General features: G+C 38.1%; 2 protein-coding genes and 1 pseudogene across 5 annotated transcripts; 2 read left to right on the top strand and 1 right to left on the bottom strand.

The window, feature by feature from the left end:
* Positions 1 to 46,167: 46,167 nt before the first annotated feature.
* On the bottom strand, positions 46,168 to 69,524 carry LOC124846842 (protein LIKE COV 2-like). Of its 4 annotated transcripts, none has more exons than XM_088106510.1 (8): positions 69,265 to 69,524; positions 68,939 to 69,075; positions 67,905 to 67,957; positions 67,702 to 67,811; positions 67,039 to 67,206; positions 56,479 to 56,576; positions 46,812 to 46,938; positions 46,168 to 46,532 (listed from the first exon to the last, which is right to left on the bottom strand). In XM_088106510.1, the coding sequence occupies exons 2-8, from the start codon at positions 69,056 to 69,058 to the stop codon at positions 46,432 to 46,434; spliced, it is 777 nt and encodes a 258-aa protein (XP_087962636.1). In that variant the 5' UTR covers positions 69,059 to 69,075; positions 69,265 to 69,524; the 3' UTR covers positions 46,168 to 46,431. The 4 variants fall into 4 exon arrangements, 3 of the variants coding, with proteins under 3 accessions (XP_087962636.1, XP_087962635.1, XP_087962634.1); XM_088106509.1 differs by having other exon boundaries at positions 69,211 to 69,523; XM_088106508.1 differs by lacking the exon at positions 69,265 to 69,524 and having other exon boundaries at positions 68,939 to 69,258.
* On the top strand, positions 57,189 to 59,143 carry LOC148203703 (uncharacterized; annotated as a pseudogene).
* Positions 59,536 to 63,311, top strand: LOC148203702 (uncharacterized). Its single transcript, XM_088106507.1, has 3 exons — positions 59,536 to 61,600; positions 61,681 to 62,083; positions 62,162 to 63,311. The coding sequence occupies exons 1-3, from the start codon at positions 60,204 to 60,206 to the stop codon at positions 62,534 to 62,536; spliced, it is 2,175 nt and encodes a 724-aa protein (XP_087962633.1). The 5' UTR covers positions 59,536 to 60,203; the 3' UTR covers positions 62,537 to 63,311.
* Positions 69,525 to 72,089: the final 2,565 nt, after the last annotated feature.

Here is a 72,089-nt window from a genome sequence, read left to right as displayed (position 1 = left end):
CACCAGCATTTTCCACGTGAATTGGCTGATTTGGAAGGAAGCATGCACCTTGCTGGATGAGCTGGAATGAGGCATGGACCTTGCTTGATCAAAATAAATGTGCCTTCTATGCTGAATAATTTGAATTTAGGAAGGAATTAAAATCAGAAATTAGGCTCCTCTTCACCTATAAATAAGAGGGCCTTTTCTTTGTATTTGCTTACTTTTGAGCTTAATGATATGCTGCAGAATTGGTTTTCCAGCTTTTGTGCTCTTAAGTCACCTTTGAATTACTACTTCTTCTCCTTTCCTCAAGCTTCCTTCCTCTGTAGGAAGGCCCTCTAAGCTGTGAGGCTTCACCCATACACCTTTCCTCCATTAAAACACCTCAAACACTGCATCATTTCATCCATCCGCTGCACCATTATTCATTACTGGTTTCCTCTGGTCTGGAGCCTCTTCCTACACGTTTCCAGCTGGGAATTGGTTTCCATCACTTAGAAACTAGCTTGAAACCAAGCTTTTGCTTATGTTTTTGGAAATAAGAGAGTTGGACAGGTTTTAGGCTTGATTTCCTTGTTTTTGCAGCTTTTTAGATGAATTTGATGAAAGAAGTGAAATGGGACAGAGATGGAATCAAAAAAGGACACAAAAAGTGCAAAAGAAGAGAAGCCGCAAGTACCGCTCAGCGCTAATTACCGTTGAGCTGAACTCTCAAGAACCCGTTTGCACCGCTCAGTGGAAATATGCCGCTGAGGGGAAGAATTGATCCCGCCCTATTGCCGCTGAGTGGTATTTATCGCTGAGCGCCACTTTTATGGGCTTGGGCCTACTTTTCTGTAATTTTTAGAATACTATATAAGGTTTTACTTAACCTAGGATAGTCATCTTTGGCTGGGACGAAGCAGAAGCACACTCTTTCACCCCTTGGAGGAGGATTTTGGATGCTGAGGCTCCTTTCTCACCTTCTAAGGTTTTATCCTTCACTCTTTCATTATAATTCATATAGTTTCACCATGAATATGGTGAACTAAACTTATTTTGTTGTTGGGGAATCAATGTAAATCCTTTGAAACTCTCATGTAATGGAATTTTTTCTTCAAGATCTTTTATAAGATACATGCTTTCTTTCATTAATAGTTAGGGTTTTTCCTCTTTGCTCAAAGCATGCATTGTTTAACTCATTCGATGTCATGATCATTGGTTTTGTTGATATGGACACATACGGGGAAATCTAGATGTGGGGAATCTCTCCCAACAGTAGTATAAACCTAGGGAGACAAGACATAATGCATGATTAATTTCTAGGGAGACAAGACATTGTAAACTAGTGATTATGATTAGGCTTTCTTCGTTGAGACATCGGGTTTAAGGTAATTTAGAGAGTGACATTAACATTAATGAAAAGAATGATGAATTCCTTAATACATGAGAGTGGGTAGGATGAAATTGATAAACCCCAACAACATATTCATCCATATAATTCAAATCACGTGTTTTGTTTCTTCTTGCCCATTGATCAATACATGCATACATCTTTACTATTAAGTATTTTGCATTGAAATCTCAAGTAATTTTTTGTACAAGTCTTAGCTAATCAATAAATCACATAACTCTCTAGGCCGTGAGTCCTTTGGGAGAACGATACTTGGTCTTACCAGGTTTATTACTTGATACGATTCGGTTACACTTGCCGAGGGTTTAACAAGTTTTTGGCGTCGTTGTCAGGGACTCGTGGTTTAACTAGTCTATTTGTGTGATTATTGATTACCTTTTACTTGAATTTTGAATTTCTATCTTTTTATTTTTCTGTTTTTATTTGTTATCTTTTTGTTTCTCTTTTTATTTTATTTTTACTTTTACCTTTGTATCTTTTATTCTTTATATCTTCTCTATCTTTTTTTGCTAACAAATTTTTCTAGGGTTTTGTTTTCTTGTGTATGCAGGAAGCAGTTCGCACTACAAGTAAGAAGACCTCGGAACCTCTTCTTGATGGCTTAGACGAGAGTAGATGGAGGAGACGAATCCGTACATCTAGAGAACTTTTCCCTCCTCCTGAAACACTTTTAATACCTTCACCACAAGGTTCTTACCACAGCCCTAAAGAGATGGCAGAGGAGACTAATGGTAGACGGACTCTTGCAGATTACACCACTGTGGTTGGTGTTTACCCCTCGGCAAGTGTAACCGAATTGTATCAAGTAATAATCCTGGTAAGACCAAGTTTCGTTTCCCAAGAAACTCACGGCATAGACAGTATGTGATTTATTGATTAATTAAGACTTGTGAACAAATTGTTGTAAGTTTCAAATGCAAAAGACTGAAAAGTAAATATGTATGCATGTGATGATCAATGGGCAAGAAGAAACAAAACATGTGAATTGAGATATATGGATAAATATGTTGTTGGGGTTTATCAATTTCATCCTATCCACTCTCTTGTATTTAGGAATTCATCATTCTTTTCATTAATTTTAATGTCACTTTCTAAATTACTTTAAACTCAATGTTTCGGCGAAGAAAGCCTAATCATAATCGCTAGTTTACAATGTCTTGTCTCCCTAGCAATTAATCATGCATTATAGTGAACAGAAGCTTAAAGGCAACCAACTATCATTACAACTACTCTGATCCAAATCCAACTAACTTAAGCTAACATTACAACTAAATTATCACAACCGAATAACATGCACAATATTAAGTTGAATGAAAACATTAAACCGAACAACGCAAGAGATAAATATCCGAACACAATTATGGCTACTAAAATGCTTGAGCTAAAAGTGAAAACTTTAAACCGAACAACCCAAGAGATAAATATCCAAACGCCATTAAGACTACTAAAATGCAACGCTTGAGCTAAAAGTGCACTGCTCATTGTATTTCAACATGTACACTAAAATTGTAAAACAAGTGTCGGTTCAAGCATAAAGGCTAAATAAAAGTAAGGCAACCTCTTGAAGCATTCCTACTGGACATGGCAGCCATGCCTTTTTCTCAATTTAAATCACCGTTTTCTACTCCGCTCCATGATGGACAAATTTGTAAGCACCAAAATATGATGTCACAAACTTGTTTCACAATCGGCAAGTATGACCGAATCGTTCAAGTAATAAAACTTGGTAAGACCAAGTATCGTTCTTCCCAAAGGACTCACGGCCTAGTTTAGTTATGTGATTTCTTGATTAGCTAAGACTTAAGAAAACAATGATTGAAATTTTAATATGCAAGACGAAAATAAACATGTATGCATGAATTGATCAATGGCAAAGACATAAGATAAACACTTTCAATGGATTAAATGAATGAATATGTTGTTGGGGGTCAATTTCATCTCATCCACTCTCATATATTTTAGGAATTCCTCTTTCAAATCATCATTGTTAATGCCACTCTCTAATGTACCATTCTAGATGGCTTCTCCCTAATCAAATAGTTCATACAATTCCTAGCATTCCTAATGATTAGTTCATGAGTGCAGGAGCTTAAGGCAACCAATATAATGTTGTCAGTAAAATATTGGGAGAAATTCCCCGGATCTAGATTTCCCCGTACGTGTCCGTATCAACAAAACCAATAATCATGCATTAGAATGAGTTAAACAATGCAAGCATTGAGCAAAGAGGAAAAACCCTAACTAATGATGAAAAGAAAGCATATGTCTTAATTCAAAGATGTATTCAACAAATCCATATATGAGAGCTTCAAGAGATTACATTGATTCCCCAACAAACATACAAGGTTTAGTTCACCATATTCATGGTGAACCTAGATGAATAACAATGAAAGTATGAAAGAATAAACCCAATAAAGGTGAAGAGGTAGCCTGAGCATCCAAGATCCTCCTTCAAAGGGGTGAAAGAGAGAGTGTTTGCCTCGTTTCTGCCAAAGATGCCTAACTATAGGACGTGCAAGCCCTTATATACTAATCTAGAGTTACAAAAGATTACAAAAGTCCAAGCCCAAAAAGTGCCGCTCAGCGGTATTTACCGCTCAGCGGTGATTGCGCGTCTTCTTTCTTCCCCTCAGCGGCCATTTTGCCCCTCAGCGGTTCCAACGTCACCTCTTGAGTGCCGCTCAGCGGTAGTTTGCCGCTGAGCGGTGCCTTCGACTTCTCTTTTTGCACTCTTTCTTGTCTTTTCTAATGTCCTCTCTCTCATTCTTCACTTCTTTCACCAAATTCACCTCAAAACCTGCACAAAAACACTCAAATCAAGCATAAACCTGTCCAGCTCTCATATTTCTGAAATATAAATAAAATGCATGATTTCAAGCTAGTTTCTAAGTCTAAAGGTTGCTTTTAGTATCAATTTTAAGCATGAAAATAACAGTTTTTAAACTGTTATCACAACCCCAAACTTAGAACTTTGCTTGTCCTCAAGCAAATAAAATGTAACTCCATCTCCAACCAATTCATATGATGGTTCACTCATTCAAAATCCTCTTTTCAAGATAAGTAATACCTTCACTCAAACTTAAGACCAAGAGTTCAATCAAGATGTGCACATGCTTTAGTGTTCACAAAGTCATTTAAATTCCAACAAATGCTATTTTTCATGAATGATCAATCAATTAAGCATGGATGTTCATGTGCTTATGGAATCTTTCCTCACTAGGTAAAGTGTTTCACTCAACACACAAGTGTATAAGAGGTAAAGTGTTTCACTCATTCACTCCACTATCACAATGTCACATGAATCAACTTTGCCTTTTATTTAACCACAATCAAATACATTCACAAGCATGCATCATCACAAGGACTTTTCAATGGCTTATAATGTGGCTGGGCTAACAAGAAAATTGGTTTTTCTGGATCACAAAATCCTTGAGTTAAGAGAGTCATAACAACACAATTATTCTTATTCTTCCCAACTTGCCTTTGCATTTACTTTTGCATTTGCATTGAGCTTTGCTTCTTTTTCTTTTCTTTGCTTTTTCTTTGCATATTTTTACTTTTAGCTCTTAGCTCAATGCTTTTCCTTTTTCATGTTTCCCCAATAACCCCAAACTTGAACATTTAACAATACCACACAAGATCTTCTACTTAACTCAAGGTAAAGATTTTCAATCAAGGGTGTTCAGTGTATGTTTAAGGCTAAGGGTTCAAAGGATAGAACATAACGTGTTCTCTTTTAGAAGGCTAACTTTATGAATTTGGCCAATAAAAAGGGTTTCAAAAACACGGCCTTTGATCATATGATGCAAAACAAGCAATTGATTCAATCATAGAAAACCTGGGCAAAGTCATTCATGCTTTCAAAGTAACAACATTCAACAATAACAACTCTGGAGCTCAAAACCTCACATATAAGCTCATTCACATTTGACATGCACATCCTGCTTAATTTCACAATCACAATCATGATATTATGCATTTGTTCACAAAGCTTGTGAATCACCTGTATAAGCATTTTAATGTGCACATCATCTCAACATCAATCAATCAATAAGCATCATCAAGCATTACTTATCACACAATCACAGTTAATAGCAAACCATCATAACAAACCAGGTTTTCAATAGAGTACATCAAACCCTAATCTAAAAACAAAAACAAATAAGTTCAGAAAACTTAAACCACAAAAGCATAATCATATGATAGCATTCATCAGTAAATGCTATCTCAGCTCCTCATCAGTCTGAGCTGTCCTCTGTATCTTCCTCTTCTTCCTCATCATCATCATCATCAAACGCATCCTCCTCCTCAGCTTCATCTTCATCCATGTCTCGGGCTGAAGCTTCAGCTGCTTCAGCTCTTCCATGCCATGGTTCTTCTGGCCAAGCTACCACATTATGGAATTCATCCATAGTCCACCTGTGTGCTGGAGGGGTATCATACATCCCCACTATCATCTCAGCCGTGGCCACCTGCCCTCTGTGGATGGACTGCAACTGAGCACCTATAAGAGACATGTACATGTCCCTCATCTGGAATGGTTCTGCCTCATGAGTATCAGCAGAAGTCCTGCTCTGTGCTGGCCTTCTCTCTCTACGAGCCTGGCGTGGTGGCACTGGCTGGGCTGCCTCCTCACCTCCACAGTACTGTCTGTAATAGGCCTCATCTATAGCTTTTCTTGGCCTCTCAAATGGTGGAACAGAAGTGTCCACCCCAGCTAGCTTGCAAAGGTGAGTGATCAAAGAAGGATGTCCCAGTGGTGCTTTGTTGTTTGAGGTGTTAGCACACACACTAATCTCATCAGCTATCACCTGCCCAATATTAACATTCAAGTTTCTGATAGCACAGTAGATGAAGAGTGCCCTGCTGAGAGTAATATCTGACACATGTGAACATGGCTGAATGTTGGCATGAGAAAATGCCATCCAATACTTTGCAAGAGGAGTCAAATCTGTCCTCCTAATATTAACCACTGAGCCAGATCTATTCCTTTGGAAGTGTCCTCCAGGTATGCACAATACTCTCTCAACATCCTCAAAGTCAGCACCTTCCTCCATGCTAAGAGCAAACTGGCATTGCTCACCAGCCCAAACAGTATCCAGAAAGTTATTGATGGAGTCAGGATCATACCTGATAGCATGGCCTCTAACATAGCCCAAATAATTCTCAGCTGGATAATCACCAATCTTCTTTGCATTGGTGTAGAATTCTTTCACCACAGCTATGTTGGCAGGTGATGGATAAGTGGCTAGCTTCCCCCAATCATTCCCTAACACTTGCTCTCCAAATTGAGGAGCAAAGTTAGGTATCATTCCAACCTTTCTCTCCATTAGAAGTCTCCTGTCCTGAACCACCCTAAAGTGCTTCTCATGTTTCCTAGAGAGGAACCTGCCATTATGGGGCTGCTCTGGTTCCTTTTCCTTTCTCTTGGTTGCCATGGTTTTCAATCTCTTTCCTGAAGAGGATGCCATTCCTGCATTCAAACACAAATCCAAAACCACAGAACATGATGTTCATCATTAGTAAACTCAGAACACAACTCCTTTCGAAGCTAAACCACCGCTGAGGGCCAGAATTTCCCCTCAGCGCCACCAGTGCCACATTCAAACACGCAATAAACCAGAAAAAAACAAATCTGGCAGAGTGCCGCTCAGCGGTAAATGCCGCTCAGCGGTGATCTGCAGATTTTTGCAAATCTCTTTTTAAAACAGTCCTAACTCCACCCAAATGCAATTTTCAGTTTTTCCAGTTCATAATCAAGCAGTTTAATTGGTTCAAACATCAAATATATCATCAAATCATGCATAGAAACTAAAACCCCTAAATATTCATGCTTTGACAATCACATTCAAATTCAAGAACCCTAGAATGAACAAAATGCATTTTACTTACTTGGGTGGAGATGCTAGATGATATGAGAATGCTTCCAAACTAGAATGCTCTCTTCCAACCCCAAACTTTGATGACACACTAGTGAAAAAGCGAGTGAAAGAGAGATTTTCTAAAGAGGGAAGAGTAGAAAGATGTGGAAAACCTAGGAGAAGAGGTGTGGAAGTGTTTATGCAGAGAAGAACTTGAAAGAGTGTAAAAACGCGCAGCTTAGGGTTTAAAAATACCCCAATGGGCTCGGGTTCCGCTAAGGGGAACTTAAGCCCATCTGCGTTAGTACCGCTCAGCGGTAAATGCCGCTCAGCGGCACTTTCGTGATGTGCCCTTCTCCTTCTTTTCTTGACCTACGTGCCTTCCTAGCATACCCCTCATAGGTTCCCTGCAATTCAATGTTAAAAATGCTTATGCAAACCCTAACTAAAACAAACAAACAGAAGTATTCAATCAACTGGGTTGCCTCCCAGGTAGCGCTTGTTTAACGTCACGAGCCTGACCCAAAATCCACCAACACCCATCAGTAGGTGTTTCAAACTTACCAGCACCCATCAGTAGGTGCAAAATCTTCTCACCAACACCCATCAGTAGGTGTTACAAACTTAGTATCCTTCAGTAGATACTTAATCACCTAGCATCCTTCAGTAGATGCTAGATCAAACAAAATAATATCCAGAATACTATTCACAAATTATAAATTACAAAACCAAATCAAAAGTTTGTAAATCCACTGGGTTGCCTCCCAGCAAGCGCTTCTTTAACGTCACTAGCTTGACCCTGTTAAAGCTCACGTTCCATCTTCTTTATAGTTGACGTAGTCCTTCCACCAACCTTTCAACTGCTTCCTTTGGACTGTCTTAGATTCTCTAGAATATGGAGACTCTATCTCTATCATCTCCTTCTCTTTAAAGCCTTTAATAACCCACAACTTGTTCTTGAGTCTTACAGGTGTGCCAAGTTGGAGTCTTAATTTTTTCCAGTCTCTAGGAACTTCTTCTCCTTTTCCAATCTCTTCTACCTTGGGTGCCTGAAAATACAAACAATGGTTATCAGAAACCTTAAGATTTTTATTTTTACCTCTCGTTATGGGTGCATCTCGAAATGCAGCTTTATAACTGGCTTCTTCCTCCTTTGCTTGTATCTCATCTTTGAACACATCCACCACCACTCTCTCCTCTCTGTCTTGGAGAACCACTATACCTTCATTCACATCAATGATAGCCCTGGCCGTTTTCATAAACGGTCTTCCAAGTATGATAGGTATCTTCTCGGTCTCCATCTTCATCACCACAAAGTCTGCCAAGAACTGAAGTTTGCCAACACAAACTATAATGTCCTCTACAATTCCACTTGACTCCTTTGAAGATCCATCGGCCATTACTATTCTAACCTTTGCAGGTTTCATTTTAACCTTGCCAATTTGCTCCAGTAAAGAATAAGGCATCAAGTTAACACTTGAACCTAAATCAAGGAGAGCTTTCTTTACCTTTTTCTTCCCTATAGAACAAGGGATAGAAAAACTGCCTGGATCAGATGCTTTAGGAGGGAATGGCTCTTTTTTAACAGCTATACACTTCTTTGCTTCCTCATCTCTACGTCTTTTCTTTGTAGAGATGTTCTCATCAGATTTTGTGTAAACTGTGATTTTCTGTAGAATCTGCTCCCAAGGTGCTTCATTATCCAACATATTAAATAATTCTGTGAAATCCATTTGTTTCTCCTGATTTATTGGAAAAGGAAAATTATTTTCACTCTCTATTTCTCTTCTTTCTTCTGTTTCTTCTTCTTCTTCCAACTCAATGATCTCTTCATTTACACTCTTGACCACTTTGCACTCTTCTCTGGGGTTAACCTCAGTATTAGCCCCAAAGTTTCTGTTGGGTCTTTCTTCCAATTGCTTAGTAATCTGACCCATCTGAATCTCCAGATTCTTTATAGCAGCTTCAGTGCTCTTTTGAGAAGATTCAGTTTTTTGAATGAATTGCTGAAGAGTTTCTTCCAACTTTGTTGATCTGTCATTAAGCATAGATAATTGTTGCCACAAAGTTGGTTGCTGCTGCTGCTTATTAAACTGATTAGCCTGCCCAGTTTGTCCTTGGCCAATGCTTGGATGTGGTTTCCAACCCTGATTATAATTCCCTTGACGGTATGGAAACTGATTAGCCATGAAGTTAACATCCTCCAAGGCCTCTACTGGAAAAGCACACTGGCCATTGATGTGATCACCTCCACATAGTTCGCACAACTGGGTTTGTACCTGTGCAGCAGATTTTAACTCTTTAGGTAGTGAAGCAAGAGTTTTGGTCAGAGTTTCCAGCTGTTGAGTTAGAATCTTATTCTGTGCTAGCAGAGCATCATGGGTTTGTAATTGAAGAACCCCTTTCTGTTGCATAGGGGCGCCTCTTTCATTGTGAAGCTCATTATCACTTGTAGCCATATTTTCAATAATTTCAGTTGCTTCCTCTGGAGTTTTCCATTTGATATTGCCTCCAGCTGAGGCATCCAGCATCATCTTGGTTTGTGAACCAAGCCCTCCAAGGAAAGTTAGGACTACTTCTTGATCTTCAAAGCCATGCGTAGGAGTTTTACGTAACAAGCTTTTATACCTGTCCCATGCATGTCCCAGTGATTCCTCCATGCCCTGCTTGAATGAAGATATCTCTTGCTTTCCTTTAGTCACTTTAGATTGTGGGAAGTATTTGTTTAAAAACTTTGTAACCACTGCTTCCCACTCTGTGAAACTTTCTTCTGGAAAAGAGTTCAACCAAAGCTTAGCATTGCCCCCCAATGAAAAAGGAAACAAGCTAAGTTTGATAGCTTCGTCTGGCACCCCATTGATCTTGACCGTGTTGCAGATCTCATTAAATGTTGTAAGGTGCTCATATGGGCTTTCATGTGATAACCCAGTAAATTGATTACTCTTTACCAGTTGAATTAATGCTGGTTTGACCTCCATGTTGGCTGCATTGACTCTAGGTCGAGCTATGCTATTGAAGTGCTGAGGTCCAGCAAGATTAGTATAATCTGCAAGAGTTCTTCTAGCATTATTATTGTTCTCCATACTCCCTGTGCTGTGAACAGAACCTTGTGGTGATGATTGTAGGAGAGTTTCAGGAGAAGGGAAAAGTTCTCTGGACGTTCTGATTCTTCTCCTCCTTCTACTCTCGTCTAGTCCTTCAAGTAGTGGTTCTGTTGTTTTCTTACTTCTAGTTCGAATTGCCTTCTGCATGCACAAGAAAACAAAACCCTAGAAAAGATTTGTTAGCACAAAAAGATATAGAAGAAAATAAAGATTGAAAAGATATAAGAAGATAAAAGATTTAGAAGATAGAATCAAATAAAATATAATAAAACCTAATCTAAAAAAATAAAATCTAATCTAAAAGATAAAATAAAATAAAATCTAACCTAACCTAAAAGATAGAATAAGAATAAAATAAAATCTAATCTAAAAAGATAAAAATAAAATCTAACCTAAAAGATAAAAATAAAATCTAATAAAATCTAACCTAAAAATAAAAAAACAGAAAACATAAAAACAGAAAACAGAAAAATAAAATAAAAATTCGAAAATAAAATAAAATCTAACCTAAAAGATAAAATCAAATCTAAAAAAAAATAAAATCTAATAAAAACAGAAAAAATAAAAACAGAAATTCAAAATTAAAGTCAAAGGTAATCAATAATCACACAAATTAACCAGTTAAACCATGAATCCCCGGCAACGGCGCCAAAAACTTGATGGACAAATTTGTAAGCACCAAAATATGATGTCACAAACTTGTTTCACAATCGGCAAGTATGACCGAATCGTTCAAGTAATAAAACTTGGTAAGACCAAGTATCGTTCTTCCCAAAGGACTCACGGCCTAGTTTAGTTATGTGATTTCTTGATTAGCTAAGACTTAAGAAAACAATGATTGAAATTTTAATATGCAAGACGAAAATAAACATGTATGCATGAATTGATCAATGGCAAAGACATAAGATAAACACTTTCAATGGATTAAATGAATGAATATGTTGTTGGGGGTCAATTTCATCTCATCCACTCTCATATATTTTAGGAATTCCTCTTTCAAATCATCATTGTTAATGCCACTCTCTAATGTACCATTCTAGATGGCTTCTCCCTAATCAAATAGTTCATACAATTCCTAGCATTCCTAATGATTAGTTCATGAGTGCAGGAGCTTAAGGCAACCAATATAATGTTGTCAGTAAAATATTGGGAGAAATTCCCCGGATCTAGATTTCCCCGTACGTGTCCGTATCAACAAAACCAATAATCATGCATTAGAATGAGTTAAACAATGCAAGCATTGAGCAAAGAGGAAAAACCCTAACTAATGATGAAAAGAAAGCATATGTCTTAATTCAAAGATGTATTCAACAAATCCATATATGAGAGCTTCAAGAGATTACATTGATTCCCCAACAAACATACAAGGTTTAGTTCACCATATTCATGGTGAACCTAGATGAATAACAATGAAAGTATGAAAGAATAAACCCAATAAAGGTGAAGAGGTAGCCTGAGCATCCAAGATCCTCCTTCAAAGGGGTGAAAGAGAGAGTGTTTGCCTCGTTTCTGCCAAAGATGCCTAACTATAGGACGTGCAAGCCCTTATATACTAATCTAGAGTTACAAAAGATTACAAAAGTCCAAGCCCAAAAAGTGCCGCTCAGCGGTATTTACCGCTCAGCGGTGATTGCGCGTCTTCTTTCTTCCCCTCAGCGGCCATTTTGCCCCTCAGCGGTTCCAACGTCACCTCTTGAGTGCCGCTCAGCGGTAGTTTGCCGCTGAGCGGTGCCTTCGACTTCTCTTTTTGCACTCTTTCTTGTCTTTTCTAATGTCCTCTCTCTCATTCTTCACTTCTTTCACCAAATTCACCTCAAAACCTGCACAAAAACACTCAAATCAAGCATAAACCTGTCCAGCTCTCATATTTCTGAAAATATAAATAAAATGCATGATTTCAAGCTAGTTTCTAAGTCTAAAGGTTGCTTTTAGTATCAATTTTAAGCATGAAAATAACAGTTTTTAAACTGTTATCACTCCACGTAACATTACCAGAATTCATTTCTTTAAAATTAAAAAGGTATTATTGGACGCAACATGTGCCTTCTGCTGGACGCCGTGCACACCGTTGTAGCTGCTCCAATGTCCGTGTGCATTCCAGCAAAGTGAATCACGCCTCCATCGAATCACCACTTCTTATTCTGCTTGCACGTGAACTCCTCTCCAGCCGTGATAGCACCTCTAGCTTTCTCCTTCTCATTCATCCAAAATCCAACACCGTGGGTGCCACTTCTTCTGCTTTCGCGCTTCTTTCTTCTCCCGTGAATCACCATGCTTCACTTTTCTTCCAGCTCCTACATCAGCGCATCTTCCTATCTATAAGCAAATAAATGGTTTTAAGCAAAGCTAGCTGCTATCCGTCCGTGTGCTCTTCTCTCAATCAGCAAAGATCAATTTAAAAAAAGTGTTTCTAAGTGAGCTAGCCATGAGTTGTGTGACCGAGAATGAAAAGGGGCGGAAAGAAATGCAACCAAAATGAAAATGGCAGTGTGTAAAATCATCCTCAGCGATCACATTTTTTTCCAAATAAAAACCTTCCCAGCCAAAGATCAAAAACACATGAGGATGGCGGCTGGCTTTCACACGTCCAGCCCCCCCCCTTCCTTTCAACTCCACGGGTTTTTAAACCCTCATGTGCCCTGTTAGTATTTTGAAGGTTGTGAAAGGAGTAGTTGATGTGGTAGAGAAAATGTAGAGATAGTAGAATGTAGAAGTAGTAGTTGAAAGAAGTGATGTAGTTGTCTTTAGTTGTAGTAGATGTTAGCTCATACAAATGGTAGATGTTGCTTCATACATCAAATGGTAGAGTTCATGGGTATTTATAGACCCATAGATTATTCTAGAACATACTAGCCACAACTTATGTGGAATGTTCTAGATTTTTACCTATGTAGAATATTCTTGATTTTTCTTCCTATCTTAGGTTTTTCTAGAATATTCTAGAACTTGTATTACATTTCAATTCTTCTATTTAAGGAGCTTCTACATTCTTCTAGAATTTGCATTACACTTTAATACTCCTCCTTAATGCAAATTCGGTAACTCCAAGCATTGTGCGCAGTAGTTCAAATCTTGGTCTTGGTAATGCCTTCGTAAATATATATGCAATTTGGTCTTCTGTTGGACAGTACTCGAGTCGAATTTGTTTAGTTGTCTCTTCATCTCGAATGAAGTGATATTTAATGGCTATATGTTTTGTTCTTTGATGATGGACTGGATTTTTTGCTATTGCTATTGCCGATTTGTTATCGCAATAGATAATAGTCGGTCCATCTTGTGGTTCACCCATTTCTTCAAGTATTCTTCTTAGCCATATTGCTTGACTTGTGGTTTCAGCAGCTGCTACATACTCTGCTTCTGCTGTTGATTGTGCCACGGTTGCTTGCTTCTTTGATGCCCAAGATAAAATACCCGATCCTAGTGAGAAAGCATATCCTGACGTACTTTTCATGTCATCCATTGATCCTGCCCAATCACTATCTGTGTAGCCAATCATCCTTGAGTTACTCATGGTTTTGTACCATATACCAAACTCCTTTGTGCCTTGTAGATATCTTAAAATTCTTTTTCCTACTCCATAATGAATTTGACTTGGCTTTTGCATGAATCTTGATAGAAGACTTGTAGCATACATAATGTCTGGTCGTGTGGCTGTGAGATAGAGAAGACTTCCAATTAAGCTTCTGTAGCATGATGCATCTACCTCTTGTGCTCCATCATCTTTTTGTAGCTTCTCGTTTACCACCAGTGGAGTAGTGACAGGTTTACAACCATTCATCTTGAACTTCTTTAATAGAGCTTCAATATATTTCTTTTGAGAGATAAATATACCTTCCTTTTCTTGTTTCACCTCTATACCGAGGAAATAGTTCATCAAGCCAAGGTCAGTCATTTCAAATGTCTTCATCATGTCTTCTTTAAATTCTATCATCATCTCTATATTGTTTCCTGTATAGATAAGATCATCGACATATATAGAGACAATGAGATGGTACTGACCTTGTGCCTTAATATAGTGTTGGCTCACTCTTGCTCCTCCTGAATCCTTGATCGATGAAGTATTTATCAATCTTGCTATACCATGCTCGAGGAGCTTGCTTCAGGCCATATAATGCTTTTTTAAGTCTTAGTACTTTGCCTTCATTGCCTTCGTTGATGAAGCCCTGTGGTTGTTCAACATAAATCTCTTCTTCGAGCACCCCATTTAGAAAGGATGACTTGACATCCAATTGATAGATGTTCCATCCTTTTTGTGCTGCAAGAGCTATTAAAACTCTAATTGTATCTAAGCGAGCAACTGGAGCAAATGTCTCATTGTAGTCTATTCCTGGTTGGTGTGAGTAGCCTTTGGCAACCAATCTTGCTTTATGCTTTTGTATAGTTCCATCAGGATTGAGCTTTGTTTTATATATCCATTTGACTCCAATGATGTCTTTTCCATGAGGGCAATTTATGAGTTCCCAAGTGTTATTCTTCTTAATCATTTTAATCTCTTCTTCCATAGCCTTGACCCATACTTCTTGCTTTGATGCTTCTTCATAACAGTTAGGCTCAATCACGGCCATATTGCAAGTTTCATATATGTCTACCAAAGATCTTACTCTTCTTGGACTAGATTCAGGTGAAGAATCTTGTTGTGGAGGTGGAGAAAGCGTACCTAAATTTTCTTCCTCTTCTTGAGTTTCTTCTTGAGATTGTTGCACTGGAAGTAGAATGTTGCTTTTAACAACTTTTTCTTCTTCCCAATTCCAAGAAGCATTTTCATCAACTTCAACATCTCGACTGATGATGAGCTTTTTAGTTTGTAGGTTGTAAACTCGATAGCCTTTTGACTGTGTGCTATATCCCAAAAATATTCCTCGTATAGTTTTGTCTTCAAGCTTGTGCCTCCTTTGATCAGGAACATGTATGTAGCAGATAGATCCAAATACTCGTAGGTGTTTAGCCGATGGCTTTCTCCCACTCCAAGCTTCAATAGGAGTCTTATCTTGGACTGCTTTAGTTGGACATCTGTTTAGAATATAAACTGTAGTGTAAACTGCTTCAGCCCAAAAAGTATTAGGCATACTTTTCTCTTTCAGCATTGATCTTGCCATCTCCATAACTGTGCGATTCTTTCTCTCTGACACGCCATTTTGTTGTGGAGTATATGCGACTGTAAGTTGTCGCTCTATGCCTTCATCTTCACAGAATTTGTCAAACTCGTGAGATGTGTACTCCTTGCCACGATCACTTCTAAGTACTTTTAGCTGTTTTCCACTTTGCTTCTCAACAAGGGCCTTGAATTTCTTGAATACTCCAAAAACTTCTGACTTTGCCTTTAAGAAATAGACCCATGTCATTCTAGAGAAGTCATCAATGAAGAGGATGAAATACCTGTTGTTATGATGTGAAGGTGTTCTCATCGGTCCGCAAACATCGGTATGAATCAACTCCAATAAGTCTTTTGCTCTCCATGCTTTGTCTGTCGAGAATGGTAATCGATGTTGTTTTCCGAGGAGACATCCTTCACATGATTCATTATTCTCCTTCAAGCATGGAAGATCTCTCATCATGTTTTTCGTATATAGAAGTTTTAAGGCATGTGTGTTGAAGTGGCCAAATCTCCTATGCCAAAGCCATGAGTCATCAACTTCTACCTTCATGGCAATATTAGTTCCAGGTTTGAAGCTTATAGGAAAGCTTCTATTTCTCTTCTCCATTTTTACTTGGCCAATTTCTATCATTTTATTGTCATAAATTTTGCATGTATCTTTCTCAAAATGAAGAGAATATCCATTCTCCATCATTTGGCCAATACTTAAAAGATTTTCTTTAAGATTTGGAACTAGTAAAACGTCTTTGATGAATTTAGTACCTTTCTTTGTCTCCACCATGACAGTTCCTTTGCCTCGAGACTCCACTGTGGTGCCATTTCCTAGCCGAACTTTGACATTGACAGATTTATCAATGTCTTTGAAGATGCTTTGATCTTTCGCCATGTGATTGTTGCATCCACTATCCAAGTACCAACTTCCTTCTCTACCAGAAGATTCTTGATTGGCGTAGAATAAGAGTTTCTCTTGATTATCTTCTTCCGCAAAGTTTGCTTGATACTTATTTTTATTACGACAATACTTTTCTACGTGACCAAATTTCTTGCAATAGTGGCATTGAGGTTTTCCATGATGCCAACAATCTTTTTCCAAGTGACTTGTCTTTTTACATATGCCACATGGAGGATATTTTTCTTGACGAGTCTTCGAGAAGCTTCTAGGATTTTCTTTATTTCTAGAAATTTCTTCTCTACTTTTATTTCCTTCATATTCTTTATTCTGAGACCGTAATTTTAGTTTTGATTGAAAGGCATTTTCAACCGAGTCTTCTTCATGCCTTTTCAATCTTTGTTCATAAGCTTCAAGAGAGCCCATTAGTTGTGTGACTGACAATGTAGCCAAATCTTTTGTTTTTTCAATCGCGGTTGCGATTGCATCATACTTTTGGGGAATAGAAATTAAAATTTTCTCAACGATCTTTTTGTCAAGAATATTTTCCCCATAGGCTCTCATCTGACTAACTATTTCTTTTATTCTAGAATAGTAGTCTTTAATGGTCTCAGATTCTTTCATTCTTAATAATTCAAACTCTCGTCTTAGAGAATGAAGTTTAATATTGCGTACCTCGTCACTTCCTTGAAACTCCTCTTGTATTGTGTTCCAAGCTTGTTTTGCACTTGTGGCACCAATTATCCTTGGAAATATTGTGTCATCAACTGCTTGTTGAAGAACAAATAAAGCCCTTGAATCCTTCTGCTTGTTTTCTTTCAACTCCTTCTTTTGAGCTGCAGTAAGAGTAGAGGTGTCTTTTGGAATAGTGAATCCCTCTTCTATGATATCCCATAAATCTTGAGAGCGGAAGAATGTCTTCATTTTGACACTCCAAAAATCATAATTTTCTCCTTTGAAAATAGGTACTGGAATTGATGATGTTTGATTAGTAGTAGCCATGTGTTGAGAATATATTTGGAAGTAGTAGAATGAGTTATAGTTTTGTTTGAGGTAGTTGAAAATTTTATCTACACCCAGTAGATGACCGAACGTAGCTCTGGTACCACTGTTAGTATTTTGAAGGTTGTGAAAGGAGTAGTTGATGTGGTAGAGAAAATGTAGAGATAGTAGAATGTAGAAGTAGTAGTTGAAAGAAGTGATGTAGTTGTCTTTAGTTGTAGTAGATGTTAGCTCATACAAATGGTAGATGTTGCTTCATACATCAAATGGTAGAGTTCATGGGTATTTATAGACCCATAGATTATTCTAGAACATACTAGCCACAACTTATGTGGAATGTTCTAGATTTTTACCTATGTAGAATATTCTTGATTTTTCTTCCTATCTTAGGTTTTTCTAGAATATTCTAGAACTTGTATTACATTTCAATTCTTCTATTTAAGGAGCTTCTACATTCTTCTAGAATTTGCATTACACTTTAATATGCCCAATAGATGCAGCAATTTGGATCTGGCTGTGTGTCCGCGTGAAGGCCGGATGTGAATCAGATCCCAGCCCGCCTATGCTGCTGGAGCGCTTCTCGTGCACATGGGCTGCACCTCCCCAACTGCTGTCCGCGTGTGAAGGATGGATGCTGGACCAGGCCCTGCTGGGTCATGCTGAAGCTGGGCTGTCCGTGAGCTCCTTAAGCAGCTGGATGAAGAATGGATGAGCTGCTTCCTTCTTAATTTGTTGGACCGTGTTTTCTCTCCAAGCTGCTGGACATGAGCTCTCCTCTTTGCTGGATGTGTTGCTTATTGCTTGCAGCCCGTGTGAAGGCTGGACTCTCCTCTTTCCAATTGATCCACCCTTTTCTAATAAGCCCAAAATGAATCCAGCCATGATACCATGTGGTTGCTGCTCTAAAGGAAAATCAAGTGCATTCTCCAAAATAAAATCTTGTGTTGCACATCAAAAAGAAACCTCCACCTCTGGACCCAATTGTCATTTCTCATTTAACCTCCAAATGTCCCAAATTGTATTTTCAAAATTTCCCCTGCAATTAATAATGCAAATAATTAGCTCAGATAATTCAAATTAATTAAAATACGAATTTCTGATCAAATTAAGCACAATTAGGAAAAATGGGAAAATACTGTACATTCAAACACAATTCCCTGATTAAACCCAGCACAATAAGCTAAGTGAAATCAAGAAAATATTGACTCATCAAAATAGACCACACTTAGTCTTTTGCACTCTTGGGCAAAATCAAGACGCAATTCAAGAAATAGTTCAGAGGACATCAGGGCTACTTCACAAACTCAACACACAGAAAACAAAGGCTCACAAGGAAACAAACAAAATTACACGGTCCTCAAGGAATCTGGACAAAGAAAAGATGTAGAGAATATCCAACCAGAATCGAAGAAAGTAGATGCTCATGGAATTATCCAAGCAATTCTAGACATGGAAAAATGATCAAGCAGCTCAAGAGGTGAATCAAAAGCAACATAACCTCACAGATGCACTATGAGTGTTTCTCTCAAGTGTCTAGGGTAAACAGTTTCAACTCAATGTACTCAAGAAAGCAGGCAACAACAGACTTGGCAAGTCTCTAACCTCAACACTCAAAATATATACATGTTCACATCAAAAGGTCTTTTCATGGTTATAATAGGGCCAAGGACAAGGGAGGATAACATATGGATGAGAAGCTACAAACCAAAAGAAATAGAGGAGCAATGGGGAACAAGTGTAAACACAGTCAAATCACACCAAAAACCTCTAATTCAATCCTCTTCTTGACTCCATTATTCACAAACTTCTTTTTTTTTCATTTTTCTGTATGTTTTTCTTTCTCATCTTGTCTCTTTGTCTTTTCTTTCTCTAACTGTAAGAGACAAGATACAAACCATATTTACAAAAACCAAACAAGAAGAGGAACCAACTAGCCAGTTCATATGAATCCCCAGGAAGACCACACTTGTTCCCAAAACATTTTCAAAGCTCCAAAATTCCTTAAGGTTAAGGTAAACATGGTTTGTTTCACTTAAGGCTAGTATATGAGCTTCAAAACAAAGAAATGGGGAAAGTATAGGCTCAATAGGGGTTATCAAAGGATTAAAACAAGGTAAGCTTATTTGGCTAGAGAGGCTCAACAACAAAATTGCCTTTATCACTTCCAAACATGCATATCAATCAAGAATCATCAAAAAGAGTCAAGCCAAGGCATATGTGCAAGCAATCAAGAGACATATCACACACAAGAAAGACATTAAGTGGCTCAAATTCTCACACAGGGCATTTGTGTCACAATCAATTCAACCTCTCAAACATCATAATCATCTTCCCAAGCAAAGAAAATCAAAGATTTCAAGCAAAGTATCAATGAAGTGAAGGTCAAGTCTACAAACTAAACAAAGTCCAGAAAGCAAGAGAAACATGCAAAACTGTACATAAGACACAACAAAAATAACCTAGAAAAGAAAAAATTTAACCAAGAAAACAAAAACTAACGAAGCAAAATCAGAATCTCCCCCAATAGACCACACTTAAACTACACAGTGTCCTCAATATGTCATAAGTATAAGATCAGAAATCAGAACAATGAACAGATCATGGACAAGTGCAATAAAAGTAGGGAAAAGAGAAGAGAAAAACAAACCTCCCCTAGTCATGGTAGCAGTTGCCAATTTCGGACTATCAGGGAGATGTCCTCCACCACAAGATCTAGTAAGGAAGTTGTGAGGAAGAATTGCTTCATCCTCTAGATTTGATCTAGCAGAGAGATATCTTCCACAGTTGGATCTAAGAAGGAAGGATTGTTGATGAGCAGGTTCAGCCGGTGCCTATTGATCTTCAAGTTGTTTTGTAGGATCGCACCTTTGTCTTCCATTGTGGGTGTTTGTCTATCAAATTCATGTGTACCTCTTGCAACATGGTTAGTGCAATGTGGCTCCAAAGAAATGACATGCAGAGGTATAACACCCAATCCCAAATTATCAGATTGAACCTCAATTATACTCTCAGAACATGAATCACTTTCAAATTTAGAAACAATATCAACCACAAACTCATATTCATGTTCAGTGCATGGAGAATAAACATTCGGATGTGATAGAAAAAAGTGGTTCTCATCATGTAGAGAGGGAGAATTAAAAACAGACTCATCAACAATATAATCATCAACATACCTATCAACAGCATAATCATGAATAGCACAATCATCAATAGAATAATCAATTTGAGGTATGTTTACCTCCACTTCCCTAAAGATTGGAAAAGTGGTGAAAGATGAAAATGGTCTACCTGGCTCAAAATTACTACTTATACCTGCCTGGTCCTCAAAATCTTCATTAGGATATATCTCCTCAAGTGCAAGAGTAAGGACATCTGAATGTGGGAAAGTAGGTGGTGCAGTAGTAAGCTCATGACTCTGCTCCCCATCTCCTATGTGGATGACACTAACATCATCAGGAATCTGAACAGTCTGAAATGGTGATTCCTCTAAATCTTGAGACTGTTCCTGATTAAGCTGAGTGGTCATTTGCCCTATCTGATCATTCAAACTCTGAATGGACGCTCTGGTCTCTTGCATGAACTCAATATTTTGCATGGCCATCTGCCTCAGTAACTCCTTTAGTGTAGGCTCGTAAGTAGAAGGCTGAGGAGCTATTTGGGCAGGAGCATCATATTGGTGACTCTAGTATTGCTGGACTGGTGGTTCTTGATAATGATGTTGTTGTGGGGTATCCTGCCATCCCAAGTTAGTGTCATTCCTTCCAGGACTATTGCTGTAACCATACTGAGCATGGAAGAATTCATCCAAGAACAATCGCTTAAGATCTTCCCAAGAAGTGATGGATCCTAGAGGACTACAATACAACCAATCCCTTGTTGCTTCTTGTAATGAATGTGGGAATGCCCTTAAGAACATGTGATCAACCGGTACATGTGGAGGCTTCATTGAAGAGCAAATAATGTGGAATTCCTCCAAATGTCTATGTGGGCATTCACCTACAAAACCATGAAACTTGGGCAACAAATGTATCAGTCCAGAGGTGAGAACGCAATGAACATCATCCTAATTAAGTGAAATTGCCTCCCAACGAGCACTCTCAAGAATGGGAGGATGAGTCATATTGTTCTCAACATAGAAATCAGTATGAGAACCATAATCAGAGTAACATGCAGAAGGAGAATCATAGTTATAGGCACAGGTAGAAGAAGCAGTATTTACAAAATCAGAATAGGTAGACATGGAAAAAGAAGAGGAAAGGTAGAAAGGAAATGCTAAAAATTACGAAACAAACAAGATACATCACAATTAAACATGCAACACGCACACACAAAACAGAACATCACATCACAACACAAGACAAAACACAACACAACACAAGACAAAGTGAATCACGCTTCCATTGATTCACCACTTCTTATTCTGCTTGCATGTGAACTCCTCTCCAGCCGTGACAGCACCTCTAGCTTTCTCCTTCCCATTCATCCAAAATCCAACACCGTGGGTGCCACTTCTTCTTCTTTCGCGCTTCTTTCTTCTCCCGTGAATCACCATGCTTCACTTTTCTTCCAGCAAAGTGAAATGCCCACCTCCTTCCAGCTCCTACATCAATGCATCATCCTATCTATAAGCGAATAAATGGTTTTAAGCAAAGCTAGATGCTATCCGTCCGTGTGCTCTTCACTCAATCAACAAAGATCAATTAAAAAAAAGTGTTTCTAAGTGAGCTAGCCATGAGTTGTGTGCTGCTGTGACCGAGAATGAAAAGGGCCGGAAAGAAATGTAACCAAAATGAAAATGGCAGTGTGTAAAATCAGCAATAATCCTCAACGATCACATTTTTTTCCAAATAAAAACCTTCCCAGCCAAAGATCAAAAACACATGAGGATGGCGGCTGGCTTTCACACGTCCAGCCCCCCCCCCCCCCACCCCTTCCTTTCAACTCCACGGGTTTTTAAACCCTCATGTGCCCACTAGATGCAGCAATCTGGATTTGGCTGTGTGTCCGCGTAAAGGCCGGATGTGAATCAGATCCCAACCCGCCTATGCTACTGGAGCGCTTCTCGTGCACATGCGCTGCACCTCCCCAACTGTTGTCCGCGTGTGACGGTTGGATGCTGGACCAAGCCCTAGTGGGTCATGCTGAAGCTGGGCTGTCCGTGAGCTCCTTAAGCAGCTGGATGAAGAATGGATGAGTTGCTTCCTTCTTAATTTATTGGACCGTGTTTTCTCTCCAAGCTGCTGGACATGAGCTCTCCTCTTTGCTGGATGTGCTGCTTATTGGTTGCAGCCCATGTGAAGGCTGGACTCTCCTCTTTCCAATTGATCCACCCTTTTCTAATAAGCCCAAAATGAATCCAGCCATGATACCATGTGGTTGCTGCTCTAAGGGAAAATCAAGTGCATTCTCCAAAATAAAATCTTGTGTTGCACATCAAAAATAAAGCTCCACATTTGGGCCCAATTGCCATTTCTCATTTAACCTCCAAATGTCTAAAATATTTTTCCAAAATTTCCCCTGCAATTAATAATGCAAATAATTAGCTCAAATAATTCAAATTAATTAAAATACAAATTTCTGATCAAATTAAGCACAATTAGGAAAAATGGGAAAATACTAGACATTCAAGCACAATTCCCTGATTAAATCCAGCACAATAAGCTAAGTGAAATCAAGAAAATATTGACTCATCAACTTGCATTTTCTCTTCTTTTGTACTTTTTGTGTCCTTTTTTTTATTCCATCTCTATCCCTTTTCACTTCTTTCATCAATGTCATCTAAAAACCTGCAAAAACAAGGAAATCAAGCATAAAACCTGTCCAACTCTGTTATTTCCAACAATTCAACAAAATCATGAGTTCAAGGTAATTTCTAAGTCATAAAGGTTTTAATTGAAGTCAATTTTAAGTATAAAAATAACAGTTTTTCAATTATTATCAGGCACACTTCTAACAAATGTAGAATTAAACATTTTGATGTTGCCTCTAACCTCAAAGGACCCAAATGAGATTATGGGGACCAAAAATCTATTGTTTTGTTTTATAGGTTGAATTTTCAAAAAGAAAAGAAGGCTTTTGATAACGATTTAAAATACCGTTATCTATGATGTAATATTGACACTAAATGCAACCTTTTCTACTTAGAAACTTGCTTGCAATCATGCTTTTCTGTTAAGTTGTGTGAATAAGAGAGTTGAGGTTGAATTTGATGGTTTTATGACTAATTTCCCTTGTTTTGGCAGGAAATGAGATAATATGGAAAGCAGAGATGAAGTGCCAAGGAGATGGAGCTTAGAAGCACAAGAAGGGAGGAATGCTCGAAGCATGGGCGCCCTTTTTGGAGGCTTAAGCGCATAAGAGTGTCGCTCACAGCCTGGGCGTCCCTTTTGGGCGCTTGAGCGACAGAAGCACGAAGTTTGGGCGTCCCTTTTTTAGACTTAAGCGCCATGACCACCGTTCACCGCCTAGGCGCCCTAAGTGGGGCCCTTGAGCGGCATCGACAGGGGCCTGGTGATGGACAAATTTATGAACACCAAAATATGATGTCACAAACTTGTTTTTCAATCGGCAAGTGTGACCGAATCGTTCAAGTAATAAACTTGGTAAGACCAAGTATCGTTCTTCCCAAAGGACTCACGACCTAGTTTAGTTGTGTGGTTTCTTGATTAGCTAAGACTTAAAGACGAAATATTTGGATTTTATATGCAAAAGACGAAAATTAAATATGTATGCATGAAGTTTTGATCAATGGCAAAAACAAAAGATAAACACTTTCAATGAAATAAATGTATGAATATGTTGTTGGGGGCCAATTTCATATTATCCACTCTCATATATTTTAGGAATTCAACATTCAAATCATCATTGTTAATGCCACTCTCTAAAGTACCTTTCAAGAAGGCTTCTCCCTAATCACGAGTTCATACAATTCCTAGCATTCCTAATGATTAGTTCATAAGTGCAGGAGCTTAACGACAACCAATATAATATTGGGAGAAATTCCCCGGATCTAGACTTCCCCGTACGCGCCCGTATCGACAAAACCAATAATCATGCATCGAATGAGTTAAACAATGCAAGCATTAAGCAAAGAGGAAAAACCCTACCTAATGATGAAAGAAAGCATAAGTCTTAATTAAAAGATGTAAAAACAGATTCCATATATGAGAGCTTCAAAAGATTACATTGATTCCCCAACAAACATATAGAGTTTAGTTCACCATATTCATGGTGAACCTAGATGAATTACAATGAAAGAATGAAAGATAAAACCCTAAAAAGGTGAAGAGGAAGCCTCGGCATCCAAGATCCTCCTTCAAAGGGGTGGAAGAGAGAGTGTTTGCTTCGTTCCAGCCAAAGATACAAACCCTAGGAAACCCTAAAGCTTATATATTATTCGTAAATTACAGAAAATTAGGTCCAAGCCCATTAAAGTGCCGCTCAGCGGTAACATACCGCTCAGCGGTAAAATACCGCTCAGCGGTAAGTGCGTGTCACGTTTCTTCCCCTCAGCGGCCATTTTGCCCCTCAACGGTCCTCCCGTGAGCTCCTGAGTGCCGCTCAGTGATAACAGTTGAAAAACTGTTATTTTCATGCTTAAAATTCATACTAAAAGCAACCTTTACACTTAAAAACTAGCTTGAAATCATGCCTTTTATTGATATTTTCAGAAATAAGAGAGCTGGACAGGTTTATGCTTGATTTCAGTGTTTTTGTGCAGGTTTTAAGGTGAATTTGGTGAAAGAAGTGAAGAAGGAGAGAGTTGAAATCAGAAAAGACAACAAAAAGTGCAAAAAGGAGAAGCCGAAGTCACCGCTCAGCGGCAGTTTACCGCTGAGCGGCACTCAGGCACTCACGGGAGATCTGCTGAGGGGCAAAATGGCCGCTGAGGGGAGAAAGCAAGACACGCACTTACCGCTGAGCGGTATTTTACCGCTGAGCGGCACTTTAATGGGCTTGGACCTAAGTTTTTGTAATTTACGAATGGTATTTAAGCTTTAGGGTTTCCTAGGGTTAGGTATCTTTGGCTGGAACGAAGCAAACACTCTCTCTTCCACCCCTTTGAAGGAGGATCTTGGATGCTGAGGCTTCCTCTTCACCTTTTTAGGGTTTATTCTTTCATTCTTTCATTGTAATTCATCTAGGTTCACCATGAATATGGTGAACTAAACTCTGTATGTTTGTTGGGGAATCAATGTAATCTTGTGAAACTCTCATATATGGAATCTGTTTTTACATCTTTTAATTAAGACTTATGCTTTCTTTTCATCATTAGTTAGGGTTTTTCCTCTTTGCTTAATGCTTGCATTGTTTAACTCATTCGATGCATGATTATTGGTTTTGTCGATACGGGCACGTACGGGGAAGTCTAGATCCGGGGAATTTCTCCCAATTTTATATTGGTTGTCATTAAGCTCCTGCACTTATGAACTGATCATTAGGAATGCTAGGAATTGTATGAACTCGTGATTAGGGAGAAGCCTTCTGGAAAGGTACATTAGAGAGTGGCATTAACAATGATGATTTGACTGTTGAATTCCTAAAAATATATGAGAGTGGATAAGATGAAATTGACCCCCAACAACATATTCATATCTATATTTCATTGAAAGTGTTTATCTTTTGCTTTTTGCCATTGATCAAAATTCATGCATACATGTTTATTTTCTGTCTTGCATATTAAACCCCAAATATTTCGTTTGTAAGTCTTAGTTAATCAAGAAACCACATAACTAAACTAGGTCGTGAGTCCTTTGGGAAGAACGATACTTGGTCTAACCAAGTTTATTACTTGAACGACTCGGTCATACTTGCCGATTGAAAACAAGTTTGTGACATCATAATTTGGTGTTCATAAATTTGTCCATCACTCAGCGGTAAACTGCCGCTGAGCGGTGACTTCGGCTTCTCCTTTTGCACTTTTTGATGTCTTTTCTCATTCCATATCTCTCCTTCTTCACTTCTTTCACCAAATTCACCTTAAAACCTGCACAAAAACACTGAAATCAAGCATAAACCTGTCCAGCTCTCTTATTTCTGAAAATATGAAGAAAAGCATGATTTCAAGCTAGTTTCTAAGTATAAAGGTTGCTTTTAGTATCAATTTTAAGCATGAAAATAACAGTTTTTCAACTGTTATCACAACCCCAAACTTAGAACTTTGCTTGTCCTCAAGCAAACAAGATGTAACTCCATCTTCAACCAATTCATATGATGGTTCACTTCATTCAAAAATCTTCTTTTCAAGATAAGTAAAAACATCAATCAAACTTATGATCAAGATTTCAATCAGGATGTGCACATGCTTTAGTGTTTCACAAAATCAGTTAATACCCAACAAATGCTCTTTTTCATGAATGACCAATCAATTAAGCATGGATGTTCATGTGCTAATGGAATATTTCCTCACCAGGTAAAGTATTTCACTCAACACACAAGTGTATAAAAGGTAATCACTCATTCACTCTACTATCACAATGTCACCTGAATCAACTTTGCCTTTCATTTTACCACAATCAAAAACATTCACAAGCAGGCATCATCACAAGGACTTTTCAATGACTTATAATGTGGCTGGGCTAACAAGAAAATTGGTTTTTCTGGATCACAAAATCCTTGAGTTAAGAGAATCATAACAACACAATCATCTTATTCATTCCCAACTTTCTTTTGCCTTTGCATTGAGCTTTGCTTCTTTTTCTTTTCTTTTCTTTTTCTTTGCATATTCTTACTTTTTAGCTCTTAGCTCAATGCTTTTCCATTTTCATGTTTTCCCAACAACCCCAAACTTGAACATTTAACAATATCACACAAGATCTTCTACTTAACTCAAGGTAAAGATTTTCAATCAAGGGTTTCAGTATATGTTCAAGGCTAAGGGTTCAAAAGGATAGAACACAAAGTGTTCTCTTTTAGTGGGCTAATTTTACGAATTTGGCCAATAAAAAGGTTTCCAACAAACGGCCTTGATCATATGATGCAAAACAAGCAATTGATTCAATCATAGAAAACCTGGGCAAAATCATTCATGCTTTCAAAGTAATAGCATTCAACAATAAAACTCTGGAGCTCAAAACCTCACATATAAGCTCATTCACATTTGACATACACACCCTGCTTAATTTCACAATCACAATCATGATATCTGCATTTGTTCACAAAGCTTGTGAATCACCTGTATAAGCATTTTAATGTGCACATCATCTCAACATCAATTAATCATAAACATCATTCAGCATTACTTATCACACAACCACAGCTAATAGCAAACCATCATAACAAAACAGGTGTTCAATAGAGTACATCAAACCCTAATCTAAAAACAAAAACAAATAAGTTCAGAAGACTTAAACCACAAAAGCATAATCATATGATAACATTTATCAGTAAATGCTATCTCAGCTCCTCATCAGTCTGAGTTATCCTCTGTATCTTCTTCTTCTTCCTCATCTTCAGCATCTTCAAATGCATCATCATCATCAGCTTCATCTTCTTCCATATCTCTAGCTGAAGCTTCAGCTGGTCCAGCTCCTCCTCCATCCACTGGTTCCTCTGGCCAAGCTACCACATTATGAAATTCATCCATAGTCCACCTGTGGGCTGGAGGTGTATCATACATCCCCACAATCATCTCAGAAGTGGCCACCTGCCCTCTGTGAATGGACTGCAACTGAGCACCTATAAGAGACATATACATGTCCCTCATTTGGAATGGTTCTGCTTCATGTGTATCAGCAGATGTCTGGCTCTGTGCTGGCCCTCTCTCTCTACGAGCACGGCGTGGTGGAACTGGCTGAGCCGCTTCCTCACCTCCACAGTACTGTCTGTAATAAGCCTCATCAATAGCTTTTCTTGGTCTCTCAAATGGTGGAGCAGAAGTGTCCACCCCAGCTATCTTGCAAAGGTGCGTGATCAAAGAGGGATGTCCTAGTGGTGCTTTGTTGTTTGAGGTATTGGCACACACACTAATCTCATCAGCCATCACCTGCCCAATATTAACATTCAAGTTTCTAATAGCACAGTAGATGAAGAATGCCCTGCTGAGAGTAATATCTGACACATGTGAACATGGCTAAATGTTAGCATGAGAAAACGCCATCCAATACTTTGCAAGAGGAGTCAAATCTCTCCTCCTAATGTTAACCACTGAGCCAGATCTATTCCTTTGGAAGTGTCCTCCAGGTATACACAATACTCTCTCCACATCCTCATAATCAGCACCTTCCTCCATGCAAAGAGCAAACTGGCATTGCTCACCAGCCCACACAGTGTCCAGGAAGTTATTGATAGAATCAGGATCATACCTGATAGCATGGCCTCTGACATAGCCCAAATAGTTCTCAGCTGGATAATCACCAATCTTCTTTGCATTGGTGTAAAATTCCTTTACCACAGCTATGTTGGCAGGTGCAGGATAAGTGGCTAGCTTTCCCCAGTCATTCCCTAACACTTGCTCTCCAAATTGAGGAGCAAAGTTAGGTATCATTCCAACCTTTCTCTCCATCAGAAGTCTTCTGTCCTAAACCACCCTAAAGTGCTTCTCATGTTTCCTAGAGAGGAACCTGCTAGAGTGGGGTTGCTCTGGTTCCTTTTCCTTTCTCTTGGTTGCCATGGTTTTCAATTTTTGTCCTAAAGAGGATGCCATTCCTACATTCAAAACACAAATACAAAACCACAGAACATGATGTTAATCATTAGTAAAACACAGAATACAACTCCTTTCGAAGCTAAACCACCGCTGAGGGCCAGAATTCCCCCTCAGCGCCACCAGTGCCACATTCCAACACGCAAAAATTCAGAAAAACCAAATCTGGCAGAGTGCCGCTCAGCGACAGTTTACCCCTCAGCCGGTAACTCTGCAGATTTTTGAAAATCTTGTTTTAAAGCTGTCCTAACTCCACCCAAATGCAATTTTCAGTTTTCCAGTTCATAACCATGCAGTTTAATCGGTTCAAACATCAAATATATCATCAAATCATGCATAGAAATCAAAACCCCTAAATATTCATGCTTTGACAATCACATTCAAATTCAAGAACCCTAGAATGAACAAAATGCATTTTACTTACTTGGGTGGAGATACTAGATGCAATAAGAATGCTTCCAAGCTAAGATACTCTCTTCCAACCCCAAACTTGAATGGAACACTAGTGAGCAAGTGAGTGGAAGAGAAATTTTCAAGAGGAAAGAATGAAAAGATGTGGAAAACCTTGGAAAAGGTATGTGGAAGTGTTTGTGCAGAGAAGAGCCTGGATAGAAAACCTAAAACGCAGCTTGGGGTATAAAAATACCCTAATGGGCTCGGGTCCCGCTAAGGGGAAACTAAAGCCCATCTGCGAGAGTACCGCTCAGCGGTAATTTGCCGCTCAGCGGCACTTTCGTGATGTGCTCTTCTCCTTCTTTTCTTAACCTACGTGCCTCCCATACATGCCCCTCACTGGTTCCCTTCAAGTCAATGTTTAAAATGCTTATGCAAACCCTAACTAAAATAAACAAACAGAAATATTCAATCAACTGGATTGCCTCCCAGGTAGCGCTTGTTTAACGTCACGAGCCTGACCCAAAATCCACCAACACCCATCAGTAGGTGCAAAATTTTCTTACCAACACCCATCAGTAGGTGTTACAAACATAGTATCCTTCAGTAGATACTTAACCACCTTAGCATCCTTCAGTAGATGCTATTTCCAACAAAATAATTACAAAAATAATGTTCACAAATTAAAAATTACAAAAACCAAATCAAAAGTCTTTAAATCCACTAGGTTGCCTCCCAGCAAGCGCTCTTTTAACGTCATTAGCTTGACCCAATAAAGTTCAAGTTCCATCTTCTTTATAGTTGATGTTGTCATTCCACCAACTCCTCAGTTGTTTCCTTTGAACTGTTTTGGTCCTTCTAGAATATGGAGACTCTATCTCTATCATCTCCTTCTCCTTAAAGCCCTTCACAACCCACAACTTGTTCTTGATTCTTACAGGTGTGCCAAGTTGGAGTCTTCTTTTCTCCTAGTCACTAGGAATTTCTTCTCCTCTTCCAGTCTCTTCTTCCTTGGGTACCTGAAACAACAAACAATGGTTACCTGCAACCTTGAGATTTTCATCTTTATGGCTAGTCATGGGTGCATCTCGAAATGCAGCTTTATAACTAGCCTCTTCGTCCTTTGCTTGCATTTCATCTTTGAAGACGTCTACCACCACTCTCTCCTCTCTGTCCTGGAGCACCACTATACCTTCATTTACATCAATGATAGCCCTGGCCGTTTTCATAAACGGTCTTCCAAGTATGATAGGTATCTTCTCTGTCTCCATCTTCATCACCACAAAGTTTGCCAAGAACTGAAGTTTGCCAACACAAACTATAATGTCCTCTACAATCCCACATGGCTCCTTTGAAGATCCATCGGCCATTACTATTTTAACCTTTGCAGGTTTCACTTTAACATTGCCGATTTGCTCCAGTAAAGAGTAAGGTATCAAGTTAACACTTGAACCTAAATCAAGGAGAGCTTTCTTCACCTTTTTCTTCCCTATGGTACAAGGGATAGAAAAACTACCTGGATCTAATGCTTTAGGAGGGAATGGCTCTTTTTTAACAGTTATAAATTTCTTTGCTTCATCACCTCTACGTCTTTTCTTTGTAGAGATGTTCTCATCAGATTTTGTGTAAACTGGGATTTTCTGTAGAATCTGCTCCCAAGGTGCATCATTATCCAACATCTTGAATAATTCTGTGAAATCCAATTGTTTCTCTTGATTTATTGGAAAAGGAAAAGTATTTTTGCTCTCTATTTCTCTTCTTTCTTTTGTTTCTCCTTCTTCTAACTCAATTATCTCTTCATTCACACTCTTTACCACCTTGCACTCTTCTCTGGGGTTAACCTCAGTATTAGCCCCAAAATTTCTATTTGGTCTTTCTTCCAATTGCTTGGTAATCTGACCCATTTGAATCTCCAAATTCTTTATAGCAGCTTCAGTGCTCTTTTGAGAAGATTCAGTTTTCTGTATGAATTGCTGAAGAGTTTCTTCCAACCTTGTGGATCTTTCATTAAGCATAGATAACTGTTGCCAAAAGTTGGGTTGCTGTTGCTGCTTATTATATTGACTAGCTTGCCCAGTTTGTCCTTGACCAATGCTTGGATGTGGTTTCCACCCTTGATTGTAATTCCCTTGACGGTATGGAAATTGATTAGCCATGAAATTAACATCCTCCACGGCTTCCACTGGAAAAGCATATTGACCATTGATATGGTCACCTCCACATAATTCGCACAACTGGGTTTGTACTTGTGCAGCAGTTTTTAACTCTTTAGGTAATTGTGCAAGAGTTTTAGTCAGAGTCTCCAACTGTTGAGTTAGAATTTTATTTTGAGCTAGCAAGGCATCATGTGTTTGTAATTGAAGAACCCCTTTTTTTTGCATAGGAGCTCCTCTCTCACTGTGCAGCTCATTATCACTAGTAGCCATATTGTCAATGATTTCTATAGCTTCCTCTGGAGTTTTCCATTTGATATTTCCTCCTGTTGAGGCGTCAAGCATCATCTTGGTTTGTGAACCAAGACCTCCAAGGAAAGTTAAGACTACTTCCTGTTCTTCAAAGCCATGCGTGGGTGTTTTTCTTAGTAGACTTTTGTATCTATCCCATGCATGCCCTAGTGATTCTTTCATGCCCTACTTAAATGAAGATATCTCTTGCTTGCCTTTTGTCACCTTTGATTGTGGAAAGTACTTGTTCAAAAACTTTGTTACCACTGCTTCCCACTCTGTGAAACTTCCTTCTGGGAAAGAATTCAACCAAAGCTTAGCATTGCCTCCCAATGAGAAAGGAAACAAACTAGGTTTGATCGCTTCATCTGGCACCCCATTAATTTTGACTGTGTTGCAAATTTCATTGAATGTAGTAAGGTGCTCATATGGGCTTTCATGAGATAACCCATTAAATTGGTTACTTTTCACCAGTTGGATCAATGCTGGTTTGACCTCCATGTTAGCTGCATTGACTCTTGGTCTAGCTATGCTGTTAAAGTGCTGAGGTCCAGCTATATTGGTGTAATCAGCAAGAGTTCTTCTAACATTGTTATTCTCCATATTTTCTGTGCTATTGTCAGAACCTTGTGGTGATGGTTGTAACAGAGTTTCCAGAGGAGGGAAAAGTTCTCTAGATGTTCGGATTCTTCTCCTCCGTCTACTGTCTTCTAATCCTTCAAGCAAAGGTTCTGTTGTTTTCTTGCTCCTAGTTCGAATTGCCTCCTGCATACACAAGAACACAAAACCCTAGAAAAGATTTGGTTAGCACAAAAAGATATAAGAGAAGATATAAGATTCAGAAAATAAAAACAGAAAACAGAAAAACAGAAAACAGAAAAATAAAATAAAATAAAATCAAATAAAATACAAACTGAAAAATATAAACAAAAAATAAAGAAAAATTCAAAATTTAAATTAAAAATAAAAAAAAAATAAGTCAAAGATAATCAATAATCACACAAATTAACCAGTTAAACCAGAGTCCCCGGCATCGGCGCCAAAAACTTGATGGACAAATTTATGAACACCAAAATATGATGTCACAAACTTGTTTTTCAATCGGCAAGTGTGACCGAATCGTTCAAGTAATAAACTTGGTAAGACCAAGTATCGTTCTTCCCAAAGGACTCACGGCCTAGTTTAGTTGTGTGGTTTCTTGATTAGCTAAGACTTAAAGACGAAATATTTGGATTTTATATGCAGAAGACGAAAATTAAATATGTATGCATGAAGTTTTTATCAATGGCAAAAACAAAAGATAAACACTTTCAATGAAATAAATGTATGAATATGTTGTTGGGGGTCAATTTCATCTTATCCACTCTCATATATTTTAGGAATTCAACATTCAAATCATCATTGTTAATGCCACTCTCTAAAGTACCTTTCAAGAAGGCTTCTCCCTAATCACGAGTTCATACAATTCCTAGCATTCCTAATGATCAGTTCATAAGTGCAGGAGCTTAACGACAACCAATATAATATTGGGAGAAATTCCCCGGATCTAGACTTCCCCGTACGCGCCCGTATCGACAAAACCAATAATCATGCATCGAATGAGTTAAACAATGCAAGCATTAAGCAAAGAGGAAAAACCCTAACTAATGATGAAAGAAAGCATAAGTCTTAATTAAAAGATGTAAAAACAGATTCCATATATGAGAGCTTCAAAAGATTACATTGATTCCCCAACAAACATACAGAGTTTAGTTCACCATATTCATGATGAATCTAGATGAATTACAATGAAAGAATGAAAGATAAAACCCTAAAAAGGTGAAGAGGAAGCCTCAGCATCCAAGATCCTCCTTCAAAGGGGTGGAAGAGAGAGTGTTTGCTTCGTTCCAGCCAAAGATACAAACCCTAGGAAACCCTAAAGCTTATATATTATTCGTAAATTACAGAAAATTAGGTCCAAGCCCATTAAAGTGCCGCTCAGCGGTAAAATACCGCTCAGCGGTAAGTGCGTGTCACGTTTCTTCCCCTCAACGGCCATTTTGCCCCTCAGCGGTCCTCCCGTGAGCTCTTGAGTGCCGCTCAGCGGTAAACTGCCGCTGAGCGGTGACTTCGGCTTCTCCTTTTGCACTTTTTGATGTCTTTTCTGATTCCATATCTCTCCTTCTTCATTTCTTTCACCAAATTCACCTTAAAACCTGCACAAAAACACTGAAATCAAGCATAAACCTGTCCAGCTCTCTTATTTCTGAAAATATGAAGAAAAGCATGATTTCAAGCTAGTTTCTAAGTATAAAGGTTGCTTTTAGTATCAATTTTAAGCATGAAAATAACAGTTTTTCAACTGTTATCACCTGGGCCTTGTTTCTATTCTTTTTTCGCTCTATTTGAAGGAACCAAACACCCTAGGTTTTGTATCATCTTTGGCAGGAGGAGCGCAGCAACATACTTTTTCACCCTCTGGAGGCGAATTTGGATGCGAAAGTGATGCGAGCTGTCGTGGCCCATCAAATTTGATGTGAAAATAAGAATGCAGTATAACTAGGAAGTGACTCCTAGGTCGTCTCTCAAGGCCAAATGTGGTTCAAATCTTAGGTCAAACACGTAGTGGGGGGTTTTTGATAGTGTTTTTGTGAATGCAGATGGACTAAATTAAAACACGAACATAAACACAAATGTAAACACAGAATTAAAACGATTGGTCACTCAAGCTAACATCGCAACTTAATTACCACAACTGAAAACATAATAGACAACATTAAAGTAAAAGAAAATATTAAACCGAACACGCAATAAATAAATACCCCAACACAATTTAGGCTACTAAAATACAACGCTCAATTAAAAAGATGACAAGCAATTGAACATATAATGTAAAATATTCTAAAGCAAAAGAAATAAGAAAATATAAACTTTTTCTACCATTTCACGTGACCCATGTGCTCTCCTCAAGCCAAAGGTAAATTGGAATTGTTTCTATAATGGAATCTGTGCCTCCTAAAAGAGTGTTGGACGTGACCTAGCCTTTAAAAGAAAGTGAAAGAAAATTCCTTTCACCAAGGCGTGACACCTCCACCTAATGAAATGCACGTTCCTTCAATGCTTGCAACTGGATGTGACTGTGCCACTTTTTCAAAGCCAAATTAAATGTACTGTGTGCTGCTCTGTGACCGTGAGCTGTGTGCTCCCAACAAAATGAATCAACATTTCTAAAATAAAATCATCAACCACACATATCTAAAAGAAGGCAAAGTTATCTAAAATAAAAATTTAAAATCAATATAACAGTAGCTGAAAGATCAACGCTGGAATCAGAATGAAATAAAGAACCAATGCCAAACAAATTGCTAGCCGAAATAGCGTGTTTCTCTCATTTCCGTAACAGCCCCCAAGGTGGCGACTCCCAGTTCCACGTCTGCCCCCCCCCCCCCCCCCTTCAAAATGAAATCTGCTTGCTTTATAAGTGGAAGAAGATGCCCTCATTCAAGGTGATCGCTGGACCACGCTAGGCCGAGATACCTCCTTCTAGCACACCCCTTCCTCAAGTTGCTGGACTGCCTCTTCTTTTTGCCACCACATGCTTGCTGGACCATCCTTGGACAGGTGTTGCTGCTGCTGGACGAACATCTCCCTCCAATCTGCTGGATTGCTGCTGTGCAAAGCCGTCACACCTCAATCTTCCAAAAAACTCCAGCCAAAAGAGCGTGTAAGTGGTGTCTGCCTCCTGCTCCAGGCCGAGAATACAATGTGCTGGACCAGCTGCACTTACCCAAATTCAATCCCGTGCACCTCTCCAAAATGAACGTGCTGGATTTCTTGCTGGACGTGAATCAGCCTTCTTCCTTTAATCACCATTGTGCTTCCTGGACGCTACCCTCTGCTGGGATCCCGTGTGCACCCCCTTCCAAATGAATCCAGCCCATTACTTTTTGAAGACGTGGCATGAGCCTTGGTGGACGCTCCCTTTATTGGATCGTGAAGCCCTCCGCGTGAAGCCCTCATCCGTAGCTTTGCTGGACCGTGGGCGTGAAGTGTGCCAGCTTCTTCTTTTGCCACCCATGCTGCTGGATGCACCTTGCTTGTGTGAAGGCCGTGAGCCTCCCTTTTTCTTCCAGCACCACTTCTTAGCTTCTCCCAATCCCATCTCCATGTGCACTCCCATAATTTAAATCCACACCTCCTCACTCATTTTAGTTTAAAGTATATTTGATGTGGCATTTTCTTGAAGTCCCAAAAGGTTATCCAATAATTTTCCTACAGTTAATAATGCAAATAATTAGCCTCAGATAACTCAAATTAATAAAAATAAGAATTTTTGATCAAATTAAGCACAATTAACAAAAATGAGAAAATACTGGACATTCAACAAAAATTCCCTGATTAAATCTAGCACAATAAGCTAAGTGAAATCAAGAAAATATTGACTCATCAGGGACCTTCCATCTTCTACTTTTAGGGTTTTTCTATCTCATTCTTCTCCATTATTCATCTAGTTTCACCATGTCTATGGTGAACTAAACTCTATTTGTTGTTGGGGGATGATGTAACCTTATGAACTCTCATGTATTTTATTTGATTCTTAATAATATATGTTTTTTCATTAATTGTTAAAGTAATTCATCTCTTACAACGCTTGCTTTGTTTAACTCAATCAATAGCATGATTTATGAATATCATGAGTGCTGAGAGGTTCCTTAGAATTCAAGTTCCTGTTGAATTACTCCCAAGAGTAATATTTCTTAGGAATGAGGGTATGAGTGTTGGTCGTCTTAAAGCTCTTGATCTTCACATTTAATTACTAGGAATGCTAGGAATTGCATGAACTAGTGATTAAGGACATGCTTATTTCGCTGAGGGATCGGGTTTAAGTTATTTAGTGAGTGTCGTTAACATTAATGCATAAAGAAGAATTCTTACATACATGAGAGGGAACTTGGCGAAATATAACCCCAACAACATACTCATCTCATATTAAACAACATCCGTTCATCATTGTGCTACTCTGGTATCGATCAACTTGCATTCATATTTAATTTTTTGTCTTTGCATCTGAAACCAATGATCTCGTTTTCTTTAAGTCTTAACTAATCGAGCTCTCACACGACTGTCTAGTGCCGAGCGTCTCTTGGGACATGATACTTGGTCTTACCATTTTATATTACTTGTGCGATTCGGTACACTTTCCGATCCATCAACAAGTTTTTGGCGCCGTTGCTGGGGACTCACGGTTTAAACTATTTTATTTGTGTGATTCTTGATAACTTTGACTTTATTTTTATTGTTCATATTTTTATTTTTATCTTTAGTTTTGGGGTTTTGTTTTATTTATTTTTATTTTTATTATTTTTGTGCTAATAGTGTTTTCTAGGGTTTTGTGTTTAGTGCTTGCAGGATGCAATTCGGACAAGAAGTTAACTATATGGACACTCAATTCCACCAAGGTAATTTCAACCACTGGCGGAAACCTCACTTAAACATGGGTCAAAGTTAATTTGGGCAAGCTGCCAAAAAATTTGATAGGCTACCACAACAACAATGGCAGCAACAACCCTCTCTCTCAGAAACAATGGCAAAGATGGATGACACACTTCAACAGTTAATGCAGATGTCGGATTCTCATCACAAAAGCACTGAAGCGGCACTCAGAAGAATGGAGATGCAGCTTGGTGATGAACAAATTTTCAATCCCCGAAAAATGAGTCAAAAACTTGTTAACCCTCGGCAAGTGTAACCGAATCGTATCAAGTAATAATCCTGGTAAGACCAAGTATCGTTTTCCCAAAGGACACACGACGTAGACAGTTATGTGATTCATTGACTAATTAAGACTTGTGAACAAATTGTTGTAAGTTTCAAATGCAAAAGACTGAAAAGTAAATATGTATGCATGTGATGATCAATGGGCAAGAAGAAACAAAACACGTGAATTGAAATCTATGGATGAATATGTTGTTGGGGTTTATCAATTTCATCCTTTCCACTCTCTTGTATTTAGGAATTCATCATTCTTTTCATTAATGTTAATGCCACTTTCTAAATTACTTTAAACCCGATGTCTCGACGAAGAAAGCCTAATCATAATCACTAGTTTACAATGTCTTGTCTCCCTAGCAATTAATCATGCATTATAGTGAACAGAATCTTAAAGGCAACCAACTATCATACTCCTATGTCTAGGTTTGTAATATACTGTTGGGAGAGATTCCCCAGATCTAGATTTCCCCGTATGTGTCCATATCGACAAAACCAATAATCATGACATCGAATAATTTAAACAATGTTTGCTTTGAGCAAAGAGGAAAAACCCTAACTATTAATGAAAGAAAGCACGTATCATAAAAATGATCTTGAAGAACAAATTCCATACAAGAGAGTTTCTAAGGATTTACATTGATTCCCCAACAACAAAATAAGTTTAGTTCTCCATCGTCATGGAGAACTAGATGAACAACGGAATGAAAGAATGGAAGAGATAGAAAAACCCGAGAAAGAGAAGAGGAGAGTCGTCATCATCTCCAATTCTACCCCCAAGGGGTGAAAAGTGTGTTTCTGCTTTGTCCCAGCCAAAGATACAAACCCTAGGACGTCCTAAAGCTTATATACTATTCTAAAAAATACAGAAAATTAGCCCCAAGCCTATAAAAGTGTCGCTCGGCGGTTTTTACCGCTCAGCGGCAAGTGCGACACTTCAGTTTTGCCCCTCAGCTGCTGTTTTTGCCCCTCAGCGGTGATTTCGGCACCTGAAAACTGGCGCTCAGTGGAAATTACCGCTCAGCGCCACTCGATCGCAACTTTTTCTGCACTCTGGTTGACTTTTCTGCATTCTGGTTGATTTGTTGAATTTTCTGGTTGACTAGTTCACTTTTCTGGTTTCTGGTTGACTTTTCTGCATTCCAACCAGTCGGTACTTTAAGTCTTCTTTCAAATCATTCAATTAGCGTACAAAATCAAGGGAATCTAGCACAAAACCATTAAATTCACCTTCAACTCTGTTATTCACAAAACTAAAACAAAAACATGAGTTTAAGCAAGCTTCTAAGTCAAAAAGGGTGTTTTTAATATCAAAATTAAGTATAAAAATAACGGTTTTTCAACTGTTATCCCTTGGTCACAAACTTTAGAAGCTGGATGATTTTGGGGGCAATATGGAAGTTAACCCTAGGGAGGAATGTCAAGCTATTATCACTAGAAGTGACAAAGTTTTAGATGAGAGAAAAATAGAGAGGAAAGAAGAAAGGTTGAGTGAAAAAGAGAAAGATGTAAAGGGAGAGGAAGAAAAAGAAGAGAGAAAAAGTGAGGTTGAGAGAAAAGAAAAGGGCAAGAATGTGGAAGAAGAGAGAAAAGAAACATAAGAGGTTGAGAGAGAAAAGAAAAAAATTGAGAAAAATCTTCTGTACCTTAAGGAATGTTCCAAGGAGGAAAAAGAGAGGGAAGAAAAGAAGAAGAGAGAGAAGGAGGATGAGAGAAAAAAAAAGAATCATATGAAAAACCCGTTCCTCAACCAAAGAACTATCATTGGAAGGAGAAGGAAAAACAGTTTTAGCGTTTCATGGAAATCTTCAAGAAATTGGAGATTAAAATTCCTATGACTAGGACACTACAATAGGTTCCTGGTTATATTAAATTCCTGAAAAAATTCAACAAAAAGAAAAAATATCCAGAAAAGGGAACAATTGAGGCACAGGGCAATTGCAGTGGGTCAAGCTAGTGACGTTAAAGAAGCGCTTGTTGGGAGACAACCTAGTTTCTGATTTTTTTTATTGAGTTATGTGTGTGGATTTGATTTTGTTTTGCAGTAATGACAACATCTACTGATGGATGCTGGACAGCATTTACTAAGGGATGCTAAGAGGATTTAGATAACAACATCTACTGATGGATGCTGCTACGATGAATGATAGCCCAATTTTCTGAACTTTTCTTTTTAATTGATTTAATTGTTTGGTTTTGACTTGATTTTTTTTTCTTTGTGTGGTTGAGTTTTTTTTAGGTTAAATGCTGCTTTTGATGGCAGTAATGATAACATCTATTGATGGATGCTTCTACAACATCTACTGATGGATGTTTCTATGATGAGGATGATGAATGGCAACATCTACTAATGGATGCTGCTATGGAAGAAGACGGTGACTAGACATCTACTGATGGATGTTAGGTGATTAGGCATCTACTGATGGATGCCGATGAAGATGAGAAAGATTGGTGTCTATTGAGGGATATCAATGAAGATAAGAAATATTAGAATCTACTAATGGATGCTATGTGATTAGACATCTATTGATGGATGTTACTGACAACATCTACTGATGGATGCTATCATGATGAAGATCGTGTCAAGCTAGTGATGTTAAAGAAGCGCTTACTGGGAGGAAACCCAACTTTCTAAACCTTTCTTTTTAATCAATTGTTTTGTTATTGTACTTTGCTTGAATGAACCACACTGCCTTGATTCAACTGTGCTGTGTTTTGTGATGAGTATTGCTTTGTGATATTCTAGTGTATTGATTGATGTTTAGATGATGCATGATCTGCTGATATACAGGTGATGGCTCACAGTGTATGAAACAGGTGCTTGAGGTAAAATTTGATTGAGATACTGAGCAGGTTGTTTTTCTGAATTTTGGGACTTGAGAGTTTACCTGTGTGAGTTTTGGGCTTCAGAGTTTTTTGTGAATAATTGCTATTACTTTGGAATCACGAACGATTTTGCCCAAATTTTCTATGATTGAACTACTTGCTTGCAGGTTTCATATGATCAAGGCCTTCTTTTGTTGTCCCTTATTCTTTTAGCCTTCACATGAATTTTTGCCAATTGAAAAGAGAATAAATTCTTCTAACCTTTGAACCTTGAGCCTTATGTATGTTTGAAAAACCGTTTTTTAAAAATCTTTACCTTGAGCTTAGTTGAGAACATTTGATGAGGTATTGACAAAGGTTCAAGTTTGGGGTTGTTGGAAAGATTGAGAAAGGAAAAAGAAAAAGCATTGGGCTAAGCAGTGAGTACATGAAAAGCAAAAGCAAAACAAAAAGAAAAATGAAAAGAAAAGAAAAGAAAAGCTCAATGCAAGGGAAATCTGGGAAAAAGAAAGAGAGTTTGTGCTTGAATGATGAAATCATAAATGTCTCTCTTAACTCAAGGATTTTGCTGACCAGAAAAACCAATTTCATTCTTAGTTCAGCCATGTTACAAGCCCTAAAAAGCCCTTGTGATGAGAACTTGCTTGTGAGTTTGTTTGATTGTGGTTAAATGAAAGGCAAAGTTAATTTGTCTGACATTGTGATAGCATAGTGCAAAAGACACCAACACCTCACCATACACTTTTGAGTGCTTGAGTGATACACTTTTGAGTGCTTGAATGAAACAATTTCCTTGGTGAGGAGTAGTTCTTTGAATTTTTGATCACATCTTTGCTTGGTTGATTGATCATTCTTAAGGATAGCATCTGTTGAAGTATAAAAGCATCACATTGATTATGATTGAATTAAGGCATCTGCACATCTTGACTGACATCTTTATGATGAGTTGATAAAAGTGATTCTTGTCTTGGAAGGAAAAGTTTAGAAAAATATTGAATCATTGTAGTAATTGTTTTGAAAAGCTAAGTTACATTCTGTTTTGCTTGAGGACAAGCAATGTTCTAAGTTTGAGGTTGTGATAACGGTTGAAAATACTGTTATCTGTGATGTAATTTTGACACTAAATGCACCCTTTTCTACTTAGAAACTTGCTTGGAATCATGTTTTTCTATTAACTTGTGTGAATAAGAGAGTTGAGGTTGATTTTTATGGTTTTATGACTAATTTCCCTTGTTTTGGCAGGAAATGAGATAATATGGAAAGCAGAGATGAAGTGCAAGGAGATGGAGCTCAGAAAGGCCTGAAAAAGAACCAGAAGGTAGGAATGCTCGAAGCTTGGGCGCCCTTTTTCGAGGCTTAAGCGCAGAAGAGTGTCGTTCACCGCCTGGGCGCCCCTTTTGGGCAATTGAGCGTCAAAAGCACGAAGCTTGGGCGTCCCTTTTTTAGGCTTAAGCGCTAGGAACCACCATTCACCGCCCGGGCGCCCTAAGTGGGGCGCTTGAGCGGTAGCAACACGTGCCTGTGCCTTGTTTATGTTCTGTTTTCGCTCTATTTAAAGGACCTAGACACCGTAGGTTTTGTATCATCTTTGGCAGGAGGAGCGCAACAGCATACTCTTTCACCCTCTAGAGGCGAATTTGGATGCGGGAGCTTCCATCTTCTACTTTTAGGGTTTTTTCTATCTCATTCTTCTCCATTATTCATCTAGTTTCACCATGTCTATTGTGAACTAAACTCTATTTGTTGTTGGAGGATGATGTAACCTTGTGAAGTCTCATGTATTTGAATTGATTCTTAATAATATATGCTTTTTCATTAATTGTTAGAGTAATTCATCTGTTACAACGCTTGCTTTGTTTAACTCAATCAATAGCATGATTTATGAATTGCATGAGTACCTGGAGGTTCCTTACAATTCAGGTTCTTGTTGAATTACTCCCAAGAGTAACATTTCTCAGGGATGAGAGTATGAGTCTTGGTCGTCTTAAAGCTCGTGATCTTCACATTTAATTACTAGGAATACTAGGAATTGCATGAATTAGTGATTAAGGACATGCTTATTTCGCCGAGGGATCGGGTTTAAGTTATTTTGTGAGTGACGTTAACATTAATGCATAAAGAAGAATTCTTACATACATGAGAGGGAACTTGGCAAAATCTAACCCCAACAACATACTCATCTCATATTAAACAACATTCGTTCATCATTGTGCTACTTTGTTATCGATCAACTTGCATTCATATTTAATTTTCTGTCTTTGCATCTGAAACCAATGATCTTGTTTTCTTTAAGTCTTAATTAATCGAGCTATCACACAACTGTCTAGTGCCTAGAGTCTCTGGGACACGATACTTGGTCTTACCATTTTATATTACTTGTGCGATTCGGTACACATGTCAATCCATCAACAGCTCTATGGTATCCTGGTAATTTTTAAGAGCTGTGAAAATAATTTATGAATGCTAGATGTGTCCTAGGTTGAAAATTTGGCCTAAGTTTGCATTTTTCGGAAATTAACGTAAATAATCGATTAACAAGAGATGATAATTGATTATCAAGGTCATTTTCACTCTAACGTACAAATTTGGCTCGCAAATAATCAATTATTTAAAGTGATAATCGATTAGCTTAAGTTCTTTTTTTAAAATAAACCTTTTTAATATTTTTTTTGGAATCTTTTTTTATTTATTTTAAGGGACTATTACTTTTAGGGGGAGTATTTTTTTTGAATGAAAAGGACACTTAAATTCTTTTTAACTAATTTAAGGGAGCATAAATATTAGATGATTTCTTTTCAAAAAGAGCGAGAATTTTTTTATTGACATCTCATGTGATAACTGGTACCTTTTTAGGGGGAGATATATAAGTTAGTTTGATATCTTGTTATATTTATTTATGCTCTAGATTATTTACTCTTTTCCCCTTATAATATTTGAAATGCATCAACTCTTTTATTGAGGGGGAGAACATTTTGAGGGGGAGAACAATTTAAAGGGGAGTACTTCTACTTGCTTTTTTCTTATGATAAAAAAGGGGAAGAAGAAAAACCTGAACAAACTTCTAGGGCAGTTACTACTAACCTGTTTGTATTCCATGTAGATACACAAAGATGCTTTTAAATAAAGGATTTTTTATCATCATCAAAAAGGGGGAGATTGTTACCAATGAGGAGCATTGGTGACCTGAAGATAATGATTTTTATGACGTTACAAAGTGAAGAATATGAAGACCCTTGTTGTATTAAATTTAAAAGCATTCATGTATGTTGGTCCGCGAGGAAAACCGAACGGTGTGCAACATCTAAAAGGATGAACGCTCTGTAACGGATGAAGGTTCAACACAGTTAAAGATCGAACGGCGTCAAATACAAGATGAATGATATTGTGTCCAACTAACACTATAGAAGAAAAATTTAAGACTTGGAAGGTATACGAGAATTGAGTCGAGCGATGGAAAGCTGTGAGAGAGAAGAAGAAGGATCGAACGGTGGAGAGCATGACCGAGACTGAGCAGTAAGCACCGAACGCTGAAAAGATGTGAGGAACCAAGCCGAACGACAGAAGGTGATAAGGGGTCGAGCTGAATAATGGAAGGCAGTGAGGAATAGAGTCGATCAGCAGAAAGCTCTAAGGGTTCAAAGCCGAATAGTGGAAGGATGTGAAGATCTGGAGTCGATCGGTTGAAGAGTTAATATCCTAACTATTCCAAGTCTCGCAGATAATCGATTATCACTTACAATAATCGATTACCACTAGTAGTTGTGATATGTCTTTTCAGTTTCTGACCCTGCACGAACCCGGGCTTATAAATAGAGGTCTTCACAGCTCTTAAAAGACAACTTTTCATTTTAAGAGTATTAGAGCTATGTGCCTAAGGGAAGCTCTCTGTGAGTGAACAGCGAATCTATGCCATTTGAGAATACAGTGCGTCTGAGGAAGTTCTTAAGTGATAGTTCTTTCTCTTGTCAAGCCTTGTGAACAGGAGAAGCTCGCGCTTTTGTGTCAAAGGTCAGAGTTGTTCTCTTCATGCTGGCAGAGCTATTTCTTTCAGTTCGTTTGTCGAAGGAAGATACTTTCGATTCATTTGTCGAAGGAAGGTTTTTGCCACTCTTAATTCCCATTCACTATCTTGTAATCTGTACAAATTGTGAAAAAGGTTAATCACTTTCATAGTGATTAATGACTGGACGTAGAATCTTTTGATTCGAACCAGAATAAAAATCATTTGTGTGATTTTTCTACTCCCTATACTCTTTACATTTTTTGCACATCAACTGTTTGATAAATTGTTTATAAGAAAATTAAAGGAACAATTTTTAAATTGACCGAACACGTTTTCCGGTATTTTATTCCGTTGCATGACTCGACGATACCGATTGCTTGTACCAATAGATATTATGGTCTAGGTCTCAGAAGATTACATAAATCCTATGGATGGCCAAGATAAGTTTTAAATTTCTTTTACTATATTTGTTTTATATTATGCTTCCTTTTTCCCTTTAATAAATTTTTTTTTGTTACTTTATTTTGTTTATGGCTTATATATTAAGGGGGGTATATTTTTTTGGGGAAGTACCTTTTTTACACTACTCCTTTTTATAATGATAAAAAAAGGAGGAGAAAATTTGTTTAAAGCTTTGATTTAATTTTCCTAAGTCCACTAATGCTCTCTCTTCCTTAAGTTGTGTATGAATACAAATATAGGTTATTACAAAAAGTTTTAAACAAAAGAGTTTTCGAACATCATCGAAAAGTGGAAGCTTATTAAAAAAATGATGAAGCCTTGATAATCAATTCTCAGGAATTCAAATTGCAAGAAGATTCTTATGAAGATTGGATGACTTGAGCCAAGCCCAATAGTAAGTCACAGGCCCATTACTCATGGTATGACCAACCAAAAGATTTAGACCCAAGTCCACCTTGAAATCAAAGGTCTCATCACGAGGAATGATTAGGAGACTTCAAGAGGACCTGGAAGACATTTCCAAGCAAGAAGCCTTGAAGATTTACTTCATTTGGAGCCAAGTGTAGAGTGACTTTTGGATTGGGTCGCGCTCAGCCCAAGACTAGATATATCATGTAAAAACTCCAACAAGCACTCAAAACACTATGAGCTTCCAATTTTAGGAGTAATCATCATCTTCAAGTGTACTCGTCATCTCCTAGGCGACTAAGGGTTATCGTTATCAAAAACACTCTAACACTCAAGTCATCCAAGTGTATCAACGAGTACTAAATGCAATAATTAACGAACATAATATATCTACCTCATAAAATATGTTATTTATACTATTATATATGGTAAACCTTTTGATGTGTTTGGACCATGTAATCCAATTACAAGTTAATTTTGAGTTAACTCTTTCCTCCTTAACTTAATTGTAAATTATGATAACCAAACCGTCTGGTTGGCATAATCCTCCTGACTTGGTCGAACATGTGGATCAAATACATGTCAACTTAATACGCAAACAAATACTCAATCAAAGAGTATGTCCTATGTTGTCATGGTCAAAATGTGTTTAGAGGTGTACAATCAAGTTTGTATTTTCCTTTGATAAATATCAATGCACAACTAATTACTTTACACCTTTATAATAATCAATTAAATATATTCTATACAATAATATTTTTAATTTCATCATGAATTAACGGTCTGTTTTTGTTATATTTAAAACATGTCTCTTGGTAAAGTGAATAATAATAACACTTCGCGTGGCTTTTCAGACACACAGAAATATAAAAGTAGCAGGTATAAAATTTCCATAGACACTGATCCTATCTAATGTTAAGAACACGCAGACTTTCGAACATATATTAATACTTTGGAGTTAATATGTGTCAGCCTGAAGTTGGGGGGTAACTGGTAGAGCAAAAACAGGGATGAGATTACAAGCTTACAACTACAGTTCTACAAGTTATCTTGCAGCTTGGAACAGACAATAGTTAACAAAATATTAAACAACAAATTTCGTATATTAAAATAAATGGAGGTTCAGACTGATAATTTCCATCACCCACATGGTTCCAACCACGGATTTAATCCTTTATCCAATTCTATTTAAAGATATTCTTTCATTCGGTCGAGTAGCCCTTTCAACCGGAGTTATCAACTGCGGCATAGTCATTCCCCCGGAAACAATGATTTCTGCATCAGCAACAACGCAAAAATTACACTATTGAATTACAAGGATACAAATGATACAAGAATCTCAACGTGCAGAAAATATCAAATGACAAAGTTCTAATTCGCTTTCAGTGAGGTAAAAAGAACATCATATACCAACAATATCTCTCCATTTACTTTGTCGAATAAGAATAATATATCACATACCAAAAATATCTCAACATATACATTGTTGAATAAGAATGATATGACCTATGTAAACACTGTACTTGACAATAAACAAACGGAAAGAGAATCTACCTATGCCTTCTCGAATAGAAAGATTTGGTCTTATAATATCTTTGGAGTTAACCAGAAATATATCGCCAATATACAGATGGTTCGTAGGGACAAAAACGCTACAAAGCTCTTCATCTTCATTATCTTTCTGCGATGGAGAAAAAGAGGATATAATCAGCGGTTAAATGTATCAAACAAAACAAAACAGTGAAAATAGTAGTTCCTCAGAAAATAACAGTTCATCGGAGGATGCCCAATATATAATGAGATTATTTTTGTAAGAATCTTTGAAATATAGTAACGTTGAATACTAGGATTAACTAAATTAATTCTATATTTATGTTATTAACCTAAAACTGGGTAAATCGATATTCTGGAATAAATATTTTGTAATTATGCTTTCTCTCCTATAAATTTAATAGTTCCACTGCGAGCGGAATTCATCCTATGTTTACTTGTTTCTCTCTGCTTCAACATGATATATATAAAAGGAGGCTAATTTTGGAATATCCCGGTGAACCCAATTTTCATCAGACTCAATTTTTTCTCATCACTTTTCCTGAAACATTATTCCAACACCACTATTATGATACAAAGACCATTATTGGCACCATCTCCTCAAGAATGGCCTAGCTATGGCAGGTTGCACGCACCTCCTCTCTCTCTACATGCTTCTCCCACGTGCTGCCCATATCTGCCACACATAGTGGCGCTCCCGGCATTTGTTCTTGACACTATCAACAGAGCTTCCTTGAGCCGGATTCGATCTTGTTTGGTGTCTGGACAACTCTTTTCATTTTTCACCACTTTTTTGTATTGTTTTTGGTACCTCTGGCACTGCAATGTATGACGCTGCTATTTTTACCAGCCACATCAGTGCCCCGCTCTTGTCTCAGTTATTGGATCAAAGAACTACACCTCTTGGGCTTCTCACATTGAACTTTGGCTTGTTGGACAGTACTATGAGCCGCATCTCACCTCATCCTCCGTAGAAGAAAGTTGACACTTAGTTGTGTTGCATCAATTGAGTCACCATTCACCCATCTCTTTGCTATGTATCTCGCACTCATAAAACCTATAAAGCTGTTTAGACATAGGTCAAATAACCTTTTACAAACACTTCTTGGTGGCTTTATCAGGTTCGTGAAGATTTCATGACAATTCTTAAAGCCCATGGGATTAAGGATTCTGTTAGGACTTAGAGAGTATAGGAAAGGAGAAAAGGGAAACAGAACAATTAACTGTTAATCAGTTAAGTGAGGGGGCAGAAGAAGGCCTATATATTAGGACCCTTTATTGTTTCAGTTAGCCAGTTGTGTAGTTTGTATGTGTTGACCGGTCTTAGCACCAGGTGGAGGAGGTTAAGCTCCTAAGATACAGTGTATTCTTGATTCATTGTTGTGAATACCATTCATACTATTCCTTCTTTACAAGTTCTTGATTGTTGTATTTGAGATAGAGAGAGAGCTTGTTAGGAATTCCTTCCCGAATCCCTAACAAAGTGGTCCGACCTGCCGGATCGGAGTGGGGGTGAAGGATCAAGAAGTAATCAAGAAACTACCGGATTCCCATTAGGAGAGGGGTGTCGGATTCTTGGGGAAAGGAGCGTGATGGAAGGAAGAGACAATTCTTGGGAAAGGAGGATCAGCGAACAGAAAAGGGAGCTAGCAAAATGGAAAAAAAAATATGCAAGAAATGCGGCAGGAAACTAGAGAACTCTTGCGAGTTCTTGGAGGAAGGGTGTGGACCCAGGAAAAGGGATTAGAAGGCAGTCCAGGGTCTGTAGATGAAGATCAACATTCTGTTAACGAGAATCAGAGGAGAAGGGAATGCTCGGAGGAGGAACTGGATGAAGACCGAAGAGACGTCCAACCTAACCGGGGAAAAAGGGTAGAACTACCCAATTTCGAAGGGTTTGATCCGTTGGGGTGGGTCTCTAAGGCAGAGAAGTTCTTTGAGTTGCAAGGAGTGGCAGAGGAGGAAAAAGTGCGCCTAGCTGACATCAGTATGGAGGGGAGTGTTGGCTACTAGTTCAGAGCCTAGAAGGAGAAAGCCAAGAATCGTTCTTGGGAAAGTCTGAGGGGGGCAGTGGTGGTGCGATTTGGAGAATGGAACGGGGTACCATCTTTGAAAGGGTGGCGGCCAGTAAGCAGTCGGGAACCGCGGAAGAATACTTCCCAACATCGAACGTGAACGATCGTACAGTCAAAACGGTCTACTAGTCATTGGCCGAGCAATCCGAGGCCATAGAAGACCAGTCGTCTTGGGGACGAACAAGCGGTGAGGTGAAAGAAAGGGTTGGTGGCAATGAAGTCGTCTCGGGGTTTTAGCTGGAGCAGAGAGAATGAGTGAGAGTGAGAATGAGAAGAGAGTGGTTGAGTATGTTGGAGAAAGAAAGAGTTTGAGAGTACTAAAATGGTTACATTAGTGGAATGGAGGGTGGTGTGAGATGTGGTTGGGTTTTAAATTGGAATTGAGTGAAAAATTGTTACTGCATGGGAGTGTTCTTTTGTTACGTAATTATTAGATAGGGGGAGAAAGAATTTAAGAAGAATAAAAGGAAAATAAAGGGAAGAAAATAAAAGAGTAGAATGATTGGTAAATAAGAAAAGAAGAATGAAGGTTGTATGAAGGAAGGTTCATACAGGGTTGTTACGGAAAAGTGGTTCTTATTTGGGTGAAATTAAAAGTGTGGATCCAACTTTGTATATAAGAAGAAGAAGAAAAATGTTCAGTTAGGTAGTACTTTAGTAGGAACAATGACTGGATCGTGATGTGATATTAAAAAGCTGACAATCAATTTGACGCACTGACAAAAAAAAGAGAAAAGTCTGCTGTTAAGAGGAGCAGAAGAGAGAGAGAAAAAAGTTAACGCTGTTTGTGCATATTTAACGGAATGGACAACGTTGACGCAAAATTTACCAAGTAAAGACCAAGTTCAAGCACTTTTAAAAATAGGGACGGAATTGACATTATTTAGCAAAATTAGGGACAAAATAGGCTATTAAACCAATAAAAAACAATGATTCTAACAAAAATAAAACAGATTCTAACAAATATGTTGTAATTAGAGAAGATATCTTTAGAATCTTCCTAATTAAAGAAAATAAATGTATAATCTTCTATTTTATTTTGTTTCCCTAGTTTCTTTTTTAGGAGAATTAGAATGTTACAAATAGAGGATATGAGAATGTACTTTTATGATTTAGAATAATAAAAATAAGTCTTATTTTCTACTTGGTGTCAGAGCTCACGATCTTGGAGCGCCATTCCGCTGCACAACCGTGCCATCGCAGCTGTCCGACCACCCCTGCTGCTGTCATTGCCAGTTGGGGTCGTTGATAGGGCAGAAAGGTGCGCCCAACATGGGCGACCACAACGCCAGATGTCGCTCCAGAAGAGAAGCCGCCACGCGCCGCCACCGTCGCCGGAGCATGTGGCCCATGCACCCACCTCTAGTGAGACCCACTCGCCGCCGCCGTCGCCACAGAAATAGTTGTCGTAGTCTCCTGAGTCTGTTCCTAGGGTTGGTGTCAACCCGTTTAGCCTATATTTGAGTAGATCAAAGTTTTAAGTTCTGCTCCTTTTTTCGGTGTGACCCACACGCCGTCGTCGTCTCGGAAAAGGTTAGGAACCCTCCTGGTTGCATTCTACGGAATGTATGAAGTAAAAATTATTCCTTTGGGACCTAATGACCTACCAAATACAGGGGGTACCTATCGATTGGATGGTCAAAATTTCTTACAATAGAGCCGAGCCAATTTACTCGAAGGATTCTCAAGGGTCGTTCAAGACTTGATCACATAGATGGAGGAGGACCAGGACCAGACGACACTCATTTTTCTATTTGGGACAATGAAGATTCATTAATTATGACTTGGATGTGGCAATCCATGAATTTTGAGATAAGTAGAAATTATATGTTTCATTCTTCTGCAAAAGAAATATGGATGATTTACAGAGTACTTTTTCATTAAAACCACCACTAGATCTTGATATGAAAGCTTATAAGGAGGAACTAGAGCGCTTGAAAGCAATGGTTGAATCAATGAGTAAGCCCTATAGATCATGTACTCTGTCCATAAAAGGTAAGATTTGTCTCAACACTATTGGTCATGTGTCTCAAGGTATTTGTATCCTTGATTCGGGTGCAACTGATCATATGACACCTTTTAGTGTGTCCTTCGACTCATATGGTAAAAGAAATAAAGAACTTATTACAGTTGCGAATGGTCAAGGTATACCTATATGTGGCTCTGGGAATATAATTTTGGACTCATCTATTGATTGTATTGAAGGATGTTTTACATGTTCCTCAATTAGCTAATAGTGTGATCTTTGTGCAAAAACTCAAAGGATTTAAATTTTTCAATAACATTTTTTCCAACTTATTGTGTTTTTCAGGACCTTTCCATGGAGAAGACGATTTTAACTGCTAAGGAGCAGAGTGGGTTGTATTTTTTAGAGTTTGATGACTAAAGCAGCACAAAAATCATGAGTCAACAAGCTACATCTGAGACGAGGGCAAATTCCCAAATATGGTTACATCATCAAAGGCTTGGGCATCCTTCATTTAGTCTTATCAAGTCCTTATTTCCCCATTTGTTTACCAAAGAGTCTGTTGAGTCTTTTAATTTTGTCAATTGTCAAAACACCATCGTGCATCTTATCCTGTTAGTGATAAAAAGAGTATTTCTCCATTTGATTTAATTCATTCTGATGTTTGGGGTCTTGTCATAGATTCTATTTCCGAAGCCAAATGGTTCGTTACCTTTATTAACGATTATACCTGTGTCACGTGGACATACCTTATGAAAATTATATCCGAATTTTCTCAAATTTTTGTTAATTTTTTCCATCTTGTCGAAAATCAATTTGGAAAAAATATCAAAAGAATCAGGTCTAATAATGGTACTGAATATGTGAATCATGAATTTCTCAACTTTGTCTCATAATGGTATTGTTCATGAACTAACATGTGTTAACACCCCTCAACAAAATGGGGTTGTAGAAAGAAAAAATCGTCATCTTCTTGAAGTAACTAGAGTTCTTCTTTTTCAAATGTATGTTACAAAATTTACTAGGGAGAAGATGTGTTAATTGTCACCTATCTCATCAACAGGTTACCCACTCGTATCTTAAATGGCATTAGTCCTATAGAGTCTCTATTGTCTTTTAGTCCTTCTTTTCCCCTAATAATGAGTCTACCTAGTCGAGTCTTTGGAAGTGTGTTTTTGTTCACTCTCGTCATCCTAACCGTGGTAAATTAGATCCCATAGCTCTTAAATGTGTCTTTATTGGGTATCCTTCTAATAAAAAAGGTACAAATGTTATCATCCTCAGAGTCGTCGTGTCTTTATCACCATGGATGTCACCTTTCATGAAACGCAATCCTTTTATTTCAGTCCACCACTTCAGGGGGTAAAAGCACTTGAAGTGGATGAACTCTCCGTCTTGTCATTACCATGTTTGTCTTTGTAGGATGTCCAAGACCTGAGTACTGTGTCCACAATGAGGAAGAATAGGAAGACAATTTTTTTGGCAAAACATATGAAAGAAGAAAACAACCCTCTTCGACTCTCGAGCAAGAAAAATTGTCTAATTCAGAGGTGAGGCTCCCTGAAGATATCAATGAGGAGGAGGCACGTATTACTGAGGATTTACCCATTGCATTGAGAAAGGAAAGAAAGATCATGTGCTAAATATCCTATTTCTCAGTATGTTTGCACTAACAATCTCTCTAATAAGCACATAAGTTTTATTGTTGCCATTGATGCCATAGAAATTTCTACCTCAATCCAAGAGGCCATGAAACTTAAACATTGGAATCAAGCCATGAAAGAAGAGATGAATGCATTAGAAAGAAATTCAACTTGGGAGATTGTTGATACGCCAAGAGACAAGAAGGCAGTAGGGTGTAGATGGATATTCACAGTCAAACATAAGGAAGATGGGACAATAGAAAGATATAAAGCTAGATTGGTGGCAAAAGAATATACCCAAACGTATGGGATTGACTATGAGGAGACATTTGCCCTAGTGGCAAAGATGGATTCAGTTCGAGTTATTATCGCTTTGCCTGCTCATTTTGGATGGGACTTACACTAGCTGGATGTGAAGAATGCCTTTCTTCATGGAAATCTAGAAGCGGAAGCGTACATGGAGATTCCCCCAGGCTTTGAAGTGAAAAAGGAAAGAAACAAGGTATGCCTCCTGAAGAAAGCATTGTATGGGCTTAAGCAATCCCCTAGAGCATGGTTTGAAAGATTTACAAAAGCAATGGTTTCCTTGGGATATAGACAAAGCCAAGGAGATCACACTCTATTCATAAAGCACTGTTTTATAGGTAAACTTACTCTATTGCTTGTCTATGTGGATGATAGGGTTAAATATGTTTTTAGTCCCTCAACTATCAAGCGATTTTGTTTTTCGTCCCTATTTCAAACTTTGTACGATTTAATCCCTCTCCTTAAGGAAACCATAATTTTTGGTCCTCTAAAACAAACGGAGTTAAAAATCAGGTGAGGTGGCTAACGTCTAGCCACGTGTCGTTTGCCACGTAGGTATTTTTTTGTTTCCTAGGAGGTCGTCCGCTATTTCTTCTAGGTCTCCACCGCCGTTCTCTCATCCACAATCGACGAGGATGACACCTCAAACGCTGCAAGGGGCTCCTTCACGGCGAAGAAGGAGCTGTCGGAGAAGAAGTGGAGGAGAGATCTAGGACAGCGAAGTATCACGACACGCCGAAGAAGCTCTGATAGCTTTCGCAGCAAGGGAAGACGACGACAACGAAGCTAAACCTTCAACGACGTCGTTTGGCGGCGGAAAGGAGTTAGTGTTTCGAGTGGTTTCGTCTTCGAAGGTCGAAATTGAAGGTTTTGAAAACCCTTGTTGTTGTCTTCGTCTATACGCCTTGGAATCAATCCACCACGATTGTGTGGATCGAACGAATCAATCACAGAGAAGAAGAACACCGAAACGATTCGCACTGAAAACAAACTGAACTGGCGCCACCACTAGTGCCACGGCCTCGGAGCTACCAGAAACTGCTTCCTCCCCAACTCCCAACAGTGACACCACCTTGTTCAACTGTGCTCGTCATTTCCCGGAGTTTGAAATGTCAGAAAGTACTTTCTTGTACTAGTAAGTGATTTTCCAGAAGCTTTGTTGGTGATTCTTTTTTCAGTTTCAAGATTGTTAGACTTCTGCAACTTGGGCGCCTGATTAACAAAGGGTTTGCCAATGTTCAATGAACCATCAAAAGCTTTCTTTCCATCAAATTGGTTGATGAGGTTCCCTACATTGGATAGATCTCCAAGTGGTTTTCTTCCCCGGCTCTACCTTTCCTCTGTCCTGGTAAATCTGCCTTCTCAAAAACAGATTTTGCTCCTGCGCCAGAAAGAGAGAAAAGGTGAGAAAGATTCAGTGAGAGTCAGAAAAAAAAAATACTTGGCATACACCGTTAGCCACCTCAGCTAATTTTTAACGTTGTTTGTTTTGGATGACCAAAAATTATGATTTCTTTAAGGAGAGGGATCAAATCGTACAAAGTTTGAAATAGGGACGAAAAACAAAATTGCTTGATAGTTGAGGGACTAAAAACATATTTAACTCGTGGATGATATGATTATTGTAGGAGATGATGAAATAGAAAAATTAGCATTAAAAGATAAATTGGCAACTCAATTGGAAATGAAAGACCTAGGAAAACTCAAATATTTTCTTGGAATAGAGGTTGTCTACTCCAAGAACAAAATTTCCATCTCTCAAAGGGTTATGCACTTGATCTCCTCACAGAAACAGGAAAACTGGGATGTAGAACCTCAACCGTTCCTATAGAACAGAATCATAGAATTGGAAGTGAAGAAAGTGCTCCTATAGAGAAGGCCTAATATCAAAGATTGGTAGGAAAATCGATTTATCTATCACACACAAGACCAGACATTGCTTATGCAGTTAGTGTAGTGAGCCAATTTATGCATGATCAAAGAGAGAGACACATGCAAGCAGTTCAAAATTCTCCAATACTTGAAGTCAAGTCTAGGAAAGGGGCTATTATTCAAAAGGGAAGACACATTGACTATGAAGATATATACTGATGCTGACTATGCAGGTTCTATTACTAACAGAAAATCTACTTTTGGGTATTGTCTGTTTCTTGGAGATAGTCTGGTAACATGGAGAAGCAAAAAGCAAGATAGAGTATCTCGTTCTAGTGCAGAAGCTGAATTTCGAGCTCTTGCTCAAGGAATGTGTGAAGGACTCTGGATGAAAATCATTTTGGATGATCTTAAAGTAAAATTGGATAACCCGGTGCAACTACGCTGTGACAATAAGTTTGTCATGAGCATAGCCCATAATCCAGTACAACATGACAGAACCAAACACATTGAGATTGACAAACATTTCATCACAGATAATCTTGACAGAGGCTTTGTGATTACAACTCATGTTCCTACAGAACTTCAAATAGCATATATTTTTACAAAAGGGCTTCCTCTAGGTAGATTTCGAGATCTTGTAGGCGAATTAGGAATGATTGATATTCATTTACCAACTTGAGGGGGAGTGTTGTAATTAGAGAAGATATCTTTAGAATCTTCCTAATTAGAGAAAATAGATGTATAATCTTCTATTTTCTTTTGTTTCCTTAGTTTTCCTATTTTCCTTTTTAGGAGAATTAGATTATTACAAATAGAGGATATGAGAATGTATTTTTTATGATTTAGAATAATTAAAATAAGTCATATTTTCTACTAGATACCTATATAGCAAGTTTGGTGCATACAATGTATTCACTAAGAAACTAAGGGGTCCTTAGATTAACCACATATGTAACAAGTTTGGTGCATAGAATATATGCTCCAACTTGAGGAAAGTGCTAGAATCTTGTAAATATAGTAACAGTGGATACTATGAATAATTAGATTGACTCTATATTATGTTAATAACCTACAATAGGGTAATTCGATATTCTCTAATCATGACCTTGATATTTTGTAACTATGTTTTTTACTTGAATAAATTCAATAGTTATGATGTGGTCTAGACACACGAAACTCATCCTATGCTCACTTGTCTCTCTCTCTCTTTCTCTCTCTCTCAACAATGATGAAGCTCTTTTCATATGAACATGAGGCAAATATAAAATGACAAACACAAACCCATAATTTGACAATAAATTAACACTTAAAAGAATGGTTAAGTAAAAGCATTACTAACCAGGGACTAAATAAACTCGAAGCAAAACTTGTTAGGCTTAAGTTGCTGCTTCAAATCTCAGAAGACTCATATAAATGCATGTGGTGTTGTGTGTTTATCTTCGCCAGAAAAGTATGGGTATCAAATATTAAAATAGAACCATGTTTTACAGAAGTATATTCCCCTTTCTTTAAAAGTTATTTTAATGATTATTCAATCTAATGTAGGCAAATTCCCGTTAGTCATGTTAAAATGGACCATGTCATAATACATGTACAAATATGTATGGTATGTGCATTCCAATTTTCAATACTATAGATATATTACTTTCCCAAAAGTCCATCCATTTCCCAAAAGTCCATCCAAGCATTATATATAAATTGATGAAGTTTATGTGCTATAAAAATAAAAAAGGGAACCATCACATACATTTAATCAACATACGCAAAAGTAGGTTGGTAATCAAATTGTAGACAATTCAACGTACCTGTAGAGTAACAGTTGATGTAATAAAGCCAAAGGCATATTCACCAACACGTGGATGACGGATAATGGCTACCTCTTTAAAGGCAGTGGTATTTTGATCTGAAAAGAATATTTACACAAAAAAAAAATCATGACAAATGGTTGCATCCTTGTCTCCAATATCTAAAAATGGTCAATCTATCTATTATCAGCAACAGCAATGTAGGATAGCTACAACCAACTGATTGGCAAGACATTTGGGCTTAAAATCAAAGGTTGAGAGGTAAAACGATAAGGAAAAACAATTTGAAGTGTGCCTTCAATCTATAAATGAATAGCCTACAATATGAGTAACTTGACAAAGCTAATAACTAAATTCAATATATGCACTTAATTTAGATCAGTGAATTTGTATCAACATTAATATCAAACTACATTTTTTTGCACAATCATCATCTCCAATGCACCTTCATTAATACATTACTAGTAAAAATTCCCCACCAGTACAACACACATATGCCACATCACCATTACCACAACAATCACCATTCCATCATCATATTCAGATTTCTCAAGAAATTTTATCTAGTTTGAAATAATTTTGCATGAAATAGGTAATTTTAAAACTGACCAAGCAGTTTGTGACATAACCATATGTGAGTGAGCAGGTGTTAGGACATAGGAGGATAGGATAGATGGGCTTTAGGTTTGAAGCCGAACGGTAACAGGGGCATGCCGAACGGGTTTAAACAGGAAATTGTTTGGTCTCGGTTTGGGAAGGGCTCTATTGTAAGGAAGAGCGGGTCAGAGTTGTTAAAGCTATAAATAGACTGCTGTAAACTCTGTATGGGGCATTGAGTGATATTGTTGTAAAGATAGGATTTTAGCCTGTAGAGAGAGGTTATGCTCTCAACCAGGGAGGTTATGCTCCCAACCATTATTTGTAAAGATAGTTCTTTTACTGTGAATAATAGAAAAACTCATTCTTTCGTTACTGTTTCTATCTTCTGAGTGTGTTCTTGTTAGATTCCAAACCCAGGAATTTTTTTGCAGGACTCCAAGAAGGATTGACGGACCTCGTTAAGCCTTACGATCCACGCGACCTGTTAACTGCGATGGAAAGGGCTCGGACGGGGAGCAATCGGAATTGATGGCGAGGATGTCCGGCGGTGGTGGGGTGAGTAAAGGAGGACCAACGTGGGGAAGATATGCGGCCAATGCGGGCACGGTGGCTAGAACAGAGACCTATCGCGGGTCATCAGAGGGGCACAGAGTAGCGGCGGAGGTCTGGGTCAGAGGAAAGAAGTGACGTCCAAGACCGCCGGTTCAAAGGGTGAAAGCACAACAGGCAGTGGCGGGCCAAATTGCGAAGTGCGAACGCTGCCATATCCGGAATACCTCAAGAGGAGAGAGGAGGGCCCCTATTTTCACTGTGGGGGTCCATATAGCCCCGGGCATCGTTGCGTGGAGAGGAGTTTCAAGGTGATGATCATGGGGGCGGACGACGACGACGAAGAGGTGGAGGCAGAAGCGGAGGTGGAACCGCGATGCATGGAACTGACGGTGTATTCGGCTGGGGGAATAACTCAATCCAATACCATGAAGTTGTCGGGGTGGATTCGAGATCAGAGGGTAGTCGTGCTCGTCGACAGCGGAGCGAGCCATAACTTTATCTCGACAAGTTTGGCGAAGGAGATGGATTTAGAGAGGGAGGAGACGACACCGTATAGCGTCTGTCTGGGGTACGGCCAAAGAAAAGAAACGCGAGGTCGTTGCATGGGAGTTTCTTTGAGACTGGAGGGAGTTGAGATTAAAGAGAACTTTTATCTCTTTGAACTAGGGGGAGTCGATGTCGTGCTGGGAGTAGAATGGCTGGCCACGTTGGGGGAAAGTAGGGTGGACTGGAAGCAAATGACCATGAAGTATGGGACGGCAGAAGGAGAAGTAGTGATAAGGGGTGATAGCAGATCCATGATGAAGGTCATCAATCCCGAGGCGTTGTAGAAGCATACAGGGATTGAAACTCTCACGGTGGTGTGGGGTATGCATCAGTCTGAAACAGCAGGGGAAAACTCAGGAGCAGAGGGATTAACCCCCATGCAGGAAGCAAATCTGGAGAGGATCTTGAGGGAGTTTGAGATGGTGTTTCAGGAATTGCAGGGACTTCCTCCTGTTAGAAGGGTCGATCATCAGATAACCCTTAAAGAGGGCACTGAACCCGTGAATGTGAGGCCCTATAGATATCCTCAGTTAGCGTGTGTTCGCATGAATGGATTACATTGTTCACGCGAAATTGCGAGCGATGATTTGAATAAGTTGTGTTGTTCGTTTGAAAGGACGAGGAAGGATCAGCGACGACGGATTTGCGAGATTCTTCGAATTTTGGTCACTCGCATTGGGGAAGATATTTGCGCGGATTGTAAGCGAAAAGTCAAGTGTGCCCTCCACCAATTTGTTAAATTCCATCCTTATATATCACTTTACCATGTATAACTGATTCCCTACCACAGTGCAGTAACACAGAATCGATTCCAAGGGTTTATAAAGTTGTTGGCTGGTTTGCTGAGACGAGGAAGACAAAGTAGTGAGGTTAGTAAGATAGTGTGATGTATGTCCAACTAGATATTGTTGTTTTTCATTTGCAGGGTTGTAGATGGGGAGGAAGAAGGACGTTGTGTGTGTCGATGCCATGAAGAAGCAAAGGGTTGAAGATGAATCCGCGTGTTTCAGAGGCAAAGAAGACGATGAACAATGCATGGAAGGTAGGAAGAGGGTGTGTATTCGGTTCCAGCAGAGACGTATTCGGTTACACAACTCTGAAGTTATTTGTGCACATGTGTATTCGGTTCCCTCAAAGGGGTATCCAGTTCCACGGGTGGGAAAAGTTGTGCAATAAAATGTATTTGGTTACGGGGAGGGTATTCGGTTCCAAAACGTAAGTTGAAAAAGGTGGTGGAAGCGTTCGGCCAAGGTTCTTCTTGGACGGCACCGTGGTTGATGAGAGCAAGGTTATCAAACTCGCGAGTTAACTCGTTAACTCGTCCGAGTTTACGTTTTCAGCCATGGTTGCCGAGTTAACTCGGTACCAAACTCGTTTTTGGACTGAACTCGGTAGAATCGGACATGGACTCGGTGGAATCGTTCGGAATCGCGATTGCACAGCGATTCCACGAGTTCGAAAAAAGCCAGAAACGAAGAAAAGCATGGTCGTTTTGTTTAGGGTTTAAAACCTGATTTTCACTCCACCACTGTTTAGCGTTTCGTCCCTGTCGTCCGCCTGGTTTTCACTCCACCACTGATCTTCGTCGCTCGTGGTGCTCCGCTCGTGATCGCGCTTGGTCCGGTTGCAGATCGTGGTCGTCGTCGCAGATCGTGGTCGCCGTGCGTCGTCGCAGATCGTGGTCGCCGTGCGTGGTCGCCATCCTCGCCGCCATCCTCGCCGCCATCCTCACCGCCTTCCTCGCGTCGCAGGTAGGCTCTTCTTCTTCCAGCCGCTGGTGGTGGGTGGGTGACGTTTTATCATTGAAAAATTATAACCCGTGAGTTACGTTTTTCAATTTTATTAGGAAATGAATTTTTTATTCTTTTAGTACATTAGAGGGGAGAAATATACTGGACATTGCACTGCACCACTTTACAACATCATTAGAGGGGAGACGGCACTGCACTGCACGCAAGTTTTTATTCCATTTTTAAACTTTTGCACATTTTATTTTTAATATTTGTAGTGAAAAAGCTTACCTCACTATGTCGGGAAACGCATCAAATTCAGGAGAAGTTAATCCAAGTGTATCTTCATCAGTTAGTAAAAGTAGAAGTAAAAATGCTCCAGGAAACCGATCTGATATTGGATGGAAATATGGATTTGATGTTAATGGTAATGGAAGAAAAGTGAAATGCAACTATTGCTCAAAGATTGTAAGTGGAGGCATATTTAGATTTAAGCATCATCTTGCTGGAACTAGAGAAGATTCTGAGCCTTGTGCTTCTGTTCCGGATGAAATAAAAAATTTGATGATAAAAGTAGTTGCAGAAGCTAAGAATGCTTCATTAAAGAAAAGAAAGATAAATATCGGTGAAGACGAGGAAGAAAAAGTTGCTACTACTAGTAAGGGGGGAGTTCAAGCAACTATAAATCAAATGATGAAAAAAGGATACAAAGAAGAAGTTGATGCTCAAGTTGCTGAATTCTTTTACACCAGTGCCATTCCTTTCAATGTAATTAGAAATCCAGCATTTGCAAAGATGTGTGAAATGATTGGTAAGTATGGAGTTGGATACAAACCACCATCTTATCATGATATTAGAGAGAAGCTCTTGAAACAAGCTGTGAAGAAAACAGATGCAAATCTTGAGGAATATAAGGAGGAGTGGAAGAAAACTGGATGTACAATTATGTCTGATGGTTGGACGGATAGAAAAAGACGTTCTATTTGCAACTTCTTGGTGAATAGTCCTAGAGGGACGGTTTTTCTTTATTCACTTGACACTTCAGACATTTCAAAAACAGTTGATAAAGTTTTCAAAATGTTGGATGATGTTGTCGAGTTTGTTGGAGAAGAAAATGTTGTTCAAGTTGTCACTGATAATGCTGCAAATTTCAAGGCAGTCGGAGAGTTGTTGATGCAAAAGAGGGAAAAATTGTATTGGACTCCATGTGCAGCACATTGCATTGATTTGATATTCGAAGATTTTGAAAAAAATTTGAAGGTCCATGAATTGACCATTAAGAAGGGAAGAAAAATTACAACTTACATTTATGGGAGATCAATGTTGATTTCCTTATTGAAAAAGTTTACTAAAGGTAGAGACCTTATAAGACCGGGTGTGACTAGATTTGCCACGGCTTATTTAACTCTTGCTTGTCTTCATGAATTGAAGGCATCGTTGTTGACCATGTTCAGCTCTGAGGAATGGAAGACAAGCAAGTTTGGAACTTCACAAGAGGGGAGAAAAGTAGCACATGTAGTATTAGATAGCCGATTTTGGAAGAATGTCTCCATATGCTTGAAAGCTGCTGCCCCTCTCATGGTTGTCTTAAGATTAGTGGACTCAGATGTAAAACCTGCAATGGGTTTCATTTATGAAGAGATGGACTGTGCAAAAGAGAAGATTAGGTCTAACTTTAACAATATCAAAAAGAGGTAAATTTTCAAACTTTTACTCATTCAATGTTTAATTACTTATGTGTTAGATTATTTCTGATATAGCATGATTGATGTAGTTATGAAGAGGTTTGGAGAATAATTGATGCTCGATGGGATAATCAACTTCATAGGCCTTTGCATGCAGCTGCCTATTTTCTAAACCCTCATTTCCACTATGAACCTAACTTTAGATCTGATGATGGTGGAGAGGTGAAAGAAGGATTGTATTTTTGCATGAGAAGAATGATACCAGATATGGCAGAAAGAAGAAAAATTAATTTACAAATTGTTGAATTTCATAATGCTAGAGGCCTGTTTGGAATGGAAGATGCAAAAGAGTGTAGGAAAGAGTTAAATCCTGGGGAATGGTGGGACATGTTTGGTGATGGAACTCCAGAGTTGAAGAGATTTGCTATTCGAATTTTAAGCTTGACTTGTAGTTCTTCTGGATGTGAGCGTAATTGGAGTTCATTTGAAATGGTAATTTAAATTATTTTTAATTTATAAATTCCTTTATTATGTTTATATCTTCACTAAAAATATTATCTTTCATTTTAGGTTCATACAAAGAGAAGGAATCGTTTACATCAAAAAAAGATGAATGATTTAGTTTATGTGATGTATAACTCCAAGCTGAAAAGTAGACAGATTCGAAAAACTATAGCTCTTCCATTTGATGACATAGAATCAGATGATGAATGGATAGCTGAAGAGACAGATGATGTTGTTGAGATTGATCAAGTTGAAGGTGAAAATGATAGTGAAAATGTTCACTTAGATGGAGCAACAACAGATCCTATTTTAGATGCTCTTGATCTTGATAACATAACATTTGAGAACAATGAAGATGCACAACATTCATCAGAGGAAGAGTTAGATGATGATGATGATGATGGAGATGATGATGCCATTATTAGAGGATTAGAGGATTAGGCATAGAGACTTTGACATTTCAATTTATATTTTACATTATATCTTTATGTTATGAACAATATTTCTATGAACTTATGTATTTCAATTTATATAATTTTGTTATCTTATTTGAATTAGAATGTTATTTATATTTTTTTCATACAAAGTAAACTCTTACGAGTTTACGAGTCGAGTTTACGAGTCGAGTTTACTGGACTCTCACGAGTTTACCTAAACTCTCGAGTTTGACAACCTTGGATGAGAGTATCCGGAGTGGAGAGGTATGGTAGGGGTGAGTGGTTGTGTTTGCTGAACACAAGCATTGGAATCGGTCTTCTTCATAGGCAATAAGAAGGTTTCGGTGGAGGCTGTTATGGAGGACGTGGTGGAGCTGGCGGAGGGTGCGTGAGCTACGGAAGGTAGTGGAGGTTCATCAACACCATCATTTCCAACATCACATAAAAACCTCAAAAAAAGACGAGGGAAGATCCGTAATCCGCGATATTGAAAAAACAAAAAAAGAGGAAGAAGGAAAGCGAGTGGGATATTGAAGAATTGGTACCTTTTCCAACTCGTTTTGGATCTCCTGCTACTTCTCAATGGAAAGGACAAGTTCTCCGTCGATTTCGTCGAGGTTCTCCCCCTTCTCGGAAACCTTCAATTTATTGGTCATATCGGCCACCATCTTTCTTCCTTATTTTGTTCTGGACGGCCTTGAGGTTTGGGATGGAGAAGAGGATGAAGGTGTGCGGTGGAGGAGCATAAGGTCTATGCGGTGGAAAAGAATGCAGAAAGGTTTTTTCACTTCCATCTTTCAACTTATTTTATTGCATTTATATTTAATAATCTAATCTTATTTAAACCAAATAACTTACTTCAATATATTAACATTATTTACGGTTTTTATATGACTATAAACTATAATAATGAATATAAACTGTTAATCAATTTGAAGAATAATTATATATATTTAAATATATTTTAAAAAGGTATATATTACAAATATTTTATTTATTTTTTAAAAATAAATAATTTTATATTAATATAATTATAAATAAAACTTTTACTCTTTATAAATACTTTTATAACTAAATATAACATTAACAATTATCATTTTATATTATTTTTAATAACTAGGGGCATTTTGGTAATCTTTAATTTCTATCAATTAAACTAATTTTTTAAATTTGTCACATCAATCAAATCCTACACTAATTCTCACAAACTTTATCCTCAAATCCACTCAAAAAAACAACAAAAAAAATTACCCTCAAATCCACTCAAATCATCTCTCCCAAATCACTTCAAATGAACAAAGCATTAATGAAAGCTGAAATAGAGAGACAAGTGCAAGAAATGTTGAGCCTGGGGATTATTAGGCCCAATAACAGCCCATATTCTAGTCCGGTTATCTTAGTTAAAAAAAAAAGATGGGAGCTGGCGTATCTGTGTAGATTACAGAGCCTTAAACAGAGTTATTATCCCGAATAAATATCCCATCCCCGTGATTGAAGAGCTTCTGGGTGAGCTCCATGGAGCAACTTATTTTTCCAAGGTGGACCTTAAGGCGGGGTACCACCAGATACAGATGAAGGAAGAAGATATCACAAAAATAACTTTTAGGACTCATGTAGGGCATTACGAGTTCTTAGTAATGCCATTCGGCCTCACGAATGCTCCTACAACTTTCCAGGATATGTCGGTTGAGACCATTTCTGAGGGAGAACGTGCTGGTCTTCTTTGATGACATCCTGGTATACAGCAAATCGTGGGAGGCTCATGAGGAACACCTTAGACAGGTGCTAGAGGTGCTGAGGCAGCACAAGCTGTTTGCAAATAAGAAAAAGTGTGAGTTTGGCAGGAGGCAGATTCGATATTTGGGCCATATGATATTTGAGAAAGGGGTGGAGATGGATGGCGAGAAGGTGTCAGCGGTGACAGAGTGGTCAGCACCCAGATGCATCAAAGAGTTGAGAGGCTTCTTGGGACTCACCGGTTATTATAGGAGGTTTTTAAAGAATTATGGGAAGATTGCAAGATCCCTTATAGATCTCTTGAAGAAGGGGAAGTTTGAGTGGACGGCGATGGGTAAGGCAGCCATGCAAGCCCTTAAGAAGGAAGTCACTACTGCTCTTGTTCTGGCTCTGCCAGATTTTTCACAATCTTTTCAAGTGGAGTGTGATGCTTCCGGGAAGGGAATAGGGGCTGTATTGTCACAAAATAAGAGTCCCATAGCGTATTACAGAGGGGCGTTGTCAGAATGTTCATTGGGCAAGTCAGTTTACAAGAAGGAGTTGATGGCCTTGGTGTTGGCCATTCAACACTGGCGTCCTTATCTGCTGGGAAGACGTTCCAGTGTTTTTACAAACCAGGAAAGCTTGAAGTATTTGTTGGAGCAACGCATAACGACCCAAAATCAGCAAAACTGGTTAGCAAAACTCATGGGATATGAGTTTGATATATATTACAAGATGGGAGCTTCAACTAGGGTGGCTGACAGGTTGTTTAGGAAAGAAGAAGAAGGGGGAGAAGGGGACAAGACTTTACAGGTGAAAACCAGACCATATTGGGCTGATTTTCAAGAGATAATAGAGGAGGTGGAGAAGGATGAAGGGTTGAAAAAGATAATGGAAGAGATAAAGGAGGATCCCGATTCACATCCTGCATACACAGTGGAGAATGAGAGGTTACATTATAAGGGAAGGTTGGTGATTTCAGCAAAGTCTGAGTGGATATCAAAGATCGTAGCAAAATTCCATGATTCTACTATAGGGGGTCATTCGGGGTATACAGAACGTATAGAAGACTTGCCCAGGCATTTCACTGGACGGGTATGAAGAAGAAGGTGACAGACTATGTAGCTTCCTGTTTGGTCTGCCAACAACACAAATATATGGCATCATCTCCCCAGGGATTTTTGCAGCCATTGCCTATTCCCAAGGCAATCTGGGAAGAAGTAAGCATGGATTTTCTGGTCAAGTTGCCAAAATCTCAGGGGTTTGAAACGATAATGGTGATGGTGGATAGGTTGAGCAAGTATGGGCACTTTATTCCCATAAAGCATCGGCTTACAGCAAGGGTAATTGCAGAAATCTTCGTAAGGGAAGTGGTGCGTCTGCACGGGATACCAGTGTCAATTGTTAGCGATAGGGATCCCCTTTTTATCAATACATTTTGGAAGGAGCTTTTTAGAATCCAAGGCACCAAATTAAGAATGAGCACCGCATACCACCCAGAGACGGATGGTCAGACTGAGGTACTGAATAGGATACTGGAAACCTATCTCCGGTGTTTCTATTCAGAACAACCGAAGGCTTGGAGCATGGTGTTACCATGGGCTGAATAATGGTATAATACCACTTATCAAGGGGCATCGAAATGCACTCCTTTTGAAACGGTTTATGGCAGACCCCCACCGGCATTAACCAGATTTATTCCAGGCGAAACATTGGTAGAAGCGATGGCACAGGACTTGCAGACATGGGATGAAGCTATCAAGCAGCTGCAATATCATCTGACTAGAGCACAAGAGCAGATGGTGCCGTATGCGAATAGAAAGAGGAAGGAGTTCAGTATAAAAGAAAGGGATTGGGTCTTTCTTAAGATTAGACCCCATAGGCAAGTGTCTATGCCGACTAGGCTGCATCCCAAGTTATTTGCTCGATACTACGGACCTTTCTTGATTGAAAAACAAGTGGGTCCAGTGGCTTTCAAATTGCAGCTGCCAATGACTGCCAGAATACACTCAATTTTTCATGTGTCACAATTGAAGAAAGCTGTGGGGGAGAATAAAGTGGAAGGAGAATTGCTAGTGGAATTACAGGTGGAAGGTCCATTATATAGACCTTTAAAAATATTACAGAGGAGAGGAGGTATCTCAAATTTTGGTCCAATGGCAAGAGAGAGGAGTGGAAGGAGCAACCTGGGAAGAGGAGATGTACATCAGGCAGCAGTTTCCGAATTTCAACCTTGAGGACAAGGTTGCTGAGATGGAGGGGGGTATTGATAGGGGAATAAAAGTATATGTGAGGAAAAATAAAGGCGGGAAGGAGAGAGTTTCGGTTAGAAATTAGTTAGAGGGAAAGGGGAGTATAAATAATGAGTTAGTTGTAAAGGGCGGGATCATTCAATTTGTATTTTGTGAGTTTACTAGAACTTAGTCCAGTGGAGGGAGATCGGGCTTCCTTGGGAGTGTTTACAATACATTTGTATTCTTGATTTCATTGAATAAGAAGAGGTTATTCAGAGGAGTGGGTCTATTTTGTGTGTTTCTTTCGGGTTACTGACTTCTTGATTAAAGAAGTCCATCAGCAACATGCACAAAAACAATGGTAAGAACAAAAAAACAAGAATATTGTGCATTTTGTCATAAAAGATACTAACAAAGAAGTTATTCTTCCTAATTGTAATATCACCAGCAACCCAGTCTACGTGTTCCATACTGCTAATCTCTGTGAATTAAGACCACTACAACTCTTTTTTGGTTAAATTCTGACTTACCTACGCAGTTATGAAGAGCATACCTGGAGATATTGCAGCGCTAATCTGCTTGGATGCAGAGTATATATGCCTAACAAGGGGCATTCGCTTTATGAACCATTCTCCAATCCAGAAAACAGTAGCTCCCATCCATGATGAAACAAAAACACCAATAAGAAATACAAAAGCTAATGATGTAATGAAACCAAGTCCTGCACCACAACCAAAAGGCCATCACATTTTAGACATCACACAGTAAACAAAAAGTAAGGTCAAGTACCAAGAATTCAGATCATCGAGTGGAGATATTAAAAAAGAAAGGAAGAAATGTAAAAGTCTGCAACACCATTTTATTTGTGCGTGCACGTTGAAGGAAGATAAATTTATGAAAGAAAACCATAAAGAATCAAGATTGAGGAAAAGAACATATCCACTCAACCACCAGAGCATAATTCAAATGAGTTGTTCCAGATTAGCTACTAAACTCTCAAAAGAAACAATGATGTCTTCCTTCTCAATTGGTAGAATTATAGAGAAGTCTATTCTCTTTCAATTTTTTAGTTTATGCACTACGTTCGCGTACTCCGTTTCTGTGTTCCACATATAAAGCATAAAACAAAAAAAAAATCCCTCTCATTCTAAACTTCTAAGGAGAGAAAATATAATTTTCAAAGACATGTTAATTGATGAGAAAATAAATTACTCACCAAATATATTAATGCCAAGCCTGGAGTATAATGGACTAAAAAAACCATCAACAAACTGAATAAACCACCATGTAACAAAGAAGGTAACAGCAACTGGAAAAAGAACTACACTGCAGATTCAAAAACCAAATGAATGAATAAGAATAACAAAACACAAACAATGAAGATAAAGATCAATCATCTAAATTAGTAGTTGCGTCTACCATCCAGTCATAAATTTCTTTGAGACCCAACTCTGGAGAACAAAGCAGCAAGCCTGAAACAAGTGCACAGAATGAGCCAATAGGTAAGACAGAAATCAATTTTCTCTTTAAAAAATATGAAACGTCATATCACAACAAATAGATGCATATCAGATAATCATTAAGCTCTTTCAAACTTCATCTTCAACATTTAGAACTCCTTATCATAAAAACACAAGATGATCGTTTATGTTTGCAGCTAGGCTCACTAAATCAGTCTAGAATTCCAACATCCAGAAGTCGTGTGCCCTTCTCATGAAGCATTTATAATGCAGGACAACAGGGAAGTGCAGTTCAATTATTAGGATAACGTCTCAATTTTTTATGACTTTTTCGTATTTTTAGACTTTGGTATGGATCATTACGTAAGGACATTTTAGGACAACAAACCAAGGACCAAATCTCGGTGACACTTACCACAGTTCGAACTTTACAGAGAACATACTCACTGTATTGGTCTCACTCAAATTTGTAAAAAAACAATCTCACAAGAAGAAATTCAACCCAAAATAAAAACTATTCGGCTTATAAAAGGATGTTTTGAGAAATGGAGTTATCCCCCGTTAATTAGGATCAGCATCTCCTACTTCACACTCTTGGAAATTGATCAAAGCTGACATTCAACTATTCTTGTCTTCACAAAAAGCCACTGGCTTATTCTTACACATAAAACCCATCTTAAACAAAATCCATTGCTAGTCAAATGCGGCAAATACAGATCCCTGGTGTAGGTAACGAGATTGATTACAATACCTAAGATTATGGGCTTAAACGTCTTTCTATATATCATTCTAATTATTCTCTACCATCATATCCGTAAATATAGGTTTCTTTCCGAATTCAAGAGACGAGGCTCGCAGTTGACTCGTCCGTTGAAGTCCACCAAATAAATTTAATAGAAAAAAAAAACGCCAATGAGAAGCAGGATCCAACAACCTAGCCTAATATAAAGGTAAAAAGCGATATAGGAAAATTTAAAAAAGAAAGAAATGAACCCTGCGAGTGGAGGAGTTGGGGGAGCTTGGTGGAGACTTGGCTGGGTCTTCGGGATCATCGCGAGATGCATTATCCCCTTGACTGAGAGGAATTGATGTTGATTCTTTTTCTTCCACCATCTTCGTCGCTCTTCACACTTTCAGATTGTAACGCCAATGATAACAATAATTATAAAAATTCGGGAGATAAAATAAAACGGAATTAAAGATAATTGAAATGGCTTGGCGAATTATTGTGTTCTTGTCTTGGATACTACGCAAGCAACACTCACTTCCTCTTTTCTTCCCTTCCCTTCACCGGATAATTGAAAAGTCTCATTACCTACCAGACTGAAAGAAATTCGGTGTTACAGATGACGTGGCTTTCGAGGACGTGTCCCTTCTCTTAAGAAATTAATTATCATTTTCTTTTAATTTCATTTTCTTCATGTTTTAGGCAATAATTAGGTTTTTCTTAAAACTAAAATACATTTTTCACATTCAACGCATCCATCACCCTCTTCCGATCCGGAACTTCTAGTGACATTCTCGCACAGTGGAACATTGATCTACAGACATTTTGTTTTGTATCGCATATTTTAGTGGTAGAAATTTCCCAACTAAGGAGGCGTGTTTGGATGGTTGCGTTGTCGAGTTTCGGTGTAGAAAATAAATGCAAAAGAAAGCGAGGATGGAGAGAGTATAATTCACACAACAGTGGAAATGAATGACAAAAATAAATTATTGTAAGAACAGAACTTGTGTAATCCACCAACAAAATATATCAAAAGATATTATTTGAAAGAGAAAAACAAAATATAAATTTAAATTTATTTTAAGTCGATCATGCATAAATAAATAAATTGTTTAATTATAGTATATATATAAATACATTGAAATGGAACCCAGTGATATTTAATTTTATATTATTACTAGTTAGTACTAAACGGAATTGTAAAAGTTGATAAGTGATATTCTAACATCTCAAAATAAATTTTAAAATCATAGAATAATCACATATTAATAATATTACAGTTCAGTTCTGTATTTAAGGAGTACGATTATGACCGAATGGCTTTACAACATACTACAGAATTTTAAATCTTTATAACTAGAAACACCAGATCGAACGCTTTCTAACACTAAGCCTAGACCGAACGGTTCTACAAAATAGAAACACTTTTAAAGACCAAACGGTCCTATGGTTCAGCTTTGACTTTCACCTCTTCCAAGGCTTCCTCCAGCAAGCACTCCAACAAGGGATGAGTATTATATTTAAGAACTCTAAGTAGTTACTAAACATCGGAGTTGAACTGATTTAGGAGATAAAAATTAAACAAAACTAATCATAGACCAAACACTTATTTACATGTATAATAAGAGAAAATCGATCGGTCATTAACTGAAATTCTCTCCAAAGGAAGAATCCAGTCCAGACCGAATCCTCAAAGAAACCGAACGGTCAATAATGACTTTCGGTGACAAACAGAATTTCGCAGAGAGCTGCAGACCTAAGATCAAACCTTATATCAATCCAGTTCCTCATCATTTATATTTATACACTCATACAGCCAAAAATGCAGTAACAACCATACTTCATATTCATCCAACACTCAAACAAACATGCAACCATTCAAAACAGGAATCATAATCAAATTATATAAGTTTCTCTTACCTCTAAACGTGACCTGATGCTCACAGGTGCAGAATACTAGTTCACCACTACAATTTCTTCTACCTTTAGAATTCACTGATTACAAAACTAGACCAAAACACTATCAGAAACACATATAGAAAAGTGATCAATCCATGCAACCAGAACTTGGTTTGCATGTGCCAGAAAACCACATGGCTGAGGAAGGAATGAACTTACCAGCTTAAACCCAAAACCTAATCGGTGCAAAGCGTAGCTCTTGGCACCAGGAATACTCAGGCGTGGTCTGAATGATGATCGAAAGAAGAAAAGAGTAAGATTTCTTAGAGAGAAGTAGGAGGTTTGTAGAGAGAAGGAAGAGAGAATGAAAACTCAGGTTGAAGATGAAGGGTGCTTGTAGAAAAGTGGCGTGAAATTTGAAAACTTAAGTTTTACTCCTACCGTCAAAACCGATTGACCACTCAACTGCTCACACCTATCTTTCACTTTCTCCGGACACATGTAATCCACTAAGTTGGAGTTTTCAGGTTCATATGAAATAGTCCCATTTAGTATTTAGGTTATAATATTTTATATTATTATGATATTTTAAAGTAGGTAATCATAAAAATAGTAATGATCAGGCGGAGCTTCCATGTGCCTTCGTCTAATTTTTTTTTACACAGACCAAAATCAATATATATATATATATATATATATATATATATATATATATATATATATAATGATTTTTTTTAAATTTTATGTATTTAGCTTCTCGAATTTGTATATATTATTGTAAAAATAAAATTTTGGTCCTTCAAAATATTGGTTGATATCCGTTATTGGTTATGATAGTAATGTATTAAATACATATAATCCTTCAAAATATAAATGTCTTTTCCAAAAATAATCACTTTATAAGTACTATATTCACGTATATACATGTAACTTGATCTATGCACATATTTTATAAGAGATATTAAGAACAAAAATAATAGTTAATATATTGTTATAAAACAATTGCTTATAATGTTTTTGTTCTCGAACAAATCTTGAATCTTATCGGGAATGAATTAACTAATTATTTTAAGTGACAGTTAATTATTTGTATAAGTAGTATTTGCAAAACTTTCAAATAATCAAATTTTTTATTTAATTGATTTTATGTTTATGATAATTAATTACAAACTAAAATAATTAACTGTTTTTTATATATAAATATTTAAAAATTTGATAAAATAATTAATTTTATTATTCTTAAATTGATTGAAGTGTTATTATTTAGATTTTAAAAGATACTTTTGAAAAACAATTTTGCATACAATTCAAGTTCATGATCGTAAAGCTGACTAATATAAAGAAAGTCTCACAAGCAATAATTCTAAAGTATTAACACTTTTTTAAGTGTAGGTATCCTTTAGAGAAATAGAAGCAAAATTACATAAAGTTTTTATATAAAATTTGCAAAGCTAATAATCAATTTTCAAGTTTTTAAGTTAATCTATTTTAAACTCTTTCTTTTTTTCTTTTGAGTCA

The sequence above is a fragment of the Vigna umbellata genome, chromosome 2, assembly GCF_029865625.1.
Source record: "Vigna umbellata cultivar VRB3 chromosome 2, Vumbellata_1.0, whole genome shotgun sequence".
Lineage (NCBI taxonomy): Eukaryota > Viridiplantae > Streptophyta > Magnoliopsida > Fabales > Fabaceae > Vigna > Vigna umbellata.
Note: the sequence above shows the minus strand (reverse complement) of the source record. Positions and strands in the feature narration are given on the sequence as shown.

Coding starts and splice junctions, on each gene's coding strand:
- LOC148203702 (XM_088106507.1), top strand. CDS start 60,204: ATGTCGGGAAACGCATCAAATTCAGGAGAAGTTAATCCAAGTGTATCT. Junction 61,601..61,680: donor TTTAACAATATCAAAAAGAG/GTAAATTTTCAA, acceptor TGATTGATGTAG/TTATGAAGAGGTTTGGAGAA. Junction 62,084..62,161: donor ATTGGAGTTCATTTGAAATG/GTAATTTAAATT, acceptor CTTTCATTTTAG/GTTCATACAAAGAGAAGGAA.
- LOC124846842 (XM_088106510.1), bottom strand. CDS start 69,058: ATGGTGGAAGAAAAAGAATCAACATCAATTCCTCTCAGTCAAGGGGAT. Junction 67,207..67,701: donor GCTTGGCATTAATATATTTG/GTGAGTAATTTA, acceptor GTTGTGGTGCAG/GACTTGGTTTCATTACATCA. Junction 46,533..46,811: donor TTCTATTCGAGAAGGCATAG/GTAGATTCTCTT, acceptor TTGCTGATGCAG/AAATCATTGTTTCCGGGGGA.